The sequence below is a fragment of the Megalops cyprinoides genome, chromosome 4, assembly GCF_013368585.1.
Source record: "Megalops cyprinoides isolate fMegCyp1 chromosome 4, fMegCyp1.pri, whole genome shotgun sequence".
In the NCBI taxonomy this organism is placed as follows: Eukaryota; Metazoa; Chordata; class Actinopteri; order Elopiformes; family Megalopidae; genus Megalops; species Megalops cyprinoides.
In genome coordinates this window covers 33,078,328-33,138,835 of record NC_050586.1, presented here as the reverse complement: position 1 = coordinate 33,138,835, position 60,508 = coordinate 33,078,328, and the positions used below count along the sequence as shown (strand labels likewise).

Below are 60,508 nucleotides of genomic sequence, written 5' to 3'. Positions count from 1 at the left end.
GAGTTGTAGTTTCTAAACCACAACATTCTTACTCTCCCACAATCCCCTTCTTTTAAGGCAGCGGCGGTGATTTGTGGTGGCAAAGCATGGCACACGAGAGAAGCGTGACAGAGCGTGGCTAGCGAGCTGCATTAGTCGGATGAGTGCTGCTAGAAGACACCGTTGCTTGAATGGTTGACATCGGGGAATTATCTTGTGGATCTGGAGAAAGTGCGTTGTTTCTAATACATGATTGCATTTTATTTCACTTTTTATCCATGGTGCTAGCTCGCTAAGCATGTTTGAATGCTTGAGTCTGGCTAAATGCCACTGTAACGTTCATTCGTTTTATCCACGGTTTGGCGTATTTTATCAAGAAATTGAGCTATAGCTAGGTATTTAGAAGCCAGTTAACTAGTACTAATTAATTAACTAGTAGTAATTTCTCTAAGAAGCAACTGGTTAGCTAACTACCTAACCGTGATGAGCAGAATGGCAATCAGGAAGGATTTCTGTTGAGTTTGTCAGATGTTAGATATTATCAAATGATCTTTTCTTGTGAGCAAGACGGTGATAATCGGAATATTCCAAATTATGTTACATTTCGCACTCACGCTAGCTAGCGATTTGAGTGATAACTATGAAGCTAACGTTAGCTTGCCATAGTCTTAAATCTACGGAGTTAGTTAGCTAGTGAGCTGTGGAACTCATGCGCCGTGCCAGTTGTCTGACTAGTCGTTAACTAGTATCGACTGTTCCAACGAATAAGTGGGCTAGCAAGCGAGCTAATGTTACTTTTGGCTTTCGTCGGTGAAGCCACAGCAGCACCTGTCATACATGTTAGCTTGCCATTGGATCAGCATGGTTGGTCAGCATCGTTGCATTTGCTGTGTTTTATGCTCGTGTAACTGTTTGCTGAGATCGCTAATTGATGATGATGACCATGCATTTCTTCAAACACCCGCTTCACACATTTGTCAAAACTGCCTCATCCACGTGCTTATTGGATTATTGGCTAAATGTCCCACGAAGGCTACCTGCGCTGGATTTATACTTTTTTTTGTATGACAGCTACAAAAGACGTGCTGAAATCTTGACACAGTCTAACACTTTTAAGGCTTCTAGCTGCCATGTCAAAATGTTCCACGGGTGTTGCGTACATTGTCATGATGGTCCCTAGATAATGGACTGTCTCGTGACCCTGCGTTTCCCCTTGCGTGGCAGGATGATACGCAGATCCAGGATCAGTGTGCGACCCAACGTGAGGCCCGGGGGCAGGGGACCGTCTAGCTCCCAGGAATGTCAGGCTCCACAAGGGGCAGGAGCCGGACCTCCGGCAGCTGCCGACACCACCCATGCGGCAGAGACAGAGGGAAAGGAGCCAGAGAGCGCAGCGGCACTGGAACAGCCGGGGGAAAGGTCTGCTGACACAGCAGTGAACGATTCCCAGGATCAAGCGCCAGACAAAGTCTCCCCTAACTTGTAAGTCATTTTGACAGCAGTGATTAATTTTGTCGCTTGTTATCATCGTGTAGTTTCACTTTAAGACCTATAAATCTTAATGGTGATTTTTTTTTTGTGGTTTTATTTGTGACCCCGCTGTCCTTGACCCAGGGGAGAAGGCCAGAATGGAGAGACCGTCGGGGGCAACCCTGTTGGAGCCGCAGCGCTACAGAGGAGAAAACGTTTCTCCGCCATGCCTAACCTGACCAAGCCCAGGGTAACCCCAACACCCATACATGCCCCCATACCGAGTACAGCCAAGTCCCCTGTCCGAACGGTAGCTGCTCCGCCATCACCTTCTGATGCCCCAGCTGCCGTGCATGAAGACCATACTTTGGAGAAGGACAGGACCCTAATGTGTGCTGGTTCCCCAAGCAGGCCGAGTGTCTCTGTTGAGGAGGAGCAGACCACATCACAGGAGAAGCCTGTTCCTGCTTTGCCAGCCACCCCCTCCACTTCCTGTCAGGATCCTTCCCCAGAAAAGAAGGCAGAAGACCAAACTCAGTCTTTGGATCCGCAGAATGCTTCTGAGGAGAAGGTGCCTAGTAGCGGCAAGCTCCCCCTCCCTGAACCATTCTCTCCCCGTAGAAGGAACTCAAACAGCAGCGTGTCATCGGAGGGGGCATCACCGTCGAATTTGCCCCTGAAGGTGGCGGGGGACGCCGAGGACCGTAAAAAGCTCGTGAAAGCCTACAGGCTGAAAGAGATGATGAAGCTGGAGAGGAGCAAGGAGAGGGTGAGTTCTCACAGATCTGGGAGAAGACATGGGGAGGGATGAGCATTCTGCAAAGACAGTGCCACCACATCCCTGCACTTTATCCATTTACTTCTAACTGTTACTTACTTGCCAAATGACCTAAATGTAAATGTAAATGTACCTGCTTTCCTTTTACCCTGCTGGTGAAAAATTACATCCATTTGTTACCCATAGTGGGGATTTCTCCATTGTTTGATTATTGTAGTCTGCCATTTGTCTGCCATACTTATTGTCTTTGTAAGCTGTCTTTTCAGTACTGTGGAATGTACCATGTCAGAATTGATTTAAAAAAAATTTTAATATTCTGCCATTGAAACATTCCCCTGCTTTTATGTCATGAAAAGTGGTCAAGTATCCCACTGTTCTTGGAAAGCTATGGCAAAATTCCCAAATCAAGTCAACATTTTTTCCTTTACTACCAGAAAGTGTTAATTTGTCGTGCTAAATCTTTAACTTGCTGTCTACTAAAGTTAGTGTGCAGATATTGCTTGTAAACTGGCTAGCTCCATGCCCTGTGCATTAAGCCTACTACCAGAAGACATTAGATGTGAGTAGCTGGTATTTGCTGCCAAGAGCATCCGTAAGTGTGTGTTCATGCTGATAACATGTTTGAAAGGGGCATGGCTCCCTGTAGTTCCATTATCAAGGTCGCTGAGAATTATGGGAACTTTGTTATTGCAGCAATAAAAATAAGCATAGAAATTTGCACGCTTTTCCTTAAAACATTGTTATAAAACATTGTGGAAATTGTAAATGTGATTTCAGCCAGAATCATTGGAGCTGTTTTTGTGCATTTGCTAAATGGTCTGGTCATGCTCTTCTGCAGAAACAAAGGAGAGGCAAACACCCGGTCTATGAATACAGCGGCCCTCTCGACCGCAGCAAGATGACCATGAGGGACCTCCTGTACTACCTGCCAGAGACCAATCCAATGTCGTATGTCTACTTTGTCCCCATGCTCTTTTTGCCTCAGGGCTTGTTTAATGCAAATGCCTGATCTAAGTGTTTTACCTCTGATGCTTTTCTTCTGTAATAATTTCTTTTTTTCACTTTTTAAATGAAGGACCCCTGTTATGGAAGAACAGTTGCAAACTGAGAAGGCGAATCCACCCTCACCCAACAAAGAGTAAGGACAAACCACACACGACATTTCACTCTGCGAGCACTTATGTGAATGTATACAACTGTTTCTGCATTGGTTTGAATGTAATGCTATTGGCAAACATTGTGTGCAAAGTCTTGAAGGTTTAAGCAACATTCTTGAGTGGGCTCCCTGGGGGCCTTATGGTATAACTGAAATCAGTGCTGAAGGAGCATGGATGGCACACAGGCTTATACCAGTGGTTAAAAGAATGCAGACATTTAGGTTGTGTTTTGTAGACTTGGACACTTTGTTTGTGAGCCAGGCTCTGTTACAATTTGAGTAAAACAATTTGTCTCAAGGTTGCAAGAGAAGAAGCAGGATGACGAGGATGAGGAGTTTGAGGAAGATGACAATGCAATGGACGAGCAGCTGTTGGTGCCCAAGGTGAAAGTGGCAGAAGACGGCTCATTGGTCATTGATGAGGAGAGGTACTGTACCAGGATCTCCTCAGATTTTGACTTGTTATTACAGCAATTTCGTTTTCATTTTACCATGTCTTCATTTCAGAACCTCCCGGTGTGTACTAGTATGTTAAAGACTTGAAGCAGGTCAATAATACAGAATATTTGGAACTGAAGTGTTAAGGAATTTCAGCTTGTCATGATGTGGAAAAAGTCTGTACAACTGTTGTTAAGCTTTGATACACTCATGGAGTACTTGTGCTACACCTGTGTGCCTGTATTTATTTCTGCCATCAGCTTTGTCTGTGCATGAAGTGGCTCCATGTCTGTTCCAGTTTAACTGTGGAAGTCCTGAGGGCAAAAGCCTCCGCTGTGGTGGAGGAGAATGACCCCATCTTTGAGCGCGGCTCCACAACCACCTACTCCAGCTTCAAGAAGCTCTGCCACACCAAAGTCTGGTCAAACAAAGGTAGGAACATGGCGGACAGGATTCATCCGTGATGTAGGTAATTATATCTAAGACTTTAATGAGGTTTTCACACTTCACAATTGGAAGGAAATTGATGTGTGAGACCTGCTACACCTCAAGTTTAAATGGAACATCTGTGCTGAAACTGGTCTGTGTCACTCTTCGCTCTCAGAGACAGACATGTTCTTCCTGGCAATCAGCATGGTGGGGACGGACTTCTCTTTGATCTGTCAGCTCCTCCCCCATCGAACCCGAGCTGAGATCAAGGTAGCGGTTTCCCTCTGAAAGAAGAACAGGCCATTAAATGCCCCTCATAGTTATTCTTAGTGCCTGGCCGTGAGCCATTGACTGATAAAGACTGGTATAAGTCAACAGTGGTATTTAATCGTGCACAGGTTGTTTGACCATGCAAGGTGTTGGAAAAGTTTTTGCATTGTGGGGTTTGAGTTCCATTGCCTTAGGTTTTGAGTGCTGTTCATTCTTGTATTGCAGAATAAATTCAAAAGGGAGGAACGTGCAAATGCCTGGAGGATTGATAAAGCATTCAGTAAGCAACTAAACATTTAGATGTCACCTTTCCTTCAAAACCATAAGGAAAATGAAATTGTGGCCATAATTGTGAATTAATGCGGCTCAGTATACTGGTCCTGACTGAACCAAATGTTTCATGGTGGTCATCCTTGCAGGAGAGAAACGGCCATTTGATCTGAAGTTCTTCAGCACACTGCTGGAGTTGGTCTTGGCTGCAGATAAGAAGAAGAGAAATAAACCCAAAAAAAAGGCCTCAGGTGGGGCAAAGCCAAGACGTAAACGAAAAGGTAACCACTACTCCCCGATCCTCCCCCAAAGGCATCAAGACTTCTTCAATGGCAAAATCGGTGGCTTCACTTATAGATCAACTTAACTTGTTTTTGTTATGTCCAATTAAACACTTTCCCTGAGGTAAATTTTTAAATACTGAAAAAATGAAATTCAACTCCTGATTCTATATATATGTGTGTGTGTGTGTGTGTACATACATACATATACACACACACACGCATATAGCAATTGGACAATTGGAAGGTTTTTTTTTTTTAAAACAGCCCAAGGTTCCTTTAAGTTGCTTTGACTGAGTCCAATTGATGCTGTTTCTGTTTATGGTCATTTTTGTCAAAGTGATTTTATGGTTAGAAACCACTCTGCTCTCTGACAGTGGTTCAGCTGACCACTGTCCAATTAAGTCACAGGCAGGCCTTTAGAGAGAGCTCATGAATGGGGGGGTGTACCTGCTCAAACAGCTTCTCCCTCTCCTGTTCTCCAGCCAAGAAGGCATCAACGAAAGGAGCCAATGGGGATCAGGTCACCTCAGACGTAGACCTGGACAGCGATGCGGCCGCGGGTGACTCGGAGACGGCCGAGAAGGAGAACGAGGACTGCTCCAATGTGGTGGAGTCCGCGGACGAGCCCGTGACCACCAAAAGGAAGCGCAAGCGCAGAAAGAAGGATCAGGAGGATAAGGAAGAGGAGGAGGAGGAGGAGGAGCAGCCCTCAGTCAAAAGGCAGGCGAAAGGAAGAAGGAGAAAACGGAGCAAAAAAACACAAAATGGTGAATACTTTTATGAATTCATAACGGAGTTACTATAATTATTAGTGTTAAGGTGCTGTTGTTAGGGCCAACTTAATGTGATAAAGGTCATAGTACTTTTATATTTAATTATTTGTAATTTTTAAATCTTTTTTGGTACTAGCAGACAAGGCAGTTGTAATTGACTCTGAAGAAGAAGTTGCTGATGGCCGGCCAGATGCTGAAGAGGCTGTCTTGTAAGTCATAGTAGTGGTGCGCACTTTGAGAAAATGACCTGCATACTGTCCTTGAGACGGCCTCAGGTTCTAAATAACTGCATTTTGATGTCAACCCCCATGCATGCTCACTGTGTGTAACCTTTGTTTTCCAGGTCACAGACAGTGGATAGTGTGGAAGACGGAATGGGGGAACCTGAAGGTAAACCAGCCTGGAAATCCAGAAGACGCACCCAGAAACCCACACCCAAACTGGGGCGTGCAAAACGGAAGAAGAAAACCTGTGAGTCTGATGAAAGGCCTGGAGAGATGGAAGAGGAGGAAGGCGTGGCAGACTGTGACTCTGTTCCCAAGGTATAGACTATTCCAGTGTATACTTTCCTTGAGGGGCTTAATTTTAACAGGGACCGTGAATTGTTCCTCAGATCTTGTACAACGGAGGCTTTGTAATTGGAATGCTAGTGCGTGTCCTTGCTCCCTGTAATCAGTCTGTGTTTATTGTTCCAGGGCATACATTGTGTGCTGTTGCTCACTGATAGAGCAGTGTGAGTATCTGGAGTAAAGTGTCTTGTGTGATTTTGCTTAACGACTTGTGTGACCTTGTGGCGTAGGCTAGCGATGAAGCCGCCGCTCCGAAACGCAAGAGGGCTAAGAGAGGCAGGATTGCTCTCCCGTCCTCTGATGAAGAGGGCGTGGACGGTGACCCGCTGGCGGATCCTGACCTCCTGGCCATACAGGAGGAGACGCTAAACAAGCCCACCAGGTACCGTTCTCCTCCTCACCTTCTCCTCCTCCCCCACAGAACCGCTGTAGTGCAGGGGTGCGTTTAATGCCCTGACCCATACAGAGCTGCTTCAGTTCAAATGTAGGCCTGCTCCATCTGTGCTCTAGGGTTGAGGCACTGTGTCATGTTTTAAGAAATGTAACTGACATTAATGTAAAAGAATATCATACCTCAAAAGCATTTCATCCTTTAAAAATAGAGTGTATATATATGAAACTGACAGCATCCAAATGAAAGTACCGGTATGCACATTACAGGTCAGGGAGAATACCCAGAATTCCCAAGCGTCTGAAACAGGCTGAAGAAGAGGAGTCTCCTACAGAGTCCCCGCCCCCCTCCCCTCCGCCCCCTACAGCTTCCTCCCCCAAAAGGCGAGGCAAGCAGTCAGGAAGGAAACCACAGCCCAACCTGGCAGCGAATCAGAGGCGCAAACCCAAGCGGGTGACTGAAGACTGTGATGAAGAGGAGCAGGAGGAGCAGCAGGAGGAGGAACAGGAGGAGGCCCAGCAGGAGGAGGTGCAGTGCCGCCCTGCAGACCCTGAGGAGGAGGTTCAGGAGCCTATGCTCATTCCCCTGGGCCTGTCCTTGTTGGAGCCTCCGCCTGAGGAGGTGAGAGCAGGCATCTGATGTCACAGAATTCAGTTGCATAGCGACATGTAGAGGTGCCCCTAATTCAATTGAAAAAAATATTTTTTTATTTACATTTTAATTGTTCAGTTATTTGTTACGATCATGATAATGATCATTCTTCCATTTTAATGTCTTATTTTCATGTGTGTTCTTTTTTATCGGGTGAACTAATTCAAAGTGACTTTTGATTCTGTTTCAAAACACAGAGTGGTACGTTTGTAATGAGCGGTGTCTCTTATCTTATTTCAGTGTTGGCTTGGTGGTAAGAAAGCCCTTACAGGAATCCTTCGTGGATTTGTGCATAGAATCCCTCTTTTGTCGTTGTGCTGTCATTTTGTTTAGTTATTATGTTTATTTACTTAATGCATGCGAAACCTCCCTCCATTGTGCCCTGTTGCAAAAACAGCTTGAGGTCTCCACGCAAGTGCCAGTCCCCTCTTGCACAGCCCCATCTGAGGACGCCCACTGTTCTGAGTCTGGGGATGAGGGGGCACAGGAACCAAGGCAAAGCCTGTCTTTGCAGGATGTGATAGAATCTCTGCCCTCTGAGCTTTTGGAAGGTAGGTCGGACTCTTATGATGGACTCTGTGGACCGATCCCTCAGTTAAATGGGGAAATTCCAGTGCAGTGACCTAATCTGTGTACCTTGTACCTTTTTTGGCTGTACAGGATTGGGCGAGTCTGAGGAGAATGCTGATGAGGCAGCCTGTGCACTGTTGGCCCTAAGCAACTCCCTGTCTCTGCCTGCAGCTACACACAGCCCAGGTAAGGGTGAGCCTTCAGCCTATCACAGTCCAGCATGTGTCCTGGGGCCTGTGGGAACGATTCGAGAATGCTGGTAATTGGATGGAATAGCTTGCCAAGATTTGTAATGGAAAGAGACACACATAGAGTGTTCACAACCAGGTTTGACAGTGTCCAAGATACACAATAGGCTAAACACAGAATGACAAGCCTAGCTGGGCTGAGTGACCTGTTGTCATCATTGATACATCTGAACATTAAACTGTATGTTCCAATGTATGATCTCTTGTCATGGGAACAGAAGCTGTCAGCACCATAGAGCCCCCTTCCCTGCCCCCGCTGGAGGAGAAGGAAGCTGGGTTGAAGTTCGTGTTGGAGGTGGCTGACCAATCACAGTATAGCGCTGAGCCCTCTCTGGCTGTGACCTCTGAACCTCCTGCCACAGCAGTCTCAGAGCCTGTGACAGAGTTAGTGCCTCTTTCTGAGCCCCTGGACCCTGCAGCGGAAACCCCTCCTTCAAGAGAGGAGCCTGATAGGCTGGAAGAGGAAGCTACTACTGCCAGGTAGGTGACAGCAGATGGGACTCCCCAGAGAATCTGTGGGTTATGTCACTTTCATGGACCTGTATGATGATGAAGAGCAGCCGTCTCTGTTGCTCAATAAGAATGATTGCTGTCATATAAACTCTGATTATATTGTGCGTGTCTCAGCGCTGGAGTTTCTCAGGACAAGGGACCTGGCTCGGAATCCCTGGTGCAGAGTGTTCCCCAGGGGAGACGGAGCAGGTTCCCCAAGCCCAAACCCAACCTGGGGCGAGCGGCCCGAGCCTCACACACCCCCGTACCTCAGAGCCCTGCAGCTCCCAACACAGGTGAGAAACGAGGGGAGGGACAGGGCGGACGTGACCGTAGTGTTTTTTAGCATGTCTGTTCCGCGCTTTAGCTGTCATTCAGTCTGTATGGTGAAGCTGACAGCCACCGCTTCTCCCTCTTGCCTTCTCCACCCACACACCCTGGTGTGCTGAACATTCATTATTAAGGCACAGCAACCACCTTCCTGTCCTTGCATCTCAGCTATTGTGAATAACAAAAATGTTTGCCTGTCCAGAGATCTCTGCTGCCTTTACTGCTGCAGACACGGGGACTCTGAAGACTGCAGAAGAGGAAAAGGATGACCCAGACAAAGACAAAGAGGCGAAGGAGGAGGAGGCCCCCCTCCAAGATCCGGAAAAGGGGTCAGACGGGGAGAAGCGTGAACTGGTTGAAGCAGTAAAGTAAGACTGGGGGCAAACTGTCTCATTATTGTACTTTTTGGTGAATTTAATGTATACATTGCTTTATAATTGCGTTGCTTTTTTAATAGCTTTTAACACCTGAATCATTTGCAGAGCTACTCTCAGAATGCAGTTAAATTCACTTGGATGCATCTAACTGTGTGTGTCTGTGTGTGTCTGTGTGTGTGTGTGTGTGTGTGTGTGTGTGTGTGTGTTCCAGTGCTGGAAGTTGTCAGGACCCAGCTACCAGTTCAGACTTCCCCATCCAGAGTGCCACCCAGGGGAGGCGGAGCCGGTTTCCCATACCCAAACCCAACCTGGGACGAGGGACCCGAGCCCCACACACCCCCGTACCTCAGAGTCCTGCAGCTCCAATCCCAGGTGAGAACCACAGAGCAGACGTGTCAAATAGAGCTTGTCTGTAGCGCAGAACATTTTCTGAAGGATACTGGGGGCTATTTTAGAGGCTGTTCTCACAGAGATTTCTCTGTCATTAGATGATGCTGCCAATAACACTGCTCCTGAGGACTCAAACACTCTGATGGCTGTTGAAAAGAAGCAGCCCAGCAGCAGCACTGCTCTGAGGGTGGATAGTGTGGAGAAGAACGAGGCTGTGATGTCTTCTGAGGTCAAGCATACTGAGGACGGGTATGTACTGTGCTGTGCACTGTGGTTCTCTCATTTTACATTTTGGTAACACTTTATATACATGTGTGTTGATATTATGTACATACTGTATGTTGTCCTATAATGTATATAACTATATTGCAGTTCTTTTTACCTTTTGAGAAAGGGCTAAAGTTGATAAATGTGTGGATTACATGTTATCCATAATACCGGTTATATTTCTTCAGGACTTCGACAAATGAAACTGTGATTGAAGAAACAAGAAGAGCCAGAAGTATTACCTCTTCCTCAGAGTGCAGCCCCCAGCCCCATCCCCAGCCCTCTCCAATAGACAGGAGCCCTACTGTTCCTGACCTGGCACAGGACATGCAAGAACACCAATCAGAGCTTGTGTCTGAGCGAGCTGACCAATCACATTTCAGCACCAAGCCGCCTCAGTCTATGACCTCTGACCCTGCAGCCACAGCACTCTTGGTGCCTGTAAAACAGTTAGTTCCGCTTTCTGAGCCCCTGGGCCCTGCAGTGGAATCCCCTCCATCAAGAGAAGAATTTGATACGCTGGAAGAGAGAGCTCCTTCTACCAGGTACAGTATGTCACACCAAACACCAAATGCTGACTTGTTTTTGTAAAGCAAATGCTGTGTGTGTGCACAAATATGTGTTTTGTGGGTGTGTATATGTATGTACTATATGTGTTTATGTAACTAACAGATTACATGTTTGTTTTCACCCAATTTTCCTGCTGGAGTAGTTATGGGGATATGGGATAATTGCGTTGTTGAAGTGAATATAGCATTGGTCATATTACTATTATACTCTTGCTTATATAAGTAATATAAGTAATAGAACATCTCTGCTTCTCCAGGACCTCCACATATGACGCAGGAGTAGCCAGCAGCAATTTCGGTTCCCCAGCATGCCTCCCTCAGTCTTACGCTGACCCGGAATTAAGAGACCCTGCAGCTGAAGGAGTAGAGATCGCGCAGGCAACACCTGTCAGCTTTGACACACCACGGGTGAGCGCTGCAGGAACAAGAAAAGGCCCTTTCACTTACCTGCCTAAGACGTAAGACGCTAGTCGCGGTGACGTCTTCACTTCCCCTGGTTTGAGCGCTGCTTCGCGCCCTGCTCTATTTCTGTGCTTCATATGATTAAAGGATGCATGACTCAGTCAGTCACCCTCCCTTCCAGATTAAAGACACTGTGGAGGACAAGCCAAACTCATTATCGGTGGACACGGTCGGATCGGTTCCTGGAAATGTGAGTTGAATAGATGCTGTGAAATGTCAGTGGAAATGAAACCCTGTGAGAAAGTGGTGAGGTTAACTGGTGTGCGATGCGCTTGCTGCCTTGTGGCTAGCTATACCTACAACCTTGAAGGTTTTACTATTAGTCTTGTGTGTTGACAGGAAGCCACAAATCCGTGTGTCGAAGGGGACATAAGTAGTGACGTCACCATGGAGGCCACACAAGGTACACTCCTGATCTCAGATCTCATCTTTTGGCAATCCTCTGCATCACTGTACTCTTGGCTAGAGAAGGTGCGACATTGTCAGGCTTTGTAGAGGTCAGACGGTCTCCTGAATTGACTTGATCCTTCCAAATGTTTGCGGGGCAGGTCAGTCATTGGTGGGTCTCTCCTTTTTTCCCAGGGGTCTCCTGGGGAGGAGACCTTAACGAGGAGGAGCCCACTTTCATCCTGACGCTGTTTGAGATTCCCCACCCCCAGATCAGAGAGAATGAGTCTGGGGCAGAACCGCTGGGCCCAGTCAGTGGTCAGGACTTCTCTCCACTGATGTTTGTGGACCCGCAATCTCAATCACAGCCAACTGAGTCAGAACCAGATCGGTGAGAGACACCTCTAATTCTCATTTTCTGAGCTGGGCTATGTACTATATCCAGTGTACACTACCCAGCTGTCTCCACTATTAAACTGTCTTAAAAATTGCAGTGAAAACATCCTGTTTTCTGCCATAATATGCAGCATAAAGACTCACCTGCCATTGTGTATATGAAACCGCAGCCATACAAACAGTGAACAGATCATGTGTCTGTGATCCTCCAGCTGTGAACTGTCAGCGGAAACCGAAGAAACCAGGCCAGGGTGTGACACGATGACTCACCTGCTCCTCAGCGATGCACTGGTGCCGGTCGCTGGGGGCCAGGAAGAGGGCACAGAGCAGGATGGGTCAGCTCTTCCAAAACTGAGCCCAAGCAGTGACCCCCCAGAAAATGAAGGGGAAATATCCTTCTGTGCTGTTGCTGTAAGTTGTGTGTTTGTGTTTTGTGCCCTGGATATTTTTGAAATGATAGAATAAAGAGTTTAAGCATCTCTTTCCCAAAGCTACAATACACACCAGTTGTTTACTCACTCAGTCCGTTCGATGTTTTGCAGGAGGACGTTGTGCAGGGTCTGGCAGATTCAAATGGTAAGAGAGATTGTTTCGCACCAGTGCACAATGTTTTCCTTAGATTACCTCAAGAAAAATACAGTCTGCTTGAATTTTCATTTAAAAAGCTTCCAGACAATGATGATCTTGCTTTTAAAACCCTGTCGATATGTTGTTTTGCTATGTTGTGGTGTAATGCTCTTTTGTTGTTTGTGGTGATGCAGAGGAAGACCATGGCAGTCAGACTTTGGTACGGGTGGCAGAGTCACATGACTCACAGAGTCTCATGGAGGCTCTGAAGGACACGATGAACGAGAGAGCTGTGCTTTCCGAGGAGGAGAGGAAACAGCCTATGAGAACCAGGAGAAGTGAGTGACTCATGTTACAATATTATAATGCGCATTACTGTTGAGTGTTTTGGGTATTGAAATAGAAATTGATTAGTGCATCACATTAGGGAATAGCACTTTTTTTTAATTAACTTGCATGTCCCTTGGCTCCATTCATCTAGCAGTGTGTGACGCATATTAGTAATTGTCTTTGTCCCTTTCCAATGCTATTTGATAATAGCTTTGCAGTTAAATAATGCGTGTTTATTCTGTGATACTTTCATATTTAAAACAATTATTGAACTTATATTTTGTTTTCCACTGGTTAAATTAGGCAAGTTGCAGGTGAAGCCCTGCATCTCAAAGAGGAAACCCAGGCAGTCTCCAAAAGATGAGCAGGGTACTGTCACAGAGGACCCTGACCAGCCAGGCCCAGCCCAGATCTCTCCACAAACACCCCAGCATAAAGCGCCAGACCCTGATGTCCAGCAGGACTGTGTGGAGACAGATCGTGTAGCCTCTGACCTTTCAGCTTCAGGGGAGCAGTCAGAGGGAATTGTGGGCCGTTCAGACCTCCCACAGGAGGAAGGGGGTGTGACAAGTGGAGCAGAGGGAAGAGAGATGAGCATTGGAGGGGCAGAGCTTCCCCTTAGCCATCACAGCACAACAACAAGGTGAGAGAGATTTGGCTTTATAAACAGAAATGTTCATAAGAATGTTCACCAGGTGTTCTGTGTGCAACCACCTGCTGTTTCTCACTGTGTCCCTTGTCTCTGTCACCAAGCTCTGAGCCCCTGTCAGTGGAAACGGAAGAAGCTGGGTCAGGGTGTGACATGGTCACTCACCTGCTCCTCAGCGATGCCTTGGTGCCCGTCTCTGAGGGGCAGGAAGAGGACACAGAGCAGGACTGGACTGCCCTCCCAAAACTGAGCCCTCACACTGACCAGGTCTCTCACACTGACCAGGTCTGTCACACTGACCCAGTCTCTCCCACTGACCCATCAGAAAGTGAAGGGGATTCCATCGTTACAGCAGTAAGTGTGTGTATGTTGTGCACGTTAATTGATGCATTAATTAATATTAAAGATATAAAGAATCATGACTGTTTGCTCATTTAGTCCAATCTCTTTTGCAGAAGGACAATCTGCGGGATCTAACAGACACATTCGGTAAGGAATCTCATTGAGTGTTTCACATCAGTGTATACAGGTTTTGGCATTTAAAAAATTCTGTTTTGACCTTTTTCTCCTGTCAGTAGTTTTGAGTTAACTGTTGTGTGGTTTTGTCTAAAAAGGCCTCCAAATTTGGTGTTTGTTTGTTTGTTAGGTAAAGGGGACTTTGGCAATCAGACTGTTCTACCAGTGGCAGAGTCACATGATCCAGTGCTAGAGTCACATGACACAGTGGCAGAGTCACATGACTCTGTGGAGTCTGGGACGGGCAACATGAATGAGAGGGCCACGCTGTCCCAAGAGAAGAGGAAACAGCCTTTGAGGAGCAGGAGAAGTGAGTGACTCAAGTTAATCTTTCTGAACCTACAATGTCATAATAACATTTCTCTGTATTTTTGTCCTTTGGCTCCATTCATCTGGCAGTGTGTTATGCATGTTAGTAATTGTCTTTGTTCCTTTCAATGCACATATCTAAGCACAGTATTGAAGCTATTTGTGTAAATTTAGTTCATCTTTATACTGTGATACCTTTGTTTAAAACCATTCATAAATTTGTGTTTTTCCTCCCACTGGTTAAATTAGGCAAGCTGCAGGTGAAGCCCTGCATCTCAAAGAGGAAACCCAAGCAGTCTCCAAAAGATGAGCAGGGTACTGTCACAGAGGACCCTGACCAGCCAGGCCCAGCCCAGATCTCTCCACAAACACCCCAGCATAAAGCGCCAGACCCTGATGTCCAGCAGGACTGTGTGGAGACAGATCGTGTAGCCTCTGACCTTTCAGCTTCAGGGGAGCAGTCAGAGGGAATTGTGGGCCGTTCAGACCTCCCACAGGAGGAAGGGGGTGTGACAAGTGAAGCAGAGGGAAGAGAGATGAGCATTGGAGGGGCAGAGCTTCCCCTTAGCCATCACAGCACAACAACAAGGTGAGAGAGATTTGGCTTTATAAACAGAAATGTTCACAAGAATGTTCACCAGGTGTTCTGTGTGCAACCACCTGCTGTTTCTCACTGTGCCCCTTGTCTCTGTCACCAAGCTCTGAGCCCCTGTCAGTGGAAACAGAAGAAGCTGGGTCAGGGTGTGACATGGTCACTCACCTGCTCCTCAGCGATGCCCTGGTGCCTGTCTCTGAGGGGCAGGAAGAGGACACAGAGCAGGACTGGACTTCCTTGCCAAAACTGAGCCCTCACACTGACCAGGTCTCTCACACTGACCAGGTCTGTCACACTGACCCAGTCTCTCACACTGACCCATCAGAAAGTGAAGGGGATTCCATCTTTACAGCAGTAAGTGTGTGTATGTTGTGCACATTAATTGATATATTGATTAATATTAAAGATATAAAGAATCATGACTGTTTGCTCATTTAGTCCAATCTCTTTTGCAGAAGGACAATCTGCGGGATCTAACAGCCACATTCGGTAAGGAATCTCATTGAGTGTTTCACATCAGTGTATACAGGTTTTGGCATTTAAAAAATTCTGTTTTGACCTTTTTCTCCTGTCAGTAGTTTTGAGTTAACTGTTGTGTGGTTTTGTCTAAAAAGGCCTCCAAATTTGGTGTTTGTTTGTTTGTTAGGTAAAGGGGACTTTGGCAATCAGACTGTTCTACCAGTGGCAGAGTCACATGATCCAGTGCTAGAGTCACATGACACAGTGGAGTCAGGGACGGGCAACATGAATGAGAGGGCCACGCTGTCCCAAGAGAAGAGGAAACAGCCTTTGAGGAGCAGGAGAAGTGAGTGACTCAAGTTAATCTTTCTGAACCTACAATGTCATAATAATGTTTCTCTGTATTACTGCTTACTGTCTTTGTTTTGAAATAGAAAGAGAATATTGTGTCACGTTAGGGAAAAGCAACTATTTTTGAAGTTTTTTTTGTGTCCTTTGGCTCCATTCATCTAGCAGTGTCTTTGTTCCTTTCAATGCACATATCTAAGCACAGTATTGAAGCTATTTGTGTAAATTTAGTTCATCTTTATACTGTGCTACCTTTGTTTAAAACCATTCATAAATTTGTGTTTTTCCTCCCACTGGTTAAATTAGGCAAGCTGCAGGTGAAGCCCTGCATCTCAAAGAGGAAACCCAAGCAGTCTCCAAAAGATGAGCAGGGTACTGTCACAGAGGACCCTGACCAGCCAGGCCCAGCCCAGATCTCTCCACAAACACCCCAGCATAAAGCGCCAGACCCTGATGTCCAGCAGGACTGTGTGGAGACAGATCGTGTAGCCTCTGACCTTTCAGCTTCAGGGGAGCAGTCAGAGGGAATTGTGGGCCATTCAGACCTCCCACAGGAGGAAGGGGGTGTGACAAGTGAAGCAGAGGGAAGAGAGATGAGCATTGGAGGGGCAGAGCTTCCCCTTAGCCATCACAGCACAACAACAAGGTGAGAGAGATTTGGCTTTATAAACAGAAATGTTCATAAGAATTTTCACCAGGTGTTCTGTGTGCAACCACCTGCTGTTTCTCACTGTGTCCCTTGTCTCTGTCACCAAGCTCTGAGCCCCTGTCAGTGGAAACGGAAGAAGCTGGGTCAGGGTGTGACATGGTCACTCACCTGCTCCTCAGCGATGCCTTGGTGCCCGTCTCTGAGGGGCAGGAAGAGGACACAGAGCAGGACTGGACTGCCCTCCCAAAACTGAGCCCTCACACTGACCAGGTCTCTCACACTGACCAGGTCTGTCACACTGACCAGGTCTCTCACACTGACCCATCAGAAAGTGAAGGGGATTCCATCGTTACAGCAGTAAGTGTGTGTATGTTGTGCACGTTAATTGATGCATTAATTAATATTAAAGATATAAAGAATCATGACTGTTTGCTCATTTAGTCCAATCTCTTTTGCAGAAGGACAATCTGCGGGATCTAACAGACACATTCGGTAAGGAATCTCATTGAGTGTTTCACATCAGTGTATACAGGTTTTGGCATTTAAAAAATTCTGTTTTGACCTTTTTCTCCTGTCAGTAGTTTTGAGTTAACTGTTGTGTGGTTTTGTCTAAAAAGGCCTCCAAATTTGGTGTTTGTTTGTTTGTTAGGTAAAGGGGACTTTGGCAATCAGACTGTTCTACCAGTGGCAGAGTCACATGATCCAGTGCTAGAGTCACATGACGCAGTGGCAGAGTCACATGACTCTGTGGAGTCAGGGACGGGCAACATGAATGAGAGGGCCACGCTGTCCCAAGAGAAGAGGAAACAGCCTTTGAGGAGCAGGAGAAGTGAGTGACTCAAGTTAATCTTTCTGAACCTACAATGTCATAATAACATTTCTCTGTATTTTTGTCCTTTGGCTCCATTCATCTAGCAGTGTGTTATGCATGTTAGTAATTGTCTTTGTTCCTTTCAATGCACATATCTAAGCACAGTATTGAAGCTATTTGTGTAAATTTAGTTCATCTTTATACTGTGATACCTTTGTTTAAAACCATTCATAAATTTGTGTTTTTCCTCCCACTGGTTAAATTAGGCAAGCTGCAGGTGAAGCCCTGCATCTCAAAGAGGAAACCCAAGCAGTCTCCAAAAGATGAGCAGGGTACTGTCACAGAGGACCCTGACCAGCCAGGCCCAGCCCAGACCTCACCACAGATACTTCAGCACGCAGCGTCAAATCCTGATGTCCAGCAGGACTCTATGGAGACAGACACTGTTGCCTCTGATGTGTCTGCCTTAGGGGAGGGGTCACAGGGCATTGTGGGCCACTCAGACCCCCCACAGGAGGAAAGGGGCGTGGCAACCGGAGCAGAGGGCACAGATACGAGCATCGAAGGGGCAGAATTTCCTCTTAACCTTCACAGCACAATGACAAGGTGAGTAACAGAGAAATTTGGTTTTAAACAGAGTGCACAATGCATAATATGTAAAAAAAGTAATTTTGGCTAGAACATAACACATTTCACACAGTTGTTGTATGTCCAAACCCTTGCTGTTCTTCACTGCTCGCTGTTCCTGTCACCCAGTGGTGAGGCCCCGTCTGCAGAAGCGGATGAAACCGGGCCTGAGTGTGACACAGTCACTCACCTGCGCCTCAGCGACGTGCTGGTGCTGGTGTCTGAGGGGCCAGAAGGGGACGCAGAGCAGGACTGGACTGCTTTTCCAAGCCTGAGCTCCCACACTGACCCTCCAGAAAATGAAGGGGAAACACCCTCCACTGCTATTGCTGTAAGTCCTATGTGTGTGTGTGTGTGTTTCTGTTGGGGATACTTACTGGATATCAGGGATTTGACAGAATAAAGATTTTAAGAATGTTTGTTTTTTTGCAGAAGGACAATGTGCAGGGTCTCACACACTCACATGGTAAGAGGTCTCATTGAATGTTTGCACTAGTGTATACAAGGTTTATAGGAATTATTCTCAGAAATACTGTTTTTTAGTTCATTAGTATCCTAATGACGCAACTCATTTGACTGTAAGCCCTCTTAATAAGTTTTTTCATTGTGATGTTGTAGAGGAGGACCATGGCAGTCTGACGCAGGGACAGGTGGCAGAGTCACATGACATGATGGAGGCTGGAGATCACAAGACACAGATCAGTGATGGAGACACACTGTCTCAAGAGAAGAAGAAACAGCCAGTCAGGAGATGTGAGTGGTTCATGTTAATCTTAATGAAGCTGAAACATTGTAGTAGTATGTCAGTCTTGCTGTTTAGTGTTTTGGGTATGGAAAAGGTTTGTGTCCTGTAATTCACAACGGAAGAATTCTGAACCTGAAATGAACTTTGTGTGGGCGTCCAGCAAAGTTGTGATTCAGATGGGCCCTTGTCTCTGTCTTTAATGCATGAATGTGAATGTTGCAGCTTTATACTGTGCAAAAGGTGTTTTTTGAAGGGTTTCTTAACTTATATTTTGCTTTCTACTGGCTAAATTAGGCAAGCTGCAGGTGAAGCCCAGTGTCTCAAAGAGGAAGCCCAGGTGGTCTACAAAAGATAAGCAGGGGAACCTGACTGAGGACCCTGACCTGCCAGGCCCAGCCCAGACCTCACCACGGACACCCCAGCCTGTTCCCTCAGAAAGCGAGGGAGAGACATCTCTCACCATTTCCACTGTAATTTCACCTTTGCGTGTTCATATGCACCTGAATCCATCCACACCATGCATGCATATGGTTAGGAAATGACTTGAAAGTGGTGAGTTTTGTTGGCCTAGTTGGTCTCCATTCTCATTCATTCTAATTTTTGTTTTGCAGGAGGACAATGGAGAGGATCCAGCAGTATGTGGTAAGATGAAAGGCTCACAGTACTTTTAATTCAATTGGTGTAGTCATTTCAGTCCTCAAGTGTGGAAAATTTATCAGCTTTCATTATGCAGTGTTATTTTTTGTGGCTGTGTAGGGTATGACCATGGCAGTCCAACTCTGGCACATGACCTGACGGAGGCTGTGACCGAGGGAACGAATGAACAATCCACACTGTCCCAAGGGAAGAGGAAACAGCCTATCAAGAGCAGGAGAAGTGAGTGATTTGTGTTTCTATTGCAGTTTCAGAAAAATTATTTATTATTATTAATAAATTATTATTATTTTAGTATTTTGTCTTTGCTGTGCTTTGTTCTGGGTATTAAAATGGGTCAGCTTTTGTAGTGCAAAATTGCAGTGATGCATGTTAAAAATTGTCATTTCCTTTTAGTGGATTGATTTGACATTGTCATAAAATGGTACCTTGTTACACTGCATCTTTCAAATCACAAAAACAGTATATGAATGTGTAGTATTAATGTAAAAAGCCACACATTGATGCCCTCACATGTTTTAAGGAAAGAACATTTTTCTTTCCACTGGTTAAATTAGGCAAACTACAGGTGAAGCCCTGCATCTCAAAGAAGAAACCTGCTCAGTTTACAGAAGATGAGCAGGGTATCCTGACTGTTAACCCTGACCAGCCAGGCCCAGCCCAAACTTCACCACAAACACCCCAGCACAAAGCGCTAGACCCTGACGTCCAACAGGACTCTGTGGAGACCGATGCCTCTGATGTTTCAGCTTCAGGGGAGCAGTCAAAGGGGATTGTGGGATGCTCTGACCTCCCACAGGAGGAAGGTGGCATAGCAGCAGGAGCAGAGGCCATAGAGAACAACAGCGGAGAGAAGGAGCATCAGCTCAAGATGGAGAGCCCACCTTCAACCTCGCAAGGCCCACTGACACGGTGAGCCATGCGCTGTCACAATGCTAGTCTTTACTTTTCTTTCTGAGGGGGATTTTAATGAATGTATCGGTGCTCTGCTGATGTTTACTTACGCTCTTAACCAGCTGAAATTTTGTCAATGGCACAGCATAGAGATGACTGAAATAACTGTACACTAAAAGTGTTTTCCTTCTTTTGAAGGTATGGAAGGAAGCCCAAGGGGTTCCTGTCTTTTGTTTCCAGCAGCAGCGATGCTGGACCCACTGGATGTCCTCGTGCTGACAGATCCCTCTCCCAGAAGCCCCGGCTGAAAACCTCACACATAGGGAGGAAGAGGACTGCCAAAGGAGTTCCCACAGAAACGTCCTCTGAGTCCTCCACCATGAGCTCACCCCCCGCCAAATTCAGGGCCCCGGCGTCCCCCAGCAGACCATCTCCTGAGGTAATGTTCACTACTCAGCTGTTCTCTCGCTGTTCCCACATCTTATATTTCTGGACATGACAAGCTCCTTTGATAGACTTAGGACTTAGCGAAATGCTTTTGAAGAAGTACTGTCAGTGGACAGGTCTCACAAGCAAATGTGAATAGATTGGTTGAGTTTCGCTGTAATGAAAAGTATCAAATGCTTTCAGTTTGAAGGGGCATGAATTATTTGCGCATGTCTCATAATAGCTTAAACCTTTTAATTTCTAAACGCATTTATAACCTCCCTCTAGCTGGCCTGCTCTCAGCCCTCAGAATCTCAAGAGAGCGAGTTCCTCTGTGCCACAGCGTCGGAGGAGACAGAGGAAGAGCCAACCAGTGTGTCACAGTATTTCTTCAGTGACTTCCTTGTGGAGGTTGAGGAACCAGACTGAGGTCGACATCTCTGGAGCAAAGTGGCCTTGGAGACCTTCCTTTGAACTGTCTGATCATGTAACCTCATGGCCCCAGCGTGGGATCTCTGCTGGTCTCGTCCCATATCTCCGCTCCGGTCACAAATAGCGTGTTGCACATTTGTACCCTTGTGGTTATATTGTATTTATTTATTTATTTAGTTTTGCTTTTATATTGGAATGGAGCGCGCCCAGTCATTCATTTCTGACTGCAGGCCTTAGTCTGAAATGATTTCTGGGTTGTTTCACACCAGTGTAGAAGCACTCGGTTTACATACTGCTGCTTTTTGGTTCATAATCATTTATGTTTACATTTTTTGAAAATTGATCTAGTCATTAACAGGCAGCATTATACAGTCTTAAGAAGATGAGCCATAGACATTTTGGTTTAGCAATCCTTATCATTGTAAAGAATGCAATATTTGAAATAACGCACAAGCCAAAGTCTTAGTAAAGTCCTCCTTATTTAATTCACTCAGAGGCTTTCTTCCTCGATGGGATCAGTTATAAAATAATGACAGATTCTAGGAATACCTATGGACCATTTTTGGGGATGTGGGTTGTCATTTGCAGCTTGTTTTCAAGAATATTTTGTGAGTTACACAGACTGCTTTGAGTGAATATATAGAGATGTACTATAGCAAAATATTTCCCCTTAAACAAACAGGTAATTTTTACAAGGGTAAATACAGCATCAGTTCATTCACCAAAGCAAGCTCAGGTTCTCATCCACAAACATGTGACAGATGCCTGAAATTGAGACGTTTGCTGGATGTGTTGAAGAAATGATAGGAGACATGATGGCTTAATCAGTTATGGTATATCTACCAAATCCATATAATGCAAGCCTTTATATTAGGCTCTTTTTCTGTTTTGTGAATGCTCTCCTTTAATTAAGAATGACATTTTCATGCTGACAGAATAAGCCTTGCATTACTAATGTAAACATAACTAAAATAACAGCAGTATTCCCACACATGAAACCATTCATATCTCCCTGTCTAACCTGACATTTTTAAATTCTATCATTCATTTTTAATTTCAACAATCATAACACTAATATGGGGCCTTGACATTTGTCCATTTGTTTCAGTCTGAGTGGTATATCTTCCTTTTGTTGTATTACAGCTTATAGAATGTGAAGAATATGGTGAAAATATTGGTCTTGACACGCTTGCAGTGTGATACTGACATGAATTTGCCTTAATTTATTGTCGGTGGATGTTGTTTATTGTTAGTAAATCTCAGTATAGGCCTGCTTCTCTTTTTAAGAAGGGGTTAAAAAAGATGTTTAATATCTCGATTTAAAATGTTGCCACTCAGAAGCCAATGCTTGATTCTTTGGAAGTTTCAACTAGCTCAGGGTATTATCATTGCAACTGTTTACCACAGGTTGGACATGTTCCTGTCTAACCTAGTCAGGTGAACTGGATTCAGATGCATTTTGCTTGTGGGGTGTTTTCCTTGTTTACATATTGCGAAGAATTTGCGTGAATGCAGTTGACGCTGGCTTGACTTGGAACAAACCTTTACAGTGTTTCCTTTGCATCAGAGTTTGTCTACATGCTGTAATTAGGCAGAACCTGAATGCTGATGTTCAAGAACTGAGAACATTACAAGGCAACAGTGTTTGGTTTTCAGTTTAGGAAGGTTATTCCCAGCTTTCACCTGCCTCTTTGTAGCATTTTCAATGCCTTAAAAAGTCATGTTTTAAGGCAAGGCAGAAAGGGAATGATGTGATCTTCCGTTGTCTTCTTGAAAACCATAGTTTTTGTTTTGTTTTTATAAAATTTAAACTTTAATTTATGGAAGTTTAATTGCTGTACTGTGATGATGTTGCCTTATTAGATTTGTGTGGCCCTGTAGAATTGAGGTTTCACCTTGCATCATTGTAATGTTACCGTTATTACTTTAAGACTGTTGAACATCATGAATTGTGGGGGGCCTATTAAAAAAGACTTTAAGTTTGATGTCTGTTCTTAGGTTTGAGTCTGCCATGTGTTCTGATATTGATTTATTTTCATATTTATTTCTGCACATCATCTGAATTTTGGATGAGCTGCTGTGAATTACTTGAACTGTGATAATTATAACACTGTGAGTGAACACCTGTATCGTAGCTCTTTGATTTTCCAGTTCAATATTACTGGTGTCTGGAGCGGTACAGATGAATAACAAAATCAGATTGTTTTTTGAGGTAGAAAGAAAAAAATGGTAACATAGATATATCTGTTAATTTAATGTTACTTTACTCTCACCTTTTACTTCACAAACTGGTCAAACAGTGTAGACGTATATTGTAACTGCAAGTTAACAGAAACTAACCTGTGATATTTGATTTTCCTGGGAAGTATTGATACACAAACTTCACAAAGGACAGGAAAGTACACAATAAGAGAAATATTTGCGTTTGCACTTTTAATTTAAGAGATTATTTGTGTATAATTCTGAATAAAAAATTATACAAATGTAAATTGATGAGTCTTAAAATTTGTTCTTTTTGGTGACATTTACATTAGTTACATTACAAAGGTCAGTCATTATTAGATGATTAGTTAACCACCCCCATTTTTATCGTTATCAGTGAAACTGAATACATTAGGTCGTTAATTGAAGCATCTTGGTTCAAAGTTCCTTACAGTAGACCTAGACAAATTATTTATATAACTCCTGTGAAAGACGACAATGGTACAACTGCACAGCGCAACAGCCTCCCTTTCCTCTCGGCATCACTGATTTGTGTTGGTGGGCCGTTTCTAACTGCAAATTTTCATTTGCTGTGACAGCTTGTGGGTGGGAATTCGTATGTGTACAGTTAACTCTCTCGAGTCCGACCCGTTCTCGCTCGGAGAGAACGATTGAAAGTTCTCCTGGACCTGGCTGCTGCATATGTTTAATGTTATCCGGCGTATGCTGTATTAATTATGATTTTGCAAACTCTCCGACCATCGCTGCGTTTGCTCCGATGCACGCGGAGGATGCCGGCAGCCCTCTCGCGATTCTATCATGGGGATAAAGTGGCAACAATCGGCTCGCTGCAGGATACGCAATCAGCGCTTTTTCAGGTAGGCCATGAATGAAGCCTCGGACTCTGCTGAAGACATGGCCTCCACGAGTGTGTTGACATCCCGGCCCTTTGGAGCCTTGAGCACGGGACGCTAAGAGCTGTGCTCTTCGTACGTCATTTTAAAGATGTGAAACACCTGGCAACTATGCAACAGTAATGCTAGCTAGTAAGCTAGCTGACTAACTGAAACAAGTTGTTAGAGAGCGCACTAACTTTCCAGTTCAAATACCCTCATGTTCACCTTCTGCACCTGAGGGGTCACTCACAGCTAGCTAGTTAGCTAGCTGACAAGGAAGTTCGCTTAGTAGTAGCTAGAAAGATATTTTTTCTGAACTGGAGGTCGCCTGAAATCTCACTGAAATCAGTGTGAAAGGTGGTCAGCAGCTGAAGGTACATCATTTTGTCATTCGATTTTTTGTTTACAATGTAACGTTGTGGTTTCTTTGGCTTTCTAGGAGAACTACGAACGAATGCAAACTTTAGTTCAGGAGCTGAAAGACAGGGCAGATAAAATTAAATTAGGTAAGCAAAGCCCTCTCTACGTACATGTATTGCTTCCAAAAGAATCAATAAACCACCTTAACGTTTGGCTTGTGAACGTTAAATTAAGCTTAATCAGGAATTAGGTCAGCCTTTTGCTTTAGTAGACAAACGACCCCAAGAACATAATATTCAAGGACCCACATGCTTTAAAAGGACTGATTACCAATATTAATTGGCTTAGGGGGTGGAGAGAAAGCCAGGAAACTGCACACTTCCAGAGGGAAGCTGCTACCAAGAGAACGCATCGACAGACTTCTGGACCCTGGGTAAATAAACCACATCCTCATCCAGATCTGTTAAGAGAGAGATATTAAAGGACAATCCTGATTGTCTAAATGATATAACACACATTGTTTGTTTTTCCTCAGTGGTTCCCTGAATGTGAGCCTATGCTTACACACAAATAGCCAGTGTCTGTGCCCTGCGTTAGATCTCCTAGACATTTCTGTGTATTACATGGGGGGGGGGGGGGGGGTCATACAGTTTTAATACAAAATAAAATACACATTCTCTGGGTGCAGGTCCCCTTTTTTGGAGTTCTCCCAATTTGCAGCTTACCAGTTGTATGGTAAGGAGGAGGTTCCAGCAGCGGGGATCATCACAGGGATTGGACGAGTTTCAGGGTAAGTGGTAAGTGGATGACTTAAGTCATCCACGTTGGCCTTATCCCTGTGTTTACTTTTCTTTCCCACTTACTAGAACCATCAGCATCATACATGAGAGGAACATTAGATATATTTTAGAGATTTAGAATACAATATTTGAGTGTTGCAGCTGGATGGGAGTATTGCCATGGAAGCTGACTTGTCCCTGTTTGACGTTTCAGGGTAGAGTGTGTCATAGTTGCAAATGATGCCACGGTCAAAGGAGGCACGTATTACCCAGTCACCGTGAAGAAGCACCTCCGTGCCCAAGAAATAGCTCAGCACAACCACCTGCCATGTATATACTTGGGTGAGTGTAGTCAGCAGAGATGTGTTTTTCTTTTATTGTTGTTGTTATTGTGTTACTACTCAATATAATTATCATATTGTGTTTTCATCAGCCTATTCACCTCAGACACAGTGGGGCCCCTGCTAAAGTCATGAATCACCACCATTATTATTCCTGTGTATTCATTGTTGATTCTCTTTCATACGTCTGCACTGACTTATTTGCAGTTTCCTTTGATATCCGCAGTGTATGCTCCCACAAACCATTCAAATGAGCATATACAAATCTAATTAAATGATTATGCCCTAGAAACACTGTGTTTCCTATCTGTTGACGATTGGAGCAATGCTGGGCATTAAAAAGTCTGCCCCCTGTCTGTCAATGGTGGCTCTGCAGTGGACTCTGGAGGGGCCAATTTGCCCAGGCAGGCAGATGTGTTCCCCGACCGCGATCACTTCGGCCGGATCTTCTTCAATCAGGCACGGCTGTCCTCTGAAGGCATAGCCCAGGTAACAACAAATGAGCCACAACTGTAGTTGCTTCCCACTGGCTGCATTAGAGTCCGGTGTGTGTTACCTTCCTGACTGTTCACAGTATTTTGGAGTGTCTGTGTGTCCGTGTGTGTGTGGGGGGATAGGGGAAGCATTTGATTTCCCAGCCGGACAGTACTGTTGTACATTTAGGAGGCACTTAACCTGAATTGACGAGTGACTGAGTGATGTAAGTTGGTTTGGATACTATTACTAAGCAATGCTAATGTAATGTAACGTGGTTATGGGTTCCAGATAGCCGTTGTGATGGGTTCCTGTACTGCGGGAGGCGCATATGTCCCTGCCATGGCGGACGAAAGCATCATTGTGCGCAAGCAAGGGACCATTTTCCTCGGCGGGCCTCCACTGGTGTGTTCTGTTCAATGCTACAGTCATGCCTCCCTGATTATTCTCAGCCTAAGTTCATGCCAGCTGAAACAGCTGGAGGACTAGGTTGCCATTTTCAGCGGCTCATGTTTGTTCATGCACAAAATTAGTTGCGCTCTATTTCCACTGTTAATTGCTGTCATTATTGAAGTAATTACATTGTTGTCTCATTCACTGTCAAAATGTGATCACTCTCCTAAGACCCTAATCATCTGTATCCCTGTCTGGGTCAGGAGAAGCATACACAGACATTTGGGCTTAAAAGGTAAAACCGTATATGAATATAATAAATTTTCAGCCCTAATACATATAATGGTATAAATATTGATTACCATTTTTCCCATTGTATTCTTAGCTTGTATTTCAGTTAGGGAAGTCTTTTGTACCCACCTTGTTCAGTAATATCCAGCAGGTTCCATCTTCCATCCAAATTGACTGTCCCATAATTATATTAGGCAGTGGTACTTAACTGTGATATTGTGTCTGTTTGTGTATTTTACAGGTAAAAGCCGCGACAGGGGAGGAGGTGTCTGCTGAAGACCTCGGGGGTGCTGACCTCCACTGCAGGTCTACCAAATGCTTTCATACCCCCCTGTTTTTAATCAGGGGCTCACAGTGACATTACTAATGAGTTTTGCCTGACCAAAGTATAAGCTAAATTAATATTCTGTTGCATAAGTAGGCAATATGCAAAATTATACACTATATAAGGTTCATCTCAAGAGAGGATATTTGTTAAACAAATTAACAACACAATGTAGTATTGCTGAAAGTAGTGAGGTGCTTATGTCATTTGTGTTGGAGCCCATAGATCCGGCTTTTAAAAGCTGAGGAGACAACAGACAGTCCGAAATCTGGAATATTAATTCTCAGAGTCAATGTGTTTGTGTGTTTTGCTCTCCTCAGAAAGTCTGGTGTCACTGACCACTACGCCTTGGATGACACTCACGCACTCCATTTAGCCAGAAAGGCAGTGCGAAGCCTAAACTACCAGAAGAAACTTGACGTAAGCGCTGACCCCCTCAGTTCTCTGTGGTAGCAAGTGTGAGATCCCAGGCTCAGTCTTTGTGGTCATCTGTATTCTGGATTCAGTGTGCTCATATGCATCTAGTGCTAAGGGGAGAAAGCAGTGGCAAATGCAAGGGTAAACTAATACATCATTCATGCACACATTAATAATGGATTTTTTTGTGTAGCTTTACCATTTGCAGTGGCTCACAAAATGTGTATGTTTCTGTGAGTGCATACTGAGACTTGCTTTGTCGAAGAATAATGAGTTCAGTTGAGGCTCATTGTTCTAAATTGCATCTACAGGCTGTTTAGTCTGCATTAGTAGTCTGTGTGTGTTTTTAAAATATTACTACTAAGCTAACTCTGAGGTGAATTAAAGGAATGGTGCTTCTCCCTAATGTTCCTACGTCACTATTCAAAAACACGTCTGACAAATTGGGCAGTAAAATTAATATTTAGATGTTACATTTATCCTCAAAACGTGATTGAAAAGTGATGGTAAATGTAAGTCTGCTTTCAGTGGGAGTGCTGTGCTTTTGTTGTTGTGCTGGGGTCATTCATCTTGTTTGCTTCCTATCAGGTCACTGTGGAACCCCCGGAGGCCCCAATGTTCCCAGCCGATGAACTGTACGGCATTGTTGGGGACAACCTGAAGCGTAACTTTGACATCAGAGAGGTATTTCATTGGCATCATTGAAACTGCTTGTCACCCTCCTGTTTTCTTGCTTGCAATTAAAATTGGTTTTCCCCAATCAGAATACATTACAATTTCAAATAAATTATCTCTTAAAATAAAAAATAACTGGTTCGAAGTATTTGTGATAGCTTTAGACATCTTGTTCAGTACACACCACTATGCTTGGTATAAATATTTCTTTTTGTTCTGGCAACAGAACATTAGCCTTTTCTATTTTGTTTACCATAAATGGCTACCTTTTCACCTGTCAGGATCACATACAAATGCAGTATATTTAACCGTTGATTGAAACAGATGTAATGATTAAAGTTGTTTAAGGTTGGCTTGTTTATTTCATTTGCTCACAGGTCATTGCACGAATTGTGGATGGAAGTAAATTTGACGAGTTCAAGGCCTTCTATGGAGACACACTTGTCACAGGTGAGTTCCAACAATAACCATAACTAGAGCTTTTAACCTCAAAATGCATTAGTTCCATTTACACAGGTGATTCTGGACAGTATGATGTGTGGAAAAGGTATAAGCAATGTTCCGATTTACAGCCCTAAGCTGTCCCTCTACCTTCCCCTCTATACCCAGGTTTCGCAAGGATATTCGGTTACCCTGTGGGAATCATTGGCAACAATGGCGTCCTGTTCTCAGAATCTGCAAAGAAAGTAAGTCTCAGCATTAATATTACTTTGTTTTTGAATTGACTCTGTCTGTAAATATTTCTGTTTATTGAGTGTGCTTTGACTGAACTCCCAGTACTTAAATTTGAATCGAGCAATGTGTTTCGTTTTGAGTATTGAGCATCCCTGCGATTTTCAGTAGTTTAGCGGATTACTGGTTACTCTGCCTAACGATGTTGACTTAAACCCATGAACTCCCTAAGTGAAGGTCATTCATGTGCCTCTTTCACTGAGCTTTGTCTTGGACCAATTTCTCAGATCCATTCCAGACTTGTGCCTTACAATGGAATTAATGATATCCCACAACATCGCATGGCTTTTATCTGTGCTGTATCCATGCGATAGACTTCATCTCTTCATCTCTGAGTAATGCAAGAAATATGACTAAATTATTAGTCTCCTGATTTTCTCCCAGGTGAATGAGTACGAGACTGTGTAATATGTGGAGTCTCTCATTCCTGCGATCGTTTCAAGAGCATTGATCCAAGCTTGTGACAAAGACTGTAATGAGATTATCATAGACTTGCTCATTTTCTCCAAGAATTAGTTGATTGTCATCAGTCTCATGGATCAGTGTTTTTCAAACCATGAGATTTCAAGGGTCAGAACATTTTCCTTCATGTTAAAATGTTTCACGCTGCAATATGGCCAAAAATATTTCTGATGACTAATATCATAAATTATTTAGTCATTACTGAACCACATAGCAGAAATCCTTACTAGCGACAATTTATGGTGCATAATAAACTACAATATGAAGCACTGTTGTTCAGTAAGATTATTTTATTGTTATTTATTTGCTTCATTAACGTCTGAGCTTAGATTTTATCCAGTTACAAAGCTTGGTATTTGCTGAAGCGAATCAGGTTAACAGGGTACAATAGTAGTGCCCAACATGGGATTTGAATTTGTAAATAGCAGGATACGACTCTATTTGCAAAACCAAGTTTTATGTGTAATGTTTTCTTAAGTGACATTTCTCAAGGTTCTGTAATCATTTCCCAGCAGTTGTGAGTAAAAGATCACTGTCACCATGTTTCTGCATTTTGGGATTGACCTTTTATTGTCTTTTGGTGATTGGCCCTGAAGAACAAATGCTCAGCAATCATGGGAAGGGCTCGTCCTCAGTCTTGCTGATTGTCATCTCTTGGCTGTGTACAAAAACAAAGTGAGGCTTGGCTGACGCAGAGATCTGAAGGACTGCCACGTATTAACGCGCAGGCTGTGATTTATGGTGACCACAGAACTTGACACAGAATTCGAGTGCAGAAGGGTCAAAGGCTGAGTATGAAGCTTGAGCAAAGGTTTTGATCCAGAGTGCTTATTTTAAGAGGGAAAAACATTCTTAGTCTGATCATTTCTCTTTGATTGCATTGACTTAAATAAGGCCTTGGACAATAAGTAGCAAGCATGTTCTGCCTTTTTTTTGAGGTCAGTCAGCTCTAAATTAACTCATTGTATTCAATCGCACATAGGCACTCTGTATATACGCAACATTACAAGTAATGTCTGCTGTTCTTTCCAGGGAACACATTTCATTGAATTGTGCTGTCAAAGAAATATCCCACTACTGTTTCTGCAGAACATAACTGGTAAGTACACAATAAGCTGGTATTTCCACATAACGTGTTGATTGTTTTGTGTTTAACATAACCAGGGCCGTCCCTTCAACACTTCACGTTTGTGCCATTTGTCTCGTGTCTCATACCCATGATGCGTGTGTCCTTCAGGCTTCATGGTGGGGAGGGAGTACGAGGCCGGGGGAATCGCTAAGGATGGAGCCAAGATGGTGACGGCGGTGGCCTGTGCCAACGTGCCGAAGATCACCGTGATCATCGGGGGCTCGTACGGGGCGGGAAACTACGGCATGTGCGGGAGGGCTTACAGGTATGGGCTGGGACACCACCCTCAGACCTAAGGTCCCAAACATCCCCAAGGGTTTGCATTACAATGAGTGAGAACACGCAGCCCTCTTCAGTATAAAAGCGATATGCCTTATATGCACATAGACCAAAATCAGGGTGTGGTCAGTGAAGCCTTGCATGGCACTATGTTCTGTTTATACATTACAGTAAGTCAGATAAAGTTTTTTCCTTTTAATTTGTTCTTGAGTGAAAACTTTCCAGCTACCTTATGTTTTCAGATTACAGTGAGTAATTCGTTCAGGGACAAGATGGCTAAAGTTGAATTTGAATTGTTGTTTTTCCTCCTTTTGTGGGTTGCTTTCTTGGTAAAGTCTATTAAGCAGGCAGGAGTTGTAGAAGTGATAGAAATGCACTGCTTTTTCTGAGGATTTTCTCTTTCCCTCACTACAGCCCCAGATTCCTGTACATGTGGCCCAATGCACGTATATCTGTCATGGGCGGGGAGCAGGCAGCCACTGTGTTGGCCACCATCACAAAAGACCAGAAAGCACGTGAGGGCAAGGAGGTAAGAGTCTTTATGGTGCAGAAGTACTTGCGCTGTCACAACAGATTTGAGAGACCACCCAGTTCTCATTTCATCATGGTGCAACAAAAGGCTAGAGTAAAGTGGTATACCAAAACTCCAAAAGTAGCATTGATGGATCTCACTTTGATCTTTCTCTTGACTTGAGTTCACCTCAGTAACAGACCTTAAACTGGGGAGCCAAGGCAGTACAATTTAGACTGAAGAGTTACACTTTTAACACACTCAGCTGACCAGTTGGCTGTCAGCATTGACCAAACTGGTTGGGAGGCCATGAACTGACTCGTGTGGTATTTCGCCCAGTTTACAGCAGAGCAGGAAGCCGCCATGAAGGAGCCCATCATCAGACGGTTTGAGGAAGAAGGCAGCCCATATTACTCCAGTGCCAGGTAACCCGTCCCTCTTTACCTGCGTCACCTGCTTTGCTGAAGCAGTTTTGGGTCCCCGACCCAGTACAGCTCTGCTTGGTATCATAACATATAGGAGATGCAGTGAAGGGCTGAGAACACACAGATCCTTACATTTTTTACTATCTGCGCTTTGCGCAGAAATGTGGTGAGCTCTCATATCAATGTACTGAAGGCTTAAAATTTCTGGGAGGTGAACTAGAAAATTGAACCTTTATTTTTCTTTTACATCAAAGTTCCCTTATCTGTGAGTCATTCTGAATATATTAGAGAACGTGGGAGCACCTGTGTGGTCTGAAAGTCATATTAAAATGTCGTATTTTAGACTTTCAGCACAAAAAATGACATCAGGTGTGAGGACAGGTGTATTTGCTTGGCAGACCCATCTGAGACATTTGGACAAAGGGAGTATCCATCAGTATTGTGCCTCTCAAAGAAAGCCTTGAGTCTATTCAGGAGGCCTCTGCCCTCTCTCTTCCTTGGTCAGATATTATCATTCATAACCTGGTCCACATTCCCCTCTGAGCAACCTAGAGGATTCAGCCCGACCTAGCCTGCTAGCCTGACCCCTTTGTTTATTTACTCATTTTTCCCATTGTTCTTGTGAATTCTGAAGATAATGAGACTGAGACTGTTACTATGGAAAGGGAAGCATTCATTGCCCAGTTGCACACAGCACAATGTAGTGAAGGCTAAGGGGTCAGCCTACATGTACAGGGATGTACAAACGGATGGAAATGTGATTCCATTATAAATATAAGCAGTGAAGTATGCAGAGCTGATGCTCCCTCCACTCCCCATGCATCCACAGGTCATGTTTTATGAAGTGTTCTAACCAATGTTCAGTGTTTGATCGACACAGAGCTACTCACCGCTTGATGCAGAACTACTCACTGAGCGGCCACTACTCACTTGATACGAGTCCGAGCCCAAAACACTTTTAACGTCATTACTACCATATACATACACTTCCTCTTGGCTAAGAAAGAAGAATGAGGAAAATAGCACCCTGTCTTGCTCTCTGATGTAAGTGTCAGTATCTGATGTCAGGGTATAGTGTTTGCAGTAAGATTTATTTCTTCAAGCAGTAATGTCTGAAGATCCTGTTCTAACAATAGCTGCAGTGCTAATTGATTTTAAAAGTGTATTATTGTCCTTAGTTTTATGATTGGCATGCTAAGAGTTACCACAAAGCACACAGAGAGGTGACACACAGTCTTAACGAGTCTGATCAGTAATCAGAACAAAAATACTTCATTGCTTCTTAAAAAATGGTTAAAATGCAACTACAGTCTATTTAAGAAGATGAACTGAATTTAACGGTATGTGGACAAAAACAGGCACTTTAATGCAAAATTCATTCAGTTTTGAAATATTTTGATCGAGCTCCTCAGTCAAATTCTGGCCAGTTGTGTAGTTTTGTGAACAGGAAGGCAGAATACATTTCATTGATTAAGCAAACTCAATGTTCTTTTTGTAACTATCATATTGTCAACTTGATATCTACTTTGGCAGCACAGATAATATGATTTTCTAATAGGGAAGTATCTAATTGACAGTGACTTTAAGTCTAAACATGTCTACCCTATCAAAAATCTATTAGTAGTTATCATGTTTCAAAAAAATTGAAATGTGAAACTGGTTAGCTTTGAAATGATAGTTTACCAGGCATTTGTTCAGAAATTACATTTTCAGTAATATATTTGCATTCATAACATAAAAGAAGACAATGCGGCTCACTGTAAGGTGCTCAGACGAGTGTGTGTGGCTTAGTTAAGGTTTGAAAGCTTTTAGAACAATATGCCTGAACCAGGTGAAGAAGGATAATAATCTGTAAATTTTCAACAAATAAGACATCATTTATACATCACGATTGCACTTCCCATTACACCAGTGAACTAAATTCAAACTGATCAGACCGCATCATCTCTTTTTAACATGACAGATCCCTGGTCTTCACCTGGATAACTCTATCTACAAGATAATGTCCTCCATGCCTCACTGCAGTAGATCCACATCAACAATTATTAAAAATCATGCCTCTATTTTATGTCTAAAAGACCTGATTTACAATGAGGGAGAGGCAAGGAGTAAGAAAGGCAAGAAAGAGGATTTCCAGGGCTGTTTGTGTTGTAAAAGCTGGGAACGCCTGTACACGATTTACACTTGCAAGTGTTTTGGAATGTCAGTAAAGCACTGAAAGTGGTCTGAACCTTGACCCTGTGGCAATATGGAGCGACTCATTCATGCCCCAGTGTTTCGCTGTGAAATAAGCTATGTCGCTAAGTGCTAGCTTGTGTGGTACCTGCGTGTCTGACCCCAGCCCTTCTCTCCCTCTCCTTGTCCGCAGGCTATGGGATGACGGGATCATCGACCCGGCCGACACCCGCCTGGTGTTGGGCCTGAGCCTCAGTGCGGCACTCAACGCCCCCACTCAGAAGACCCGTTTTGGTGTCTTCAGGATGTGATGTAATCCGGTGAAAACGCGGTTGTGGCTTCAGGATGCTAGACTGCAGAAATGAAATAAGCGTCATGCATAGATTTATTGACTTTACACTAATAGGGGGGTACTGGATTTTCTTTGTACTTGTTCCACTAGCTATTAAAAAAATAAACATGTGACTGTGTGTGTGTGTGTGAGTTTGAACTTCTTTGCCATGTTCCTCTGCTTTTGCTCCCCAGTTGCACTGAACGTACTTCCAAGGTGTGGTGCCTTACAATAATTCATTATTTTGGTTATCATTTTTGTAGTCGCTTGGAGTCATTCATTTTGGAGCTACTTTGGTCCACTCAGGGTCACATAGGAAAAAGATCAGTCAGGTGGCATGAGAATAATCTGGAAGCAGTGATTAAAATCACCAAACCTTTCATTAAAGCAATTGGCATCCGATAAGCTTTGTACATCAGAGCCTGTGATGCAAGCTGTAAAGCATTCAAGCTCAAAAATTACAGCAGTGACCTTTCAAGCTTGTACAATTAGCCTCCAGAATTTCGTGGTTATAAAAAAAGAAATTTCACCTGCATTTACCTCATTGCCTTTTAATAATTATTTTAATCATGCAGTTGGACATTCAGAAAGGACCTAATATCAGTGCTACCAAGGGCTTAATAAAAGTGGCGTAAATGTAAGCGTAGAATTGTATGAAAGTTTAATCACAATATTAAGTGGAACATTATTTGTAACCAACTTTTATACACATACTGAGGCAATTTATTGTGTGATATTTTTAAGGCCAGACTACTCGGAATCAAGGACCATGTGTATCTTTTTGTTTAATATTAAATTTTTGTGGATCATAACAATATAATTGATCTTATTGTTTTCAGTCGTTGATTGACAAGTTATTTTTCGCTATCCCAATAATTAAGTGTAAAGTATTCGATTCTTCGTGATGCATGTATCAAGACGTCACGATATTGTCTGTAAGGGTTATGATTCATATATAAGCAGGTCCAGTCCAACAAGCTGACCACTCTCGACCCGGATCGCAGTAGTAATCTTCGCTGAGAAAAGATCGTGTTTTATTACCATGGACAGCTACCGCCTCTGCCGTCTTGCCTTGCTCTGCGCGGCTTTAATTTTCAACACTGTCTGCCAAGAAGTGGACATAGATTCTAGGTCTTTGCGCTATTTCACACCAAAAGAAGACAATTCAAACGAAAAGCAATTGGTGAGTTGGAAAAACTGCTGTCATACATACTGAATATGTACGAATATGACACGTAGAAATGACAATTCTCGGGAACTGCACAGAGCAAAAACCAAAGGTTGCATTGCATTTACAGATCAGCGCTCTGCAAGGAGTCCTTGAAAAACTGAAAAACAATAGATTTCCACTTTACGGGAAGAAACATGGCCAATTACCCATGGTAAGTTTTGGCTCACTAGTGCCTTTCGCTCACTTGGGTGGTACATGGGTGGAAGAACTTGAAAATTTGAAATGAAAATATTGATTTAAATTTTTGTCTGTGTCTTTGTGTGAACGCGTATTTATCTAAAAACGCGTTGTCGCGAAGTTTTATTAGTCATTCACTGTTCTTTCTTCCATGTTACTTTTCCAAATATCTCTCCACAGTGTGAACCTGGGGAGCAATGTGCTTTGAGGAAAGGTGCAAGAATCGGGAAGCTCTGCGACTGCCCGCGGGGAATATCGTGCAATTCGTTTCTTCTGAGGTGTTTGTGATGCTGTTCATCACACTGAGGCAGACTTTGCGCAAAAAGCAAAAACTCCCTTAAAAACATCTTTGGACTTTGTATAACCGTAGCCTACAAAAGTTATAAATTGACCAATGATATTAAAAGCATTAAGGATGTCCTTTTTTGTAACAAAATCATGTGGACAGTAAAACAATAACCCATTACGAATACCTCTGACGATGACCTCTGCTGTGCAATGTAAGAAAGATCTGAATACTTTCGGTGAACCCCATCTTGTTTTTCTTTTATTTTTGTATTTTGATGTCAAATAAACGTACATAAAATGAAGCAGCTCATGAAGTACATTTCAAGTCGCATATTAAGATGCATTTAAGTGCATTTACTTGTAATGAATTCGCAGTTTTTCCATAGGCTATAAAAAAACTCCAGAATGTACGGAGATGTAGGGTAGTCACGGGTGTAGGTTTTGACTTGAATTTAGGAACAACACAAAAGGACCATAAATATTCTTTCTCAGGCAGTAGGCAATTTGGTCATAAGTAATGGGGATGCAGAAATTTGAAAGAGTAAACTTCATTTCTTGAGGTGTGATTAACGCTGTAAAGGTTATCCTTCGCACAGTGCTTTTCACTTAATCCAATCTACCTGCTGTTGAGTAAGTTATGTCTTCAGTTCTCAAGACATCTCAAATTTTAAGAAGGGGGGCGAAGTTATGAGCAGTTGATGTGACAGTGGAATGACAGCTTTCAGCTGACAGCTTTCAAACGTATACGCCTGATCATTGAGAATTCAGTGGACATAAGTTTATCAATGAAATCGATGAGCAAAAATCGTTTTCAGTGGAGTTTTTGTGGGCTTCGATTTTTTTCAGTGTGACTTTTTCAAAGACATGCAACCGCGAACCTGCTGTTTAAGATGTCAGTGACAACCACGCATAATTGTATAGGCACAAAAGGACAAGCGGGCTACATAAAGAGGATATTTTCTATTTTCTTTTTGATAACTAATGTGGCTGGTCAGCCTACGTGTACACCACTCTTTGCAATCAGACACATCAAAGCCAAATTCATGCATTTATTATACCGTAAATATATATATGAGTCATAATGCAACGAAATTAATCTGGATGGTTGTTGCCGGGCGAGTCTCAGACTAATGTATATTAAAACATATGCACCTCTCTTCACGATTTTACGGTAAAGGAGGTGGCGTTTTTGTGCTCGTTGCTTTCGTAACGTCGAACATCTAACCTGTCTGAGCGTTGGAGGAAAGCCCTGGAAACTTCGACACTTCGGACGTATAGTGAAGTGTGTCGTGCTCTTTATAAAAGAGGGTAAAGTGTGTCGATAAATATGACGCGTAAGTATTTGTAGGGAAATTTTATTCTTGTTGATCTTAGCGGCGCCAGCAATTGGCACATCACTCGGGATGGAAACAAATGAAATGATCAAATATCACTTGCCAAACGTATTTTAAGTGATGCATTATTAGTTTTATACTTTGTGCCGCCTGGTGATTGCCAGACATAGTAAATGTCATACATAGATACTGTTTCAATTCTACTACTAGCACCGCTTGCTCTATTCAAGGGTGTTCTTAGAAATACGTGTGCCGCATATGGTAGGCTACCTTAAGATCCAGTTTTACCAATGTGGGTTCTTGTTCAACATTTGCAATGATAATTATATAATGTAAAAATAAATATAATTATATTTTTATATATAGATAGAGCGATTAATTGCTAAACTTACCTGATAGGTCCCAGACCACGTTTTAATGTCGCATCATAGTCCCTTCCAATAAATGCTTGATTAAGAAGGCGTGTATGTCTTAATGAACAATCCAAAGAGGTTATTGGTAAAGGGCCTGTTCGCAGAGTAGGTGAATATTTTATGATGGATGCAGGTGGAAATCAGCGCGAACTTGCCCGCCAGAAAAACATGAAGAAAAATCAAGAAAACCAGAAGGGGAAAAGAAAGGACGACAGTTTATCGGCAGCCCAAAGGAAACAGCGGTAAGTGATAGGGCTGTTCAAGTGGAAAAAGGCAGTGACTCCACTGTATAGTAACACCGTTGCTATTCTTAATCTCTCCAGCCCAGCAATGCTTGAAGATGTTAAAAAACAAACAAAAAATATACATAAGAGAGAGGGATAGAAGGAGAGAAACATGATACATCCCTTATACACAGTCAGTTTCCATATCCATACACACCCAACACATTCCAAGAAATGCTTGCCTTGTGTCTTGCATTTGTGTGCACAACTCATTCAGCCATATATCAAGGCTATTCATGGAAATGCAGTTATATTTATACATACACTTTGTTGAAATGTGATCCTTCTGGGAGAGAGTTAATACTAAGTGGAGTAAATACGAACATTTTCTCTGCCAAAGCAGCATTTTTAGGAAAGAAAAAAAAGACATTTCATAATGACAGTGTAGTTGTCATCCACTGAAACTGTGTACTTGATCAGTTTAATTTCCCTGTACCTTGAACTTTTTCTCCTCAGGTGAGGAGAGAACACAAAGCACATCAAAGAGTGAAAGAAAGGTATTTAAAGGTATCACATCTAATTGCATTTAATGTGTATCACAGAACAACCGATGGCATCAGAGGATAGAAGCTTCCCTTTGATTAGACATAAAACCCACGCATTTCCCTTTGCAAACACTAAGATATATGACACTCTTTCTTCTGTGATAATAAACATACATTGTATACAAACATAATCATTATAAGCTATAGTAGCTTTACAGGTTTGAGATAATTTAATAAGATTATAAATACTTGCTTCTCATTGTTGTCTGGTTCAATTTAAAGACATCTAGAATCAGCCAACCCCGCTCTGAAATGGAAAGATAGCTGTGGACAAGCTTAGTTACTTACAGTTTACGATGTTAGGTTTGTAAATTTTTGTGTTTTAGTGCACATCATATGAATGAGTGGGCCTGTGACTAGATATCAATTTGCACACACCATGAGAGGAATATCCATGCTTGCAAACATTAATGAAACTCTGGAGAGGAGCTGCTCTAGGACGTATCATTTGAAATGGAAAAAGAACAGCGCGTTTCCGAGAGTCCCAACACAGATATTCTGTTATGACAGGCTCAAGCGTTTCTTCCATCCTCCATCTAGGAGGTCACAGTGCCGTATGCATTCCCATACTGACTATGGATATTCTCTTTTACGCCATGCTGCTTCAAGAATATTCATGAGCCAGGAAATAACACTCGTAGCTTCAGCGACGGCAGAAACAGACTTTTTGACATGATGCACACTAAGCTGCCAATCTGCTATGTGCAAATCTGTGGCGTCAGTGTGATGCGTTCCTGTAGCCTGCAGTTGCCCTGGAACCTCAGATTGCATTTGTGAGGACAAGTACAATGCCATCTCTCACTCCATTAAGCCAAAGGCGGCCCTGTGACATATTTATGTTCATCTCCTCTGCAGTGATGCCGAAATAATGCAGCTGAAGCAAAAAGCGGCGAACGAGAAGAAAAGCACAAACAGTGGAACGAAGTGACGGGGTGGGGAAGAGATGAAAACGGGACGAAAATCCAAACCACTCCATCATTGTTTTTCCTCGAGTGTTTTCTATTCCCATGTCAACCCTGATCATTTTGTGATCCAGACACGTTCTGAGGGAATGACTGGTGCTCTCATGCTTCCTTGAAATCACAGTAAATTGTGGTAACCTGTTTTATGTAAAAAAAAAAAAAAAAAAGTCCACATTTCTGGGCCATGTACATTGTACTTTGCATTAAATTATTTTTACAGTACTGTTTTACTCGCCTTTGTCCACGTGAAAGTGTCCACTGTGGAGTGTATGGTATTCAATATCCAACAGTGTAATGACTGTAAGATAAATTATCACTTGTTAAGGAGTCACGAAACCTAACTTTCTAAGAAAAGCAGACACTGTGTAGGAGCTTTGGCTACTTAGCTACTTTGACAGCTGCATCTTGGTAATAGAAATGCACTGTTACTTGAGGGGAGGCAGTCTGTGAGTGAAAGGAGGGTTTCCTTCCTAAAGTTGTTGCAGTCCAGAACTGTACTGTTGCACTATGCATTATAAAACAAGTAAAATTACAGACAACCCTGTGTGCATTCCTGTTATTGTGCAGATGATACTTTATGTGCTGATGTAGGTTCATGCGCCACCTACAGGGACCTGTACACTGACAGGGCCACTCAAATGGCCAAAACAGTTGACTGTTTTTAGCCACTGCTAATTGGATAGGTGTGTCTTGTTAGACAGTGTCTGGCTTCCTTCATCTGCTTCCTTCATACATATAACATTACACAGCCGTGAAGATGGAATACAGATCTGCTATGATTAATCTGGTTAGTAAGAATGAAGGATCCTCAGAATTAAAGGCACTTACATTCATTTGTTACCACTCACTTTGAGATAAATATGTTACTAAATACATGAGCATATTTTAAGAGCACATTTCTACTTTCCAGAATAGATGAAGGCTTACCCATCACATGGAGTATTAAGCAACACAGGGCACAGGGTTCAATGTCGAATTAACTGGATAAGAGTGTATCAATAGATTTAAATAAAATACTTTCGGATATTCTGTGATTTTTTTTTTTTTAGCTTTAAGACTTCTATAACCACAGAACTGAAATCATTGGGACAATGGTGATGAAACAAGATTTAATAAAAATACGTTTTTGTTAAAAAAAAAAAAACATTCTTAGCAGGATCATCTTTTTACCTTTACTCTTTCAAGATTAAGGGAGAAGCTGGTGCCTGCTATGTGGAACATGATAAAAGTCGGATGTAAATAAACTTGTATACATGTGCATTAAAATCTGAACCCCAATCCTGTGAATGACAACTTATTTCAAAACTCATTTACATTAATTAGTGTTTTATATCGAATTAATAATTTACACCCTCGACAGTGACCTTGTGTATTGAAACAAAATGGTCATATCCTGATGTTATGATGAACCGCAAGTGCGTTGCGCTCGTGCCGTTGAGCTGCAAAGAAAAATGGGAAAATAAAGTGTTATGATATTTAGCCATTGCCACACTATTTATTTTTTTATTCACAAAATACAGAGCAGCATCTTTAAAAAAATCATCATTTAAAATAAACTTACAGAAAAATCATTTGTTTGAAGATGGCCGTCTGTGTGTTCAAACTCTGAAGTAAAGGTCACAGAATACAAAGACCAAATTTAGTTGTAATATTTACTATATATGTAATATGTGGTCTGTTACAACAAGCTTTGAACAATTGTAAGAGTTATGACAGTTTGTATACTTACCCTTTTCTGCAATGTTCTGGAAATCAGTTGCATCATTTGAAGTGCTTTTCTCAATTTTGAGATTCTTCACTACAGAAACAACGATATTCACAATAAATTAGTGCGTTACCAAATATTTTACTTGAAAGGCGTTCAGGAGATACCATTAACATTACCACAGTAACATGTAATTCAGTGAATGCTTGTTTTTCCTGTCGTGCTCGCTTGTCAATATTAGGAATTACCGTTGTAACAATGAATTGTGATGAGGGTGATTTTCACTGTGTTTGAGAATCGGAGGATGAACTCCTGTGGGAACATTCCCGTTGAAATCCAAAACGTCTCCGTGTTTCTGCAAGACAGACGTTAGTAAGCTAGCTAGCGACTCATTCAGTGGTCCAAATAGCTAACGTTAGCGGATTAAGTTTTCTAGTCAGAACAGGTAGCTAATTCAGCGTTAGTTTTCTCGGTAACAACCTTCATTTTTTAAGTTTGCATATGCGTTATTAAGTTCAAAATGCTGATATTTACGGCGGATGTACGGGTAACTAATAAAACTGACCACCTGGCATTTAGCCTGCTGATATTGTATCTCAGTTCTAGTTCACGTTAGCTAGCTAGCTAGTTACTGTTGCTCACCCATCGATGATGTTTTCTGGGGGATAATTTTCATCGCTGGATGCTGCTAAAACGACCTGGGTCCCTGAAGAACTCAATGCCGTATCTATCATTTTCAAAAGTTACGTTTTACTCCTTATTAGCTAGCTTTAGCTAGCTAACTGACCAGCTTGGATGGAAAGCCTGATTAGCTTGCTAGCACACTGCGGTTGCCCAGCAGCAACAGATGTTCAAACATGCCTGTCGCGGATTTATGCGTCATCTTTTAAAGACGATAGATGCTAGCGGGTACACGCGTTGTTTTGGTGTTGGTCAGATGCCGAGTAACTGGTGAGGTTGGTTGGTTTCTTCATGGCAAATGGTTGTAAAGAGGCGCTTTTCGCGCGTGGAATGGGCAAAGTAAGTAGCTAACTAAATATGCAACATTCTTCTTATTTGGGAATTTTAATAATGTAATGTTAAAATTGACCGTTAGCTGTCCAGCTAGCTGGCTGGCTAGTATGCCGGGTGAGCGAGCGGCGTCATAACTGTTATATATCTAAATAGCTACTTAACGTAGCCAACTAAAGGTTATGCCATTTATGCCAATTGTGTTGAGGTAGTTAGTCATATTAAACTAACCTCGAGGTTAGCCACCTAAAGACAATGACGTTGCCTAACCAGACAGCTGGTTGTTACAGTTGGCATTATGCAAAATGCTGAATTAACCAGCCCGCTCTCTACCCAGCCTGCTAAAGGTTTTAAACGTATTTGATAGCGGCCAGCTAGCTGTAAGGTCGGCTAGTTGCTTGTTGTAACCAGCAGACGGTAGTAAGCTATAGGATAACTTGAGTGGGGCACCTATCTCTCTCACACCTACAGAGTGAAGATTCTGACATTTGGGATGATACAGCTTTGATAAAGGCGTACGATAAAGCTGTCGCATCATTCAAGGTACTGTAACTGCCCTGTGGATTGCATCTCTTACAATGGACCGCAGTTAATAGTTAGCCAATTTGCTTCATAGTTGATATTCGCCTGATAATTTGTTTTAAATCATAAATATGGCTGCAACGAAACCTCTTCGTACAGTGATCTCAGGCTTGTTGACAGGGTAGGAGTCCAAGAATCCACGCAGTGCATTTTCTTTGAGATGTTTTTTTTGTTTTGTTTCTGTGTTTGTTTTTGTGAAAAGGCTAGCTAATTGCCAACATTCCCTTGTCAAAATGCAGCAATTTCAAACATTCCTCGAGAGTTCTATTGAATTATCATTGAAGTATTGAATTTTAAACACTGAATATCTGGATAATATTGCACATGTGCCCAGCTTGTTTTGTTCTTTCATCTAAAAGTGCCAACATGAATCTGTCCCCACAATTAGAATTCTTTGAAGGAGGAGGATAATGTGGAGTTACCCAAAGAGAACAAGCCTGGAAAGAAACGGAAAAACAACAAAAAGAACAGGAGCAGGAAGAGGAGCAATGCCATCCCTGAAAAAGAGGTGCAGTCATCTTCCCTTCCATTTTAAGTGATATAAGACCAGAGTAACATGCTGACTGCTAATCAAGTGTAGCAGACCTGAAGTGAAGAGCTCATGTGAGTCTTGCGTAAAAGCCTTGGTAGCGGGTAGCAGGTAGCCGAGAGGTTGCAGCGGCTACGTCACTCCCCGAGACCTGTTTAACTAGCGTTGTTGCCGACAGGCTAAGGGCAATTTGCCCTTAGCTCAACTGGCAACGACGCTGGCTGTAAGGGGTGGGCAGCGAGCAGTGAGAACCTCGGTTTGAAACTCGCTTGCTCGCCGATCCACGTAACATCAAATTAAACCTAACGCAAGATCCCACCCGTTACACAAGCATCCACTGCACTTTTCTCTCTCCTTCCAGTGGAGAGTTGGGGACCCCTGCTGTGCAGTGTGGTCTGAGGATGGCAACTTGTACCCAGCCACGATCACCTCAATAGATCAGGGAAAGGGGACCTGCACTGTTGTGTACACTGATTATGGAAACGAGGAAGAGCAGAAGCTGTCAGACCTTCTGTCGGAGAATTCTGAAGTGGAGGACAGAGCCCAAACAACTGCACAGGTCTTTACTAATTACCTGGTATCAGAAAGTGTCAGTACAATGTGATATCTGTGGGATGAACATGTTTTTTTCATGTGAAGAGTTTCCTTTGCAGGACTTCATCTTGCACTGTGAATGCATCATTATATATACAGAGGAGCTGTATTTTAGTGACTTTAGGTTCTTGTGCTGTCACTGAAAATGTGGTGTTGAGAAAATGAATGCACTGCATCTGTGTGGATTTCAGGAGAAGGAGGCCCAGTCTTCCACAGAGGAGAGTGACCAGTCTTCAACGCTACCTCTGCCTAGTCACCAGCACAGAAACAGGTTCCGACCCAAAGTCAGAGCCTCTCCAGGACGTCCCACATGGGGCTCCGGCCTCCCTCCAGCCCCTCCACAAGGACCTGGCTTCAGATCAGTAAGCAGTTGTTGTTTCTTATGGGCATTTACCTAAAATAAAACATGGGTGGACCACACCTGCTGGATTGTAATGGCTATTTCTAATGGACTAGCGTAGTCTACAGACTTAACTTTTTTTTTCTCACACACAGAACACAGTAGTGGGAGCATTTGTGTTTACGTGCTTCATGATGTTTCAGATATTTGTGGATGAGAATCTGTGAACTATGTGTGCAAAATAAAATGTTTGGGAGCAGACAATAACAGTGTCAGATGTTATAGGTTTTTAACAAGCCCCCAGCCTCATATCTTACCATGATGTTGGTGTGAATATTATATTTCTAGAGCAGGCACCATAATTTACAGTGATGCACATGTCTTCGATTATAAAGGGTGTACATTTTTATTGTAGAATATTTGCTGAAGCACTGTGATTCAGTTTATGTGCCCTTCCCCAAGGTATAGCCTCTCTAACCATTGTGTCACATTGCCATCCTATGAGTCTTTACTGTCTGATACCACTTAAAACACATTTGTAAGGATGCTGTACAGTACTTACTGGCTCAGCTGTTATTGGTGGGTGTGTGGGAAGTAGACAAATAATTCATACTTCTTACTGCAGACTGAATCGAAACGTGCTGGTCCTGGACAATCTTTCCCTGGGTGGCATCCCATGATGGCCTTTGGACCACCAGTAAGCCACCAATTTCCTCTTAACTGAACTCAGCATGGTGGAATATAGTTAATGAAACTAATTTCAGAACCAGTTATGTACGTTGGCTGTTAGGCCTGATGGGCAGGCGTTTATTGTTGTTGTTGTTATTATTATTATTATTATTATTAGTAGTAGTAGTAGTAGTAGTAGTATGCTATAGTTAAGTAGTAGTCTTCACTCTGTAGTGAAGCATGCAGTTTTGGGGCCTTGTCCGTCTTCGGTGGTATTCAGGACTGTCACTCCTCTTATTCAGATGATCCCACCGCCCCCTCCTGTGACCCCGGACTCCCTGGAGGACGATGAGGCCCTGGGCTGCATGCTGATATCCTGGTACATGAGTGGATACCACACCGGCTACTACCTAGTACGTCCTCGCTGCATGGTGTGCTGGTAACTGTCACGCAGTTGTACTTGGGGACCAGAGACAGCTTACACAAAATACAATTTATACTAGAGCTTGACTGTCGCGGTCGATTTCCAAACCTTTTTTTATTGAATTTTAGCAGTTGAGTCCCTTGTAGTCTCTCATTGGATTTCCTGTTTAGACGATAATGCTCTTGATGGGATCCCCTGCCATTTTTAATGTATAATTTCTGGCCTGCACTGTATCTTACACTCATAGTAATGAAAACTGCTTCAGTTGACACACATGAGGATTTTTAGGTCAGTATGCCAGTGACCCAAGAGCATCTTTCCTGTCTTGGTTCTGATAGGGACTGAAGCATGCCCGTGAGGCGGCTGCCTCAGAGAAGAAGTCTGACCACAGGTGAAGAGCTCAGAGGTTCCGGTCCTTCCCTGGTAATTCATGCGTCTCGTTTAGGTGTGACACAACCTCAAACATGGGGCAGTGGGGCAGGGAGAGTTGCTGATCATTCCAAACATAAAACAATAAAAGAGCGATGATTTTAGTCTTGTTTTCTGCCTTTTATACTCGCTGTTAAATCTGATTTCTGTTTTCAGGTATTTAAAAGCAGTGGACTGGGGCTACAGGGACTGCCTGAGAATTTTATGAATGTGTTTTTTCTACTTTTTTTTTTTGTAAAATGATTTTTTGTAATTATTGTAAATAAATGAATATCATGACCATAATGTGTAAACATCGTTTGTTGTCTTGATTTCTTCATAATGAAGAATTTTAAAAGTATGTTTATGATTCAGCTCATTATAGTGTCTTAGTCTAGTATAAAAACTTATTACTACAATATTATATTACTTCTTCAGTGTTCCTCTTAAGGAGAAAACATGTATGGCCACATTTTTCTGAGACGTTCAAGACAATCTTATGTATTTAACAATGAGTGATATTGTAGCTGGTGCGCAAGAATAGTTTTGCAGAAAGAAAGAATATATTTGCAGTGTATCTGTCTCACCTAATAGATGGCAGTGTTGTACTAGTAACTTTAAACATGTCTCCATTAGTGAGGGGCCAGGCAAGGTGTAAAACTAGAGCTATGTTCATTGGATAAACCACTTCTTTGAGGTTGGTTTGTTACCATCATAAGGGAGGTTCACATTGTTTCTGTTTTTGGTGTTTATTTTTGGCCCAAAACCTCATTTGACATTAATTTATGACATAGGTTTTGAACTGCAGTCTATACTTTTTTGCTGTGGTGTATGTTGGGTAATGTCAGCAAAGAATGAAGTGACTGTGGAAAAACCTCCTCTGTATTTCTGAACTCTCCTGTTTTGTCTTCAGTTTTAGATCAGCCCTTTTACTTGACAGTAATGCTTTTGTGCTAAAATATGTTTAGGACAAATCCAAAAGCCAGTTGGATGAGATGGGGCTGGTACCAACACAGAAAGTAAGAGTGTGGCTATATATAAATCACCCACTTCATTACATAATTACACGGTCAACTGAATTCCGTTGGAGGGCACTGTAATATTTTCCCTTCTGTCAAGACCAGACTGGTTTTATTTCCATGGCAATATGTTGCCTCCCTCTAGCTCTAAACTGAAAGTTCTGGAATGTCTTTATGTTCAATAAGAGAATTGATTTGCTGTGTGTAGAAAAGAAGAGAACTATTGTGTGTTATTTTAAACCATGCTCTCATGCCTCATGTGTTCCATAAATTTTGCTCTTAAATAGCTATTAAAAAGTGTGTTTTGTGTTGGTTCGGTTTCTAGCATTCTATTCTCGCCATGTGATGGTTGTTTACTGCGTATCTCCAGCTGTTAATGTGTCCACCCTTTCTTCTTAAGCGCTTACTGTGTCCTCTGTTTACATGAAAGCAGCAAGTGTGTACTGATTTGCTTGTTGTGCTAATTACCCGTACTTTGTGGAGTCAGGAGTCCGGGTCTCCATGAGTGAGTTGTGTACAAAAACATTTTTTGCGCAGACTTTGGTCTGAAACCATGTGGAGTAACACGTATCGAACCCACAGATACTATTCATAACAGTAGAAGTAATCCCTTATTCTTGGGCTTTCTTTTCTTTGAATCTGAGAGTGGAGTGATCATAACCTGGTAGATAGCAGAGGGGTTGTGAGGGATGTGTGGGTAGAGGAGGGATAGGGTTGTGCCGGGGGGTGGATGGGGAACAGGACGGATGAAGAAGGGGCTCTTTGTTGCTGTGGCATCACTGACCTTGTCAGGCGGAGGCGGTGTCTGGCTCGGGTCCCGAGCTTCCGGGTGGGAGCATGGAATCTAACACAGCTGCCCTCACTGCTTTCAGCGCGCCAGCGCCTGCCAGTACCCAGAGGGCCAAGGGGCAGCGGCAGCGGTGTTGCATGTGGACAGTGCTCTCTCTGCCCCAGACGCAGCTCGGCAACACTTCACCCCTGTGGTGATCACTATTCCAGGGGCAAAGGGGGTATGCAATGTCTAAGCACGACCCTCCTTCACACAGCTTTCGGAATGAGACAAAACAAAACCGTGTTGCACACTAGTGTCACTGGTGGTATTTACAGTATCCCAGCAAGAGAAACTTCCTGTCTGAGAGACGGGACCAATGAGTAGTGGCAGCTCAGCCAGTGCAGTGGCTTTCTGAATTCATTGCTATTATGAACCTGTACAGCTGTGGATCTCTGTGGAATTATACGGACACTTTGTATATCCCAATGTGGCTGGACTGACACCCCATATGCCTGTGTTAAAAAGAGAAAAAAGAGATGGGAGCTAAGACCACAAGTATGTCTGCCTAAAGGACAAAACAAGTGGAAAAAAAAGACTTCAATTAGCTTTTAAAGCTCCATTTTTCACCAGACAGCTCTGACTTAACAAGACTCTTTTCATTCTGCCTGCTAATGAATTTGCCGTAGGCACACAAAAGCACGCTCCTATTAGTCATTTGCGTGCTGAGCTAAAACACAATGGAGTGACACCTAAAACTAAGGTAAGGAAAACCAATATCCAGTGAAGTGTGTCAGACTGAGGCACATCTGAATCCAATCTGGACAAATTATACCAATAAAACCCAACACCGACATAAGGTGCTTGGGTCAGGGAGAAAGCCCTCGAAGGCAATTTATAATCGTGCCCCGAGCTAGCCAGCTGCTCCCTTTCTTCCGTCCAACAGTCTCTTCTCAAATGCAAAACTGAGGTCAAAGTAGGTTTATTCATCAAGTGTGGCATTGGAGACAGCGCCAGTGGGATCCAAAGTGCAATTAAGGTGGGGCTGCCAGGACCTAGAGGCGACCGTGATGAATTGAACGGAGTTGGTCCTGCCTTGCTTCACTGCTTAATTCCTCTCCCAGTGCAGTTTGCCTCCTTGTGTCAAACCACAGACGCCAGGCACTGGGACAGTGCAGTTTGCTGTGTCTCTGAGTGTGTGCTTCTAATACGCTACACATTCCTTGCTCTTTATGGCCCAGTGAAGGTGGTCATAAATTCTTTATAGCATAGTGCCACCGGTCCTCTGCACCCCAATCACAGCTCCGTGTCTAATAGTCTTGATCCTTAGAGCCCTCCACTCAAATTGCCTGGCATTTGTGGCCTGTGACCAATTGTTGCTGAACGCTGGATGACTACAAAAAAGTTATGTTCTGTAAAATTGTGATGGAGTCACTAGCCTTTAATATCTACCCATGACTCTCTTAAATAATTTACACCATGAATAACAACTTACTCTAGTTAGTGGCAGCTGCATGTAACAATACAATATTACTGTAATAAATAATGTATAATTTAATAACACAAAAATGGTTTTGGTTTCAGACAATGCAAGTCAGATGCACTACCCTTACAGTCAAAAGAAACCAATCTCAACTCAGAGAAAATTTATCATAATTTAGGTTTGAGTAGATGTAATAATACTGCAATTTATTTCTTATTTCTTCCATTTACTTTTTAATTAACATGTTTTTCTTCATGCATTTTCTCATTTATGTCATCTTTCTCTATCATTTGCACCACTGGCATTTGCACTCTTAGTGCTTTTCTCTGGAACCACTGCTCTCACTGTCCTACCATGTCTGTCTTTCTAGCTTCACTATGCTGCCCCCCCCCCCCCCCCCCCCCCCAATTGCTAACCCAAAGAGGCCTACTTCTGTCCCCCTCTCCCCTACATCCTTTCCCCCACCTTTTCTTTTTATTTACTATTTACTTTCCTTTTTTCTCTCTTCCTCCCCTGCTCAACCTTCACCTCTTGTCATTTCCTTTCTTCCTTAATCTTCCCCTCCATCCATCTTCTCTCTGTTTCACTCCACTTCCAGAAACTCCTTTTTCACTCTTTCCATCATTCCCTCAAATTCATCCTACTCCACCTATTTTTTCAGTCTGTAACAGTTCAATGAACAGCAAAATCTAATTTCCTCTGGATCTGAAGATCTCAGAATCTGTTTCCTCTGGTGTCTCATATAACATTGATGTCAAAAGGAATATTCCAGCTAATGCCTTGGTTTCATGACCTCATTAGCGCTATGGCATTCATTTGAGTAGTCACAATATCATTCTTTAAGATGTCCTCAATATCTGCTAAATTTATTTATTGATTTATCTGGGTCATTGTAATGCACTGAATTCTAGTAAACCTGTTTAGATTAAACCTGTTAGAGTGTTTAGATTAGAAAAAGACTGGCAAAATATGTTGTACTAAAGCATAAATACACCATGAAATATCTCTATTCAGAATACCAAAATGCAGCCCCCCAGCAGACACAGAGTATTCTGATTCCTGGGCAAGGAGACTGCCATAGCCCGCATGCTCAGCGTTTTTGTTTTGTTCTGTGCATGAAATGCACACAGACACAAGGGTGACTGATGCGTTACGTGGCATCTTAAGCCTCAGCTCTGTCCCTCTCTGCTTATACAGAGCCAGCTGTGTCTCATCGTCTGCTCCAGCAGCAGGTGGTTACAGTGAAAGTGACTTCACCTCCTTGCAGTGTGTTTAGGATTGGAAGCTGAGAGTACAGTTGCTGTGCAACAAAGGGGAAAAACTCATGCATATCTTTCGCGCGGTAGTGCTTTTCCATTCATACTTCACACCACACGCTCCTGTGCATAGTACATCAAGTACAACGCATGCTTCTTGATGTGGTCCGTAAACCTCCGACCCGACTCTCTCAGCCAGTGGGGCTGGTTGTTGTATGGTTGTCCTACAGTTTAAATCTCAGCGTGCCAGTAGGGGTCTCACTTGAGGCTTTGGGAAAGTTAGCGGCGTTGCCATCCTGGGAAGTCTCCACGGACACTTGGGAATTCAGTCATTCCAGGGGAGATGCGGACGAGGAAAGATCTCTGTGCCTGTTTCTCTTTAACTAATGGTTGCATACAGCAGCGGCACAGATAATATATACAAACTCGTCTGTTTATTATGTTGGAACCATTAACAGCTTTAACAGTGATAGCACTCTAACATAAGCAAATTTATGGGCTAGAATCCCTGTTACTCTGCTTGTAGCAAATCAGCTAACGTTAACGTCAGATGGTAAGCATCATTTCTATAAAAACATCTTCGCTTAAGAGCGCTGCTGGCAAGGAAGACTATTCAACAACTAGCAGACTAAGGCTAAGGACAACCTCTTCTTTTGCCAAAACCTTCAAAAATAACGATGTTTTGCCGAAATCAGACTACGAGGGCAACTGTAGCACGGAGTTCTGCTATGGAAATGGAGATACGGCGAGGGAAGTTCAGACGGAGTATTTTCTTCGATACGCTACAGGTAAATCATATTGTTGTTATTCCCATTTACCTACATCCACTCTTTCTTTGAGTTTCAGCATGCGATTGGCATTGAAAGTACAGGGCAGAGAGCAGGGGAGACAGGACAGAGGACACACAGCACTGCCCGACTGTTGTCGTCTTGCATGCAAAGGGGCTTTCGGGTTTCCAGTTTCACGTGGAATTTCGTCTCCGAGCTAAATGCTTAAAACATCTTGCCCGCAAAAGCTCTGTCAAGAATAGGAACAACAGCTAGCGAGCTAGCAAGCCAATTCAGCGAGCGAGATGCAGTACAAGTGCTCTGTATTATGAGTACTGTACAGCTTTTAATGTGAATCCAGGTAATTCGTGGTGGATACATGACGGTCTTCCATTCCCCCCTCACCCTAAGTTTGTCCTTAGGCTATTCAGAGAAAGTGGCCGCACTAGGTAATCTGGCCCTGTTAAAGATTAGTCCTGGCATTTGGGTGCTAGGATTTTTGTGACATCTGAGACACATCTGAAGGTCTTGATTAGCCACTGAGTATTGGAAACCAAGCCTTCCTAATGTCCTGTAGCGTTGGTTTTGTTGGCTTGCCAACAAGGGTTGAATTATTTCTTCTGAAGTTTTCTTTTCTGACTGGAGTACGACTATCATCTTGCAAATAAGATTGTGAAGAGGGTATCTTAATGTAGCCTCAGAGGGTCCACATAATGACATGTAATAAGTGTATTAATTCTCCTTTCAGGATCATTCTCTCGCTCGTGTGCTAATTTAGAATCTTCATCTTTATCATCTGCTGCAGTGTCGTCAAAGTATGTAAATAGTTTTTTTTCGCAAATACAATGAGAGGAAATTGCAACGGGAATATACAGCTCAACAGCTCTGAGACAGATAGGCTATGCCTGTTTATGCTGAACCGATTTCACACGGCTAACTTTTCTTTATGCTGCACCATGTAATGTTTAATCCCTTTGATTTGCCATTAAATGTTTTGTTGACACAGAAAGTCCTCTGATGTTGTGTGCAAGGGACAGGGTGTGTGTCAACCCCTGAATCCAATTTTGCACACAGGGTGTGGTTTGGATTTCGGCTTCTCCTGTGGTGGTGGTACATTTTCCAAATAACACAAAAACGCAAGTCCTTCATTGAGTCTATTCTAAATACAGCTGCTCCTTGTACCCAGCTCCCCCTTGCCTGGAGAGAAGTTTCACTTGTGGGCATGGCGAGCCATCGGAACCAGCAATTATTCTGGATGTGGGATGTTATTAAGTCATGTAATGTGCAATCCATTGATGCTTTTCCTTCCCTCGGCTGTCCAGTTGCTTAAGCTCATCCAGGTGTAAGGATAGCATAATGATCCATGTGCCGTTAAGAAGAGCATTGCGTCTTATGTACCCTGTGCTTCTCTCCCTCTGTGTCCCACTGTGATGGAAACAGCCTCATTAAGGCATCTGCTCATGATTATCCAGTGTTGTTTGAGAGTTTCGGGCTGCTCCAGAAGGCTGTTCATTCAAACCTCTAATTATTTTCACCCGTAAGACGGTATTAATAAGGATGTGATGGAAAGTCTCTTTCCCCTGTGTAATGGCCACTTTGTGGATGTGTGGTGGTGTTCTGGTGTTTTGGACCAGGCCCCGTTCGACTGTGTGAAGCCAGGGCTACCGCACTCAATAACGGCGTCTGGCTTTGTGGCCGTTATTTGTGTCACTTTGAATCTAAAACCTTCCTGATATTGCTGATATGTTGCAGTTTGGCGATGGGGGAGGTCAGAAAGGGACTCCAAGGGACTTGGAGCCAGATGCTTAAGACAGATTGGATTGACTATGTAAAACGGTCTCCGTAGCCAGTCAGAGATAGCTGAAGGGTAATGCAGAGAAAAGAACAGACATGGTATTGATCTGAGGCTGGTTCTGTGTGTTTTTATTGATTATTAATGAATTTAATCCTATGATGCCCATTAAAGTTCACACACTTAAGCACATTCCTTTTCTATTTTATATTGACGTTTTAATCACAGCTCTGCCAGCAAAATCTGGAGTGAAGGCTGCAGCAACATGTGCTGTGAGGTAGCCTAAATTGCTTTGGTTCTGTGTTTTGTCAGATGGGGTCAGCTGCACTCGGGAAAAATGCTTAGCGTGCAGGTGTGTGTGGATGCATGGGTGAAAAGGTGGAGAGCAGGAAGCTGGCGAGAGGAGTTCGTAATGGAGTTCATGAGTCCTCTCAGGGACCTGGCAGCTACACGCTAATACCTTGCACACATATTTTTTTCCATGGTTCATTATGTTTTTAGAAAGACCGTAGCATTTCTCCCCAAACTCCACCTTACATAAAGAAGAATATATTACTCACAGACATTTATAAAAATAGCCAGCCACTGAGTTTTGGGCCTCGCCTTTAATACATCTTAACCAAAGGAAAAACTGTTAACATTAGTTACAAAAACTCCCCCTCCATTTTTTAAAGATGATTAAAAAACTCATGGTGTCTGTTCAGCATAAGTTGAGGTTCAAAGTGTGTCAAGAGAGAGTGTCAGGAACGAGTGCAAAGACTGCTATCACACACCAGAATGTTCTCTTAGAACTGCATACAAATTTAATTACTCCTTCATTCAGTCCTAATCACACACTGCTAATGATATCTAAAGAAACTCAGGGCTGCTTCACCAGTCTTCACAATCTTACAGCTTTCACTGAAGGATAGATAACAACCATTGACTTCACTCTGCCGCAGTGAAGCTGTCAGCCTTTCTATGAGGAACTCAGAGCTTTGAAAGGGATCCAGTTACCCAGGCAAGGTTGATGCTAGGAGCCTGAGTACTTATTCTGTGGTTACACTGGCCCAGGTTGAGGTATATTAAAGTATGCCTCAGGGTTTGTGTCTTCTTTACATTGCCTGCAGGTATACCTCCTGGGCTGAGGCCAGTCACTCCCAGCTAACCTTTTATGTGGCCAGTGGCAGGCAGAGCAGAAGTGTTGTGAAATGAGGAATTGGAATGTTTTCATTTGCACACCAAGGTGCAGGCCTCCCATAGTTAAACACTGCAGTAAAGAAAGGCCGTTGTTCTTTGTCATTTTGTGTTAATGCAAGACACATTGCAAAACAGAGGAGGTTGTGGAGAATTCCACAACCAGCTTTTGTTCAAAACAACTATTGTTCAAAATTGTTCAGAATTGTAATGTGCTATCATGTATTCCCTCGTCAATTTAGCGTTCCTTAATGAGTAGAGGCATTTACATAGACGGAAGAGGTGCTGATTAACATGGCCTTTCTACAGGTGAGTTTCTGAGGGATTTGCAAATGGAGCACTGAACTACAGATGGTGTAGTTGGATGCCAAACTGACTGCACTCAGACACAGCCGGGGAAGCATCATTCATTCAGTAGATATGCATTTCCATACAGTCAAAACAAGAAGGTTGTCTGTGATGTGTTTACAGTGGTGTTTTCATTTGGTTGGGAGTCGAAACGAAAGGATTGCACCTGGCTGTGGCCTGAGGTCGGTGACCTCTGTTGTGTACATCATTAACAGGGAAAAGACAGGGGGAGATGGGTTTTAGGAGGGATGCCATTAACAGCTGACATGAAAAGGAAATGGTAGGCATGATTTTTATAGTCGTGAATGGCAGTGGGTTGTCCAGGTTTGGATAGTTGCGTAGGGATTATCTGAGAATTCTCTTGCCAAATCTTCATTTGGAGCTTCAATTATTGTATCAATAAAGCTGATTAACTTTCAAGAAATGCTTGATCAAGCAGGTTTAGAATAAATGTATCATTGTAAAATTGCACTCAAATACTAATTGGCAGCTGAACTTAAATTCTAGCGCGGCAGCAGGAATCAGCAAGGATGCCTAGAGAAGTGTTCAGACAATATCAATAAGCAGAAGCACCATCATTTCATCTTTAGCTACCGTGTCGCCATTATTTTCTAAACTAGCTTCCACTGTGACAACTGCAAATAGCACGCACTCACACTGTGTCACGCTGTGTTAACAGGTGGCATGTAGCAGTGGAATGAATGACAGCTTGTCTCTGAAATGTATGAATATAAAATATACCGGTGGAAATGCACATAAAATGCAAGCAGTTTGGATGATTCTGAGCCTCAGTATGGACCAGATACATTTGATTATGCCCAGTCAGAAAATACAGTTGGCTTATATAGTGTCTGTGTACAGTAGGTCACAGTATACTGTCAGAGCTGTCTGCCCCCCGGAAGTGATGGGCTGTATAGACTGTGTCATCGCCCAGAATAGGTTGTCATGTCAATGCACTGATAAAGAATGAGGTTGGAGGGGTGTCAGTCTATAAAATCTATACTGCAGTGTGAGTGTATTGATTTGAGGAAATGGGTGGTGGTGGTGGTGGTGGGGGGGGGGGGGGGGGGGGGGTGTAGAATGTTGGTTGGTGCTGCGCCAGTCAAATGCTTTGTGGCTATCTGTATTAATGCAATCTGCCATTCCACGACCACTGTTCTGTAAGGTGTTGCTGATGCATTCTGTTAAATTTTTGAATTGAAAGTTTTGAATTGACTATTGCTAACTGACTCGTGTCAGACAGTATGCACGTTGGTTGTCTGTGTGTGTGTGTATGTGTTTCTGTGCATACGCATGCTTGTGTGGGTGCATGTGTACGTACGCATGCATGCGTGTGCACACATGCATACACTTGTGTGGGTGGGTGGGTGTGTGTGCGTGTGCATGTCTGTTTGTGCGTGTGTATATGTGTGCATCGTGCGTGTGTGTTTCTGTTTGTGTATGCCTGAGTCAGCAAGGATGCTACCAAGTTCATTTTCCATATGGACTCACTCTCTGTTCTGTGCATTACTTACAGCCTGCTGTGATCCTGTCTCTCTGTGCAGTCCCTTCAGTACGTCTGTTGAAGAAAGGGCCAACATCTGTTTTAATTGGCCTTTAAAATGTATTTTTTAATGCACACACTTCTCTTCAAAGGCTTTTGTCTGAATGGGTTTCATGTTGCTGGTGTGGGTGTACAGTATAGCTCCTGGTCGGGACTGAGGCTTGATGAAAGCACATGGGATGAGAAGAATAAAAGCTGACTTTGGTTTGTGATCTTATTTTTAGCCCGCGAGTCGGTCAGCTCCACCACCAGCAATTAAAATCTTCAATAGGAATCCGGCGTTCAAAAGCGGGCGGTGCGAAGCACGCCCATCCACCCACGCCCTCGCAACCTCAGTGAGCTCCCCCGGTTCGTTGTGCTCGCGTCAGTCCGGCTGGATGCGTCAGCGGACGCGGGCGGATCTTACGGCGTGTCCGCTCCCGCTTCCTCTGTTCTCGCTCGCGAGGTTTCTCAACAGCGGACGGATTCCGGCTGACTTCCGCGCGGAGGCTTTCCCACAGAAGTGGGCCGCGGAGGCAGAAGGAATGTTTGCTTTGGTCCCGCGCGGGCTTGCCGCGCTCCCTCTTTCGAGTGCGGTCGCTCAGCATGAGCGATGTTTTACGATTTCACATTGTTCAGCCAAGACAAATGACAGGTAAAAGGCAGAGATTAGGTAGCGTGTTTATTTAACCCCTGAGCTGGCTGACTTGCGATTGTAACCACTCCATGTTTGTGTGCTGTCTCCATGCAGCCTTGGAGCTCCCACCTCTCTGTCCATGTGGCTGCAAGTCCTTGGGCTTACGTAACACTCCTCCCCCCCACCCCACCCCCCATGACCTCTCCCCTGTGAGGTTTGTGCCTCTCCTTTATCCACGGCACCACTGTCGGCAGGGAAACGGCTCGCACCGTGAGCTCAGGGGACGCCGCTCTCGAGGAATGCAGGAACTTCCCCCTCAGCCAGTGTGAAGCATCTCTGCACTCAGGGGAGCATTGGGAAAGCGCTCGACACACAAGTCCAAACAAACAACGTGTTATTCATTGCTTTGGTTTGGACTCATCCCTGGAGGTTTGAACTTGACGGCACACATTCTTTCGTATTTGTACAGTTGAGAGTTTTGCTAATGCAGGCTAAGTATCTTGCTCAAGGGTGCAGCGGCACAGCAGTTCCACAATCTGGATTTTTACCTAAAACTCAGATAAGTTTCCAGGTCCTCCATAACCATTATACCACACTGCTGTCCTACAAGTTCAAAAGCCAGTGTAATGGCCTTTCCAGTGAATCATCAGAGAGGTGAATGTGAGCCCCATACAGCCCTAAAAAAGAAGACCTCTGGTTGTGCAGGGGTCTACCTCCACTGTGGAATGTCGTGTGTGCGCCTGTCTGTGTGTGACCGTACTTCATGGTTTCTGCCATAATGTAACACACAGAGCCGGAAAGCGAACAAAGGAATGGTGGCCAACAGAACCTTTTTTTTTTCTGCCGAGAGAAAAACAATTCAAGGATTTTATTCAAACTACCCCCCTCCCCCTGAATAACAAGGACCACATCCTGCCATTGTGCTCCATGTGGAGGGTGTTATAATGAGTGTTGGAAAAAAAAGAACAAATCCACTGGTGCATGTCAGGTTTGGTCTGGCTGCTCTCCGTCTGTCTCCCTCTCTGTTTCTCTGTCTAACACGTGGCAGTATTGCCTAGACAGGCCACAAGTGTCTTTGGGTTGGTGCTCTGTGTCAAATCTTGGTACCAGACCACAGTTAAATCGAGAGGTAGACCTGATGAGAAAGCTGCCGCCTTGTGTCATCTGTTTTACTTATGTTTGCAGGACTAATGTTGCACGTGGAGCACAGAAAATTGTAACACAAGATGGTTTTGTTTGTTTCCCTTTTTGGAAAGGAGTTTTTTCCTAATTGGCTATATGTGTGGGAAGTGGTGGCAGGTATAATGATGTCTTGCGGTTAAATGTGTCCATCATGCCGTCAGTCAGGGTTCACTGGACTGTCCATCAGAGCTTATTAGCGTTTCTCATTGGTTGGTGTCATTTTCCATCTGGGGCCTTTTTTTCACACCACTGTCCCACATGGACGGAAATAGAATCTTATCTGTTCAGCTCCGGAACTAATCATTAGAGGTGGCTGCTGGAGTTGGGTCAGTGACAAAAAAATTGCATTCGATGCTGCAAATGAATTATGATGAATGAATCGTGGTCCTGAGCCCCAAAAGAGATTGGTAAAAACTTCTGATTGGTGGATTTCTGATAGATGAAGTCTCTATTTCAAGCACCCGGTGGATTGCTGAGAGATAAGCTGAGCTTGTAGACCCAGGCTGAATGTACAAGGTTCTTGTTGTTGTATTGATGCTTCAAGGTACATATGACATGAGGACCCCAGGATGGAGCCACTAGCTTGGACGACTGGTGTGAATGCAGATCAGACCCCTGGCCATTTCTGTGGAGAGGGAAAATGGTAGTTGGAGCCCTAGGCTGTCACCGGGCGGGTATGAACGCACTGTTGATGAGGTGGCGGGGGGGGGGGGGGGGGGGGCTGGGGGTGACAGAGAGTGCAGGACACGTCTGGCTGTCACACGGGACACAGAGGGAAGTGCATGTGTGAATGGCTGTGGGGAAGAGGGAGCAGGTGTTACGCTTCCTTTTCCACTGCCTGTGCTGCTCAGTGTCTAATACCTCAGGAAGTGTGCGCGTGCACGTGTGTGTGTGTGTGTGTGTGTGTGTGTGTGTGTGTGTGTGTGTGTCTGTGTATGCATGCACATTTCAGGCTAGGCATATTTGTCTCTCCAGCTGATGGCTCTGTAAACAACCCTTGACCTTTGACCTTTGTCATTTACCCACATATAGGAGGAAGTGGCTACCATGTGTTAATAATGTTTTTGTGTATGGATTAAGTTGAGGACGAATTTTCAAGTCAAGGGGGTTGTCCTTTGGAGGGGTTATTCCTAGCTGTACCCTCTACACCTGCCCATGTGTCTGGGTTGGCCTGAATCAGGGATTTATAAAATTGTATGGTTTTACGACTCAGTCCTCCAAAGCAGCCATATGCAATCTCCATGGCTTCACACTGAGCCACAGGAAGGACTGCGCTGCCGCGGGGGAGCTCCAGGCCGAAGGAGGCAGAGCCCGTTGGCAGGAGACGAACTCCGCCGCGGCCTCCAATGTCTTCATTTCTCCCGCTTGACAAAGTGGCTCTGTTCTTGGCCGGCCTCTCCTCCCTCTTGACACCCCAGTCACACACCGCCTCACACACACAGTGGCAGTGATCCGCTGCCAGCCGAATGGGGCTCGCGCTGCCGAAAAACGGGGGGAAGCCGGGGGCTGGGCACGCAGTCATCGCCTGGGCACTGAAAGGGGTGCCAAGCGCTCGCTGGGTCCTCGTGGCCCTGTGCCTGGGGCACCCGACTTGAAGAGAGAAAGAGAGAATTACACAGCTGCCTCTCACAGCATGCGGGAGAGCGATCACTAATGCAGGGACCCATAGAACTCATGAAAAAAAAGGAAAAAAGGTAAGAGGTGCCAGATCTTCCATTCTATACCCTACCACATTGATGTTCACTGCAAGCCCAAATGTTCATTTTATGTGGTTGCTGAACATTATGTTCTGTCGTGAATTTCTGTCCTTTCTGTGAGTTAATTTTGCATTTTACATTTTGCATTTTATTCCATTAAAGTATTTGAAATCAAATGGAATTAAACTGAATTGAACTGAACTCAGTTGAATTGACTTGACTTGCATTGAATTGCACTGAATTGAAGTGAATTGAATTGAGCTGAACTGAATTGAATTGAATTGAATTGAATTGAATTGAACTGAATTGAAAGGGAGGGAGATGGAGTGAACGTGAGAGGTATGAAGGAGTAGTCTGTACCAGTCTGTTGGATTACTTGCACATTCATGCCAAACGCATGGCCTCTCAGGAGAGCTGCAGCGGAGAGGTCTCAGAGCAGACTGGGGACCAGGAGACGTCAGGCCGCCACCTGGCGGGAGCACTTCACCGGGGCTGGAGTCTGCTCTGTCTGGCAGACAGGAGCTCAGATAATTGCCTGTATCACAGTGCACAAACATTACTCATTTAAACAGAACTTGAGATTTGGCGTTATTAGCGGTAATGCATTTTGAGCTGATCCCACGGAGCAATATGAAGAGCCAGAGCAAAGTCAACACAGCTGCTCAAACCTGGAGTTTGGAAAATCCTCGTGGCCTGTGATTCAGCTGTCTCCTTCAGTTTATGAAACTTAGCTTCAGCAAGAAAAACAGAATAACTAAGAAGCACAAATAAATTACTGGTTGAGGGTTCAGATGAGGGGAGTTTTTTTTTTGAGTACAGCTTTCAGTAGAAGGCAGGAAGTGATTCACACTTGGTGCTTCTTACAGTGGGTGTCTCAATGAGTTTAACCCTACAGGCAGTTTCAGTGAATCCTGCGTGGTGTGACTGATGACAAAATTTCTGTTCAAATACTCAGGAAGAAAGACAAGCCTGAATCAGAGGTGTTCTTTTCAAATCACCTGCGTGTCTTCTCACATTAAAACTAAAAGTGATGAAAAACATGTCTTTTGTCTCTGTTTGTTTGCGTTTATTGACCCTCTGTGTCCTGGGTGAAAGGGTGAGCAAACCTCATGGGAGAGGTCAGGAGAGGTGACCGTAATGGTGGCTAATGTTTGCTCTAAAGGGCCTCAGTCCCCTGCAGGGACGTGATGTAGCCTAGTAGCTGCCTATT

At 43.5% G+C, this 60,508-nt stretch overlaps 6 protein-coding genes and 2 long non-coding RNA genes across 10 annotated transcripts in view; 7 read left to right on the top strand and 1 right to left on the bottom strand.

The window, feature by feature from the left end:
• Positions 1–1,837: 1,837 nt before the first annotated feature.
• Positions 1,838–6,664, top strand: LOC118776466 (transcription factor TFIIIB component B'' homolog; the record flags this gene model as incomplete). Its single annotated transcript, XM_036526824.1, has 12 exons — positions 1,838–2,218; positions 3,066–3,175; positions 3,303–3,365; positions 3,683–3,811; positions 4,120–4,253; positions 4,426–4,520; positions 4,746–4,800; positions 4,940–5,071; positions 5,557–5,841; positions 5,987–6,056; positions 6,191–6,389; positions 6,647–6,664. Coding segments are annotated over exons 1-12 (1,671 nt in total), but the record flags the coding sequence as incomplete, so codon positions are not given.
• A 3,355-nt stretch (positions 6,665–10,019) lies between these two features.
• On the top strand, positions 10,020–11,094 carry LOC118775981. The gene is made up of 3 exons (XR_005004901.1): positions 10,020–10,114; positions 10,321–10,677; positions 10,959–11,094. It is a non-coding gene; the product is annotated as an uncharacterized LOC118775981 (long non-coding RNA).
• A 202-nt stretch (positions 11,095–11,296) lies between these two features.
• On the top strand, positions 11,297–13,998 carry LOC118776465. The gene is made up of 9 exons (XM_036526823.1): positions 11,297–11,353; positions 11,503–11,566; positions 11,746–11,941; positions 12,159–12,357; positions 12,489–12,522; positions 12,708–12,851; positions 13,147–13,486; positions 13,597–13,777; positions 13,948–13,998. Exons 2-9 carry the CDS (start codon positions 11,551–11,553, stop codon positions 13,996–13,998), a joined length of 1,161 nt encoding a protein of 386 aa, XP_036382716.1. The 5' UTR covers positions 11,297–11,353; positions 11,503–11,550.
• A 9,810-nt stretch (positions 13,999–23,808) lies between these two features.
• mccc2 (methylcrotonoyl-CoA carboxylase 2 (beta)) lies at positions 23,809–34,265 on the top strand. Its single transcript, XM_036527193.1, has 17 exons — positions 23,809–24,037; positions 24,495–24,561; positions 24,764–24,848; positions 25,104–25,205; positions 25,409–25,536; positions 25,912–26,024; positions 26,301–26,414; positions 26,935–26,999; positions 27,339–27,438; positions 28,024–28,119; positions 28,488–28,560; positions 28,720–28,796; positions 30,337–30,403; positions 30,542–30,698; positions 31,127–31,241; positions 31,563–31,648; positions 34,017–34,265. The coding sequence occupies exons 1-17, from the start codon at positions 23,897–23,899 to the stop codon at positions 34,132–34,134; spliced, it is 1,704 nt and encodes a 567-aa protein (XP_036383086.1). The 5' UTR covers positions 23,809–23,896; the 3' UTR covers positions 34,135–34,265.
• Positions 34,266–37,056: 2,791 nt separating this feature from the next.
• Positions 37,057–40,340, top strand: LOC118777084. The gene is made up of 3 exons (XR_005004937.1): positions 37,057–37,184; positions 37,731–37,839; positions 39,282–40,340. It is a non-coding gene; the product is annotated as an uncharacterized LOC118777084 (long non-coding RNA).
• Positions 40,341–40,595: 255 nt separating this feature from the next.
• On the bottom strand, positions 40,596–41,836 carry hspb11 (heat shock protein family B (small) member 11; the record flags this gene model as incomplete). The annotated part of the gene is made up of 5 exons (XM_036527304.1): positions 40,596–40,827; positions 40,950–40,993; positions 41,118–41,186; positions 41,342–41,448; positions 41,736–41,836. Coding segments are annotated over 5 exons (423 nt in total), but the record flags the coding sequence as incomplete, so codon positions are not given.
• Positions 41,837–41,944: 108 nt separating this feature from the next.
• Positions 41,945–45,758, top strand: smn1 (survival of motor neuron 1, telomeric). Its single transcript, XM_036527303.1, has 8 exons — positions 41,945–42,113; positions 42,576–42,647; positions 43,075–43,194; positions 43,577–43,774; positions 44,001–44,171; positions 44,775–44,846; positions 45,121–45,231; positions 45,581–45,758. The coding sequence occupies exons 1-8, from the start codon at positions 42,066–42,068 to the stop codon at positions 45,635–45,637; spliced, it is 849 nt and encodes a 282-aa protein (XP_036383196.1). The 5' UTR covers positions 41,945–42,065; the 3' UTR covers positions 45,638–45,758.
• A 4,964-nt stretch (positions 45,759–50,722) lies between these two features.
• Positions 50,723–60,508, top strand: part of rtkn (rhotekin) — a 70,661-nt gene continuing 60,875 nt past the window's right edge. For all 3 annotated transcript variants that reach the window (XM_036528017.1, XM_036528016.1, XM_036528020.1), the window contains exon 1: positions 50,723–50,965. In XM_036528017.1, the coding sequence (XP_036383910.1) occupies positions 50,855–50,965 (111 nt within the window). In that variant the 5' untranslated portion in view covers positions 50,723–50,854. The remainder of the gene's footprint in view (positions 50,966–60,508) is intronic.

Bases quoted from the DNA above. Each gene is read 5' to 3' on its own strand.
- LOC118776465 (XM_036526823.1), top strand. The intron at 12,358-12,488 runs GTAAGTTGTGTG...GATGTTTTGCAG, and splicing joins TATCCTTCTGTGCTGTTGCT to GAGGACGTTGTGCAGGGTCT. The intron at 13,487-13,596 runs GTGAGAGAGATT...TCTGTCACCAAG, and splicing joins CATCACAGCACAACAACAAG to CTCTGAGCCCCTGTCAGTGG.
- mccc2 (XM_036527193.1), top strand. From the start codon at position 23,897: ATGATTTTGCAAACTCTCCGACCATCGCTGCGTTTGCTCCGATGCACG. The intron at 27,439-28,023 runs GTAAGCGCTGAC...GCTTCCTATCAG, and splicing joins ACTACCAGAAGAAACTTGAC to GTCACTGTGGAACCCCCGGA. The intron at 28,120-28,487 runs GTATTTCATTGG...ATTTGCTCACAG, and splicing joins GTAACTTTGACATCAGAGAG to GTCATTGCACGAATTGTGGA.
- smn1 (XM_036527303.1), top strand. From the start codon at position 42,066: ATGGCAAATGGTTGTAAAGAGGCGCTTTTCGCGCGTGGAATGGGCAAA. The intron at 43,195-43,576 runs GTGCAGTCATCT...CTCTCCTTCCAG, and splicing joins ATGCCATCCCTGAAAAAGAG to TGGAGAGTTGGGGACCCCTG. The intron at 44,172-44,774 runs GTAAGCAGTTGT...TTCTTACTGCAG, and splicing joins AAGGACCTGGCTTCAGATCA to ACTGAATCGAAACGTGCTGG.